Genomic DNA, 70,360 nt, shown 5'->3' on the forward strand with positions numbered 1-70,360 from the left:
TAGAAATGGCTGTGCAGCGGCTTGGTTTTTGGCACAGGGAGCAGAGCAGATTCCTGGCTCTGGCTGTGGAAAACCAGGCGCTTTGGCAAGCTGGGCTGGCCACAGCACATGGTGCTGCCTGGTCGCAGGTACGTTTTGATTGCAATTATCTAAATGCGTTTCTAACCTGGGAGGTTATTCTGCAGCACCCTGGAGGCTTTAAACAGCATTTCCCACATGCTCTCCTATGTGCCAGGTTTTAATACTGCTAGCAGGGAGCACAAAAAGTGAGTCTTTATTTCTTCCTTCCATATTTCCTCGCTTTTAAACTAACAAACTAATGTGCTTAAAATAGCCAGGGCTCTTTGTAAGGCGTAAATACGCTAGCTGTGGTTTTGAAAGAACATATTCAACCTTCTGAACAAATGGTTTATTTATTAAGTAGAAATGGTTGGTTGTTTGGTGAATATTTGGTTGGAATGGTGTTTCAGGCTGCTACTCCCCAAGGTCTTGTGCTGCAAAAATGTGTAAATGTATGGATTACTCGAGCAAGAAAGGGGTAGTTGGCAACTTATTTCTGTCTTATGGAGTCAGGCAGGATGTGAGTGCAGTGAAACTAAAGCATTTGTGCCCATGGCGCTTTGGTTTTGTAGATGAGCAGGGAAGGGGTAAGCAGAAACCAAGCCCCAGATTTATGCAAGGAGAAATCAAACCTGGCAACATAAATTTGCACTATTAGCTTGTGACGTGACTCTTGGCTACCTCTCGAGTGAAAAGTCAGAGGTCCCTGCGAGCCGCCTAATCAAGGCAATTACAGGAGCAATTAAAAGCGCGCGGGTGGACGTGCCGCACAAGGAACTGCAGGCAAAAAGGGAAAGCATTAGAAAGGCAAGTGGGAGAAATGCAGCAGAAATGGGGTGGGAATGGAAAGCAGGTGTCCTGCAGTGGGTGGCAAGGTGGAGGGGTTTGGGTGCTGGTGGATTTGTGCTTTCACTCAGCATTTCGGCATCTGAGCTGTGTTCCCGTGTCCCGTTCAGCACTGGAGCAAGCAGGAGAAGGCAGAAAGGGGGATTGGGGTCATCATTGCCCTCTTGTGACTTTCCAGCCCTCCAGCCCTCGACTGTGCCTGCCAGGGCAGGGAAGCTCCTGGAGGCAGCCTGCAAACGGAACATCTTGAGATGATGGGGACATCAGGCATAGCACAGGGACACGCGTGGGTTAACACGAAGCATCCTGCCACAACTCCAGCCAAAGCGCAACAACATCCAGCCATGTTCTGTTTTTAATATCAGCTGGCCGGTATGAGGAAAGCGATGTCAGAAAAATCATCTTTCAGTGACAGTGTGATTAATTTCTTTTTAAGGGGAAAAAAGGATCGTTTTTTTCTCTTTTCTTTTTTTTTTTTTGTCATTACTTAAAGATGGTCTGACGTTAAAGAACTTGTGATTAATTGCACCAAAAGGAGTATAATGGACACCTTTTCATGGCGTCATACGTATTTTATGTGATTCTGTGGTTATCTAGTTAGTTCAAGGCAGGAAAAATCTCTCCCGGGCTGCTGTAAAGGATGTTAACTTCCTTTGCCTCATTATGGATTGATCTTTGATACCCACCTTTCTCTGTGAATTGTTCTATTCCCACGAGTGATACAAACCTTCTGCAGGTTTCCATATATTGCATTTAAGTAGTTCAGTGTATTTTGGAGTCTGTATGGGAGCATTTATTGCAGATTTGATGATTGCCGTATTTTTAACATTATATGATGGCAGAAATTATATATTGTTTTAATACCTGAATAATCTGTGCCATTGATTTCACTTAAACTAATATTTTTGTAATAGGCTGAGAAATAATACTTTTTCCCCCTATTTTTATTCTCTAGAGTGTGAATATTTCTCCATCTGTGGTTTGCACTAAAATGGATTTTCAATCTCGCTGAAATTTCTGCCCCAGTCCCACCAATATTTGCTTAAGAGTAATCAGAGCATTACCCAAATCTCTGTTCAAAGCAATGGTGACCTTAGCAGCAGTAAGCAATAATTGGATTATTTTCAGAGATGTAGGAAGATTCACTGTAATAACAAAAGCAGAAATACCAAACGGTAACACCACTTGTCTGCAGCACTGTAAGCCGCAGCACTTTCCGCAGCACGTTTAATAGCTTAGCATATTATGAATACAGAATAAGAAGAGCAGAGATTTGAGCAATATAGGTTGCCATGTGGTTTGGGGTGATGCTTGTTCTGTGGGTGCAGGAGTTGGGATTCACCCATCTCTTGATATTTCCATAATTTACCTGCCGTGGGGTGCCATCCCCCCCACTTTTGTGATTGTGCTTTGAAGAAAAACCTCCTTTTTGGCTGTGTTTGTAGTTTCTAAGCAGGGTTGCAAGCCAGGTAGCTCTGGGAGCAGAGCTGGTGGCAGCACCAAAGGCGCTGCAAAGCAAGGAGGCTTCTCAGGGAGAAGTGGCATTGCTGGGAAGACAAATTGGATGCCATTTGGAAGAGCAAATCCATAGCAGCCCGCTGCCGTGCAAGCCTGATTGCCTCTCTCCGTGCTTTTAATTGTAATGAATTATACGGCTCTGCACGGCGGGGTTCCCAGCCTCTTGGCTGAAACTTGTGTAATTCACGTAAGTGTTTACACAAAAGCCAAGTAAATGTTAAGCTTCCTATGGATTTCAGCATACAGGGGCCCATGTTAGTGTGCAGTTTTAGTGAAAGGCAGGAAAAAAGCAGTGTATGTCTGTGGGGGGGGATGTCTGTGTGTGCACATAGGTGAGCTGCACATGGTAAAAGGTAGAACAGGGCATGGATCTTTGCTCTCCTTGCACACTGTTACAGGGAGCTGAAGGAAAAAAAAAAAGGATTGTGGTTTGGTTTGTTAAGGTTTTTGTTTTATTAAGAGATGCTCTGGGGCCCATGTGAATTTTGCGTGTTGGCCACCAAATGAAGACTTGTCCATCTAGGCTCTGGATGTTCTTTGAAGCCCTCTCGTGCATGCTCACCATGCTTCTAATCACTGCCAATGAGTCTTCTGCACCACAGCTGGCTGTGTAACCCAACCCAGAGCTGCTCCCCACATGAGTGCCAACCCGGGCAGTGTCTGTCAGTGCTCCGGTGACAGCAAGCCCCACATCCCACATGCCTTGGGGGACTTGGTGCTGACCTCCAGCAGCTCCCTGTCCTCTTGCATTCCCAAATGTGCTGGAGAGGTGGCCATGGCTCTCACGTAGGGTCTGTCCGTGCCAAGTGTCCTGTTTTTCCACCAAGCCGAGACGAGCTGCAGTTTGTCCCCTGTGAAGCAGACAGGCCCCAACATCCTCCCAACACGCATGGAGCATCTGCCAGGGAAGGGTTTGCCCGAAAGGACAAGGCAAAGCGGGACACGCATAGAATTTGCATTGGGACCGTTCCCTGGGCATCGCGGGAGCTGTATACCTGAATGTAATTTTATTTTTAGAAAGCACATTAAGGAGCACGGAGACCTCATTAACACATCGATGGCAACTCTCACTGTTTAAGAACAGTTAGTTATTTCCGTAGCTGTTTGTAGTGGATGGCTGCAGCTCCGGCAAAGGCGAGCAAGGAAGGGAGCATCCTGAATGACTGCAGCGAAGAAAGACGAGTTTTGGAGCATCCCAGTGCTCCAGATATTCCAGGAACCCCCATGATTCGCAGGCCTTTCCCCCAAAGCATCAGCATGCTGGAAGCCCCAGTTTTACCCCTTTTCAGACCTTTTTGCAGGAAGACAAACTGCATTTAAGGACAAGCCAGGCTCCCACGCGATCAGATGGCTCTGTGAGGAGAAATAAGGGAAGTGCCCCAGAAACGGCACTGCTGGGGGCGGTGGGAAAGCTGACCCCTCACAGCGGTAGCTGAGAGGTTTCTTTTTTACCAGTTCAGCAGGAGTATTTATTTTTTTATTTATTTTTTATTTATTTTTATATTTTATTTTATTTTATTTTATTTTATTTTATTTTATTTTATTTTATTTTATTTTATTTTATTTTATTTTATTTTATTTTATTTTTTTTCTTTTGTATTATTTTTATTCTTTTTTATCCCTCCTATATCCCTCCAATGAATGTATGAAAACAAGTAAGTGTGAGCGGAAAGGAGGCAGGGAAAAAAGAAAACGTTTCCCTGGTTCCCTGGCAATGGCTTTGCAAACAGCCCTGATTATTCAGCAGCAGCTGAAAAACCGCAGAAGATGTAAATAATCTTTGGGATTATGCTAAAGCCAAGCTTCAGTCATTTTACTGGAAATATACCTGAGGGCTGTCCGTTTAATAAAGATCAACCAGAATTTCTCTAGGGCTTATTATATTTTCATGAAAAGGATCAGTTGTCTTCAAGAGAAATGGTAATTCTGGTATCTACAAATACCCTTTGGAGAGAGCACGTTTCAGGTTGCTGTGTTTGACTGTGTTTTTTCTTCCGATTTTCTTTTCTTGATGCTATCTTGCACTCGCCTCCACAGTTGCATACGAAAAATGATCAAAAGCAAAGAGTGGTTTATCGGGAAATGCAAAGCAGAGCTGCACACAGCGGGGTAGGCTACGCTGAGATAAAAACACTGCGTGGCTTTTAGCTTTCCCTCCGTTCATCCTTGGCACCAGAGGTACTCAGGCCGTTGTGCTGAGTGTGTGCACCATGCAAGCCAGAGTTTCCGAAAGTTTGCAGTGACTTTTGAAATCCATATAAGATCTTCCTTACACGACTGGGCTTAATTTTAAGCTTGAGTTTTTCATTCAAGGAGGAGAAATGAGTCTGTTATATTGTGCGCTATATTTAATCAAGTGTGGCAAAAAAAGTATCACAGGCATCGTTCATCTTTGTGAGCCAATTTTTGTTTCTGTTTTAGCTATATAAAAATCCTGTCCTGGTAAAATGGGCTGCTTTGTTGTACGGGTTGGATGTCACCAAGATCACTGCTTCTGGCTTGTGTGGGTAGTGCCCATATGGGGTTTTGTTTTAGGGGGTTTTAATGTTGAGAACTGCATGTTTTGTCACTGGAGAGCTTCCGTGAGCTGGAGATTTGGGGATGCTTGGAAAGAAAGGAGGAGTATTTGCAGTTGCCATCATGTGCAGCTTCCAAAGGGTGCGAGGTGCTGCAGGGGCTGTGAACCGAGAGCAGCTCATTGCACTTGTGTGTGCAGAGTGACCTTGCTGCAGCCTGCTTGAGAGGAGAATTTTGGGATGGGCAGGGGTGAAAACCCAAGTGCTGAGCGTGATGTTCAGGAAAAGTCCTGGCTCTGCACCGGGCAGCCCTGAGTGTCGCAGAAGGTTGGGATTTCAGGACGTGGGAAGCTCTGCAAAGTAGGAGCCATGGATGCTTGGAGCCATGGATAAGGAATCCCGGTAATTGCTGTGGATTGCATCTCCTGCATTTCCTTGCCAGCAGCCCTTGATTCAAGAAACAGTTTTGTCTGTCTGAGTTCAGGCACAGGCATAGCAGTAGAGAAGGGAGAATAAGTGTCACTCCGTGCTCGAGGAAGGGAGTGCTTCCATTTTTCATACTTCGATGCATTAAAAGCTTGATCTTGTGGCACTGCAGCTGTCTGGTATGTCTGCCTGTCTGCACAGATGTGTGTTCCTCTCCAGGTCCGCATGTGCCTGCAGCGATGCCTCCTGAGCTGCTCCCGACACCCCAGGCCGGGTGGAATGCCATGCCAAGCGGATCAGCTCCATCTCAGCCCTTCCAGAAAGGAGCCCAGGCCAGAGGAGATGGGCTCCGTTGTGCAGATGGTTCTGTGGTGTGTGGGAGCAGCCGGGAACATTTTTACACGTACACAAGTGCACGTGACACAGCTCGAAAGAGCCACACGGCTCCATGCTGCAGAAGCTGCTCTTTTCCCAAGAGGTCATTAAAAAAACAAGCAAAAAAAGTAAAGGACAAAGGTCTTTGGGGACGTCTTGGCCAGTTTAATCAGCTGGTTGTAGTGTTTTAGGGTCAGGATTAGTTTGCATATTCTTAATAACATGTTACCTTCTTGGGAGTGCCTCATGAGGACCACAAGGCTGCCTCGTGTTTGCTGCCCAGGTTCTGGCCTGACCTTCTGGATTTTGCTGCTATGCCTGTTGCTGTGTATTTAAGGGCTTAGGAAGATGGTGGTCAGTTGATTTCCTCTTTTCCTCCCACGCAGGCAGTGAAAGATGCAGACAGGATAGGGAAGGGGGAGCTGGGGAGGTCCTGGGCCCAATCCATCCAGACCAACCTGAGCAAATCCCAGCCCAAAAGCCGATACCGTAAGTCCTGAGCATAGCTTGAGGCAGCTTGCAAGGAGCTCAGGCCTTCTGCCTTTTGACAGGTCTTCTGTAGCCAGCCTTGCTACCGTTATCTGCACCAGTCTCCCCTCAGGGATGGTCGCAGCAGGTTGACCTGTTGCTCAGAGTGGGAATTCATGGGAATTGCAGCCGCTGGAGGCCGTAGGCCCTGAGGAGCTGGAGCAGGGAGCAGTGCGGGAGGGCAGGTTCAGGCCCAAGCAGCACGTGCTGTCCTCTGAGCTGCAGGTAATGTGGCAGCGAGTCAGGCCCTGCAGGAAAGCAAGGGGCGGCTGTGAGGGAGATAAACTCCACTGTGAACGCAAGAGGATGAGCCTAATGAACACGCATTATCATTGCATCCCTGTGGGAATTACATTGGCTTTTAATGCAATGCAAGGGAGCAGGGTCACCATGGCTGTGAGCTTCGGGGTGGCTGTGGCCAGAAGAAGACCTGGCTGAGATGATGCTGGGATGCTGCTTTGTCCCTCTTGAAGGGCTGCGCTTGCTCCCGTGGTGTAAATCAGTTTATTGCCATGGGCTTGGAACGAACTGAAATCAAAGGATCCCTGCTGGTGCTTTCCACCACCTGAGGTTCTCCCCATCTCCTGCTATTGCTGAACAGCTATGAGATGCTTCACAGAGCATTTCCAGTTAATCTCAGGAGAAGTTTCCTTTAAAATGCCATGTATGCATGTAGCCTGTAGAGATTAAAAAAATAAAAAGCCTTATCTTATCAGTCCAGAAGACCCATAAAGTCCATAAATATGCTTTTTGTTGGTGTTTGTAGAAGGAAGATTTGATTAGCTGGTCTTAAATATCAAAAACCACAGTGCCTGCGTGCCAGGGTGTGCATACATAAGAGCTCGCAGAAGAGCAGTCAAAGAGTGCTCAAAGAGATTGTCTTTAGAACAAGTTTATTAAAAATAATGCAGCCAGTTACATATAAATGCTGACATAATTCAGGCATTCAAAGTGCTTGTAGAGATTGCCATTCGGAGCGAAGGACGGTAATTAGTCCTGTTAATAAGGAGCATGTTCCTGGGAAGAGGAGAATGATAATGGCAGAATGAGTCATTTCATCTTTAACACTAAATGGAAAATAAATGGCATCTGATCAGTTCCCCATGTGTAGTTTAAGATATTTTGAAGTGTATTTACCAATTTGCAGACTAATCCAATATGGGGGAGGGCCAGGGTTTTCTGCCATGTGAGCAAACAATTTATACATTGCTAATTGGGATAAAATAGAAGATTATTCAGCACTCAAATCTTGTGTGTAAGGTCTTGTTATCTCAGGGATGTGGTTTTTCTCAGTCTCGATGTCACAAGACTCGGCATTGATTCATGGGTTTAAAAGTCAGTGGACAGCACTGATGATAACTTCATTGACAGAGCAGAGGATGATTTTTTTTGCTATATGCATATATAAATATATGTGTGCTTATGTAGGTGTACATATGAATTAAATATATATGTTATATATATATTTTTTTATTTATATATATATATATATATGAGAAAGATTGCAGTATGTCCATCAAAGACTTGGAGCAGGGTGGCTGGGGCTGCAATGCTATGGGATGGTGCAATTGCATTCCCTCAGCAGAAGCCATCAAAGTGGGTCAGCATCAGAAAATTGCATTGTGTGTTTTTTCTTTTTTTTTTTTTTTTCCCCTCAAGGCACAAGGACTTCGCAAGGACTGTTGCTATGTGGGCACAAATGTTTCCTCCAGGTCTCCCAAGTGATTGCAGACCAATTAACAGGGATGGAAAGGCCAGATAAAATGTGTATGTTTGGGAAAGGGGAAATGCTGCTTTTATTTGGTGATTTTCTTGTTGAGAGCTTAACTTGGTGACTGAAGGATTGAACAGACCCCTCTCTGTACCTGTGGTGCAGGTGAGAGGTGTGCCTGGCTGCAGGTGGGTGGCTGCAGCTTGGGCTTGGTGTGTGGGTACCCAAAAAGTCTCCGTTTTCCATCCGGCATCTAAGGTACCACTTGCCTACTTAGTAATCCAGGGGAAATAAGAAAAGCCCAGACTTAAGGTACGAGGGAGGGCAGGGAAAACCTATTTTGGGTAGTCTGTCAGTCACAGCTTGACACTAATTGGTTGCAATAAGTGATCGTTCTCCATGCAAATTAGACTCCAATTTCCTCTCCGGTGTGTTCTATGCTGTGTGGGCCAGGGTCTCTATATACCGTTTAATGAGGCTCTCAGGTAGCTGCTCCAGGCTGAGCACAGAAACTCAAAGTGGTGCAAACAACTTTCCTCCTTGGCCACCCCTTGTTGGCAGAGAGCCCCCAACTTTGCTGCCATGTCCAAAGCTCACACTGTAGCCAAGCATCGAGACTGGTGTGCAGCAAAAAGAGAGACGTGTCTGCGCAGTTCATGTCTACCCCAGAATGCCAAAAAAAAAAAAAAGGAAAACCATATGTGTGTGCTTTTTGGGCTGTTAGTTGCCAGCAGCGCTTTGTGATTCAGTAGTTAACATTGTGAAATTTGGTGCGGCTTTCAGGGCTGTGCACTAACCACTGCTATAAACCTGCTCCTTACGAGACGCAGTTGTGCCCCAGATGTGGCCACAGTGCAGCAAGGCATCGTCACGGCGATCGCTTTTATGGGCAATGCAATATTTTACCCTGCCGACTTCTGATGGGGAGATAGATGTCGAGAGGCCGGATTGCTGGAGGTGCTTATAACATTGGGGTCCCGTCGAAGCCAAGAAGAAACCCTTTGGGGAGAAAAGAAGTGAAGCAAATTGAGCGTGGACTCTTTATCGCTTCTCTCTACGCGGTTTATAGACTGGCAAGGTAACTTGGCTTTCGTCTCGTTACTCAAAACCATAAGGGACGCCGGCTCCGCCGAGAGCTAAATTTGGGTAAAGGGCCAGGATTGGATTAGGGCTGGCGCTTTCTCTCCAATAAGCTCCAGCTCCGGTGGGCGTCACTCCGACGCCGGGAAAGCGGCTGGGGAGCTGCAGCTTCCCAGATGACCGAGGGCTCGTCCGGCCGCCGCAGGATGCGCCCTGCCCCTCTCATCCTCTCCCCTCTCTCGCCTTACGCACTGTCGGGTGCTTGTTTTTCCACGTGTGAATAAATGCCTATTTAGCCTTGGTAAGTAACAGCGCTTAATTTACAGGAGGCAAAAGCCTAAGCTGCTTTAATGCTGTGCAAATATTTGCATTGGGGAGTAATTTGCTTTTCCGCTTGCATTTCTGCCTGCTTTTGGAAACCCTGATTGTGCAAACCCTGCTTTTCCACTACCGGGCAGCTCGCACGGTAGCTGAGCTGCTCACGGAGGTTTTTGCTCTTTAACCATCACTGCTTGTCATTGCAAACCAGCACTGCAAATCCAGAGCCTGGGTTTGCTGCTGTCGCGCCACGATGGCATCTTGGACTTCAGTATTGCCCTGTTAATATTTGAACCTTGCAGGCACCGTAAAATTTTTTTACTCAACACGAATGGCTTTTGTGGCGCTTCTCTTGCCAGCTCCTTTGCTGCTCGGGCTTTTTTCTTTTTAACTCTGTGCGAGCATGTGAAGTGCAAAGTTGTGGGAGTCTGCAGCTTATCTTTAGCTCTCGGTTTCAAAATGTACTGCTTGCCTGCTCAGCTGTTCCAAGGATTTGTGTGGAATGGCAAAATGCAAATTTTGAACCTTTGACAGCTGTGTTTATAGGATGAAGAGCTATTTTAAACTTTAGGATGTTAGATTTCTTTCAATTGTAAATTCTGGAGAAAAAAACTCCTGTTTCTTTAAGGAGAAACAAATGTTGCTTTTAAGTGAAATGGAGACTTTTAAGCACTTAATCAAATTTGCTGAATTCAACTGCTTTTGAGTACTTTTGGAATTAAGCAAATAGGAAGCTGCATTTTACAGCTTGGCTCGCTAGTGACAAATGACGTGTTCGGCTGGAAAAAAGGCTTCTTGGAGCGGAATGCAAACTTGGCTTGGCCGGGATAAAGTTACTTCAGCTGTTTGCTGCTCTTAGGTGTGTTTAGCATGGTCCCCTCTTTGCATTTGTTTGGGCAGGGCAGATTGTTTGTGTGCCTTTGTGTTCCTTCGGCCTCCAAGCAGATGTTTTTATCCATGTAGCAGGGGGAAATCAGCATCCGCTGGGTTGGGATGGCTGGAGCCCTTCCTAAAGGAATTGGCAGCCAGAATTTGGGAAGGCAGCACTTCTGGCTTGAAGGTGCAAGTGAGCTCCAGCAGCAAAAATTTACTTGTTCTTAATCCCAGGCATCATAGGAGGACGTGGCTCTTGGGGGGAATAACAACAAAAAGGGATCAGCCTGTAAAGCCGTTATGTAGCTGTGCAAAAACCCCTGTCCCAGGAGGAGCTGGTCAAAAAAATGCCAAAAGAGAGATGCTTATGGCCCAACACGCTTGACTTTTCATCTGTTAGCAGGAAACGGGGGCTGCATCGCCGAGCAGAAGACGGCGCTTGTTTTTGAGGCAGATTCCGCTGAAAAGTGTGAATCATTTACTTTGCATTTTTGCGGCAGAGGCTGGGAGATGATTAAACGTCCTGTCTGCAGGAAATTGCCGGGAGACTGGAGCGTTTTCCTGAATCAGCCCCAGACGGGGTGTAGCCCTCGGTGCAGCACAAGCAGGCAGTGTTGCGCGGAGCCGTGCCGGGCCGCGCTGCCTCGGGCTGCTCCGGCCTCCCGGAGGCTTTGAAGGCTCTGGCTGCACGAGCCTGTTTTTGTTCTGCCGCTGCTGAAATAATGGCAGCAACACGCTGGTTTCTCTAACGACCTTGATTAAGTTATCGGGTATTCCCTTAATGAGCTACTTGATCAGCTTATGCCTTCAGTGAGTTTGTTCACCCAGGGAAGGAAAAAAATAATGGGAAAAAGGCTCCTTTCTTCCCCCTACACCTTTTAGAACATCTTTTCCTCTCCTCAAGGCAGCTGGCACCCTGAAAGCGTCTACAAGTCCAAATGAGCAGCCTTTCCTGGAGCTAGTGGCCTGGGATTTTGGGGAAGCTCCTGGAGAGCCGTGCAAAGTGGGAGCAATTTGTTAGCACCATCGACTGATGTAAGGATCCCCAGGAGGTGCCGGTGGTACCAGTGAAGGGAGCGAGAGGGGGTCCCCAAGTAAGGGGGTGCTCAGCTGTGAACCCTTCGGACAGGGCCCTGCTGCTTGGGAGCTTAGGTAGGCAGGAGGTCCCAGCTCATGGATGGTGACCTACAAATCCACATGCAGCATGGATAAGATGCCAGCGTTTTCGGAAGCGATGCAGGAAGGTGGGCATTGTTTTTTCTAGGAGACGGGCTCTGCAGGTGACAGCAAGCCTTAAAGACAAAAACATAAAAGAAAACGTGCACTCAGGTCTTCGGGATGCTGCAGGCAAGCGCATAGGAGCGGTCCTTCCAAGCACAGCTCCATGTGTTTGTGGGGCTGAGAGTGGGGCAGTGTCTGATGCCCAAGGGACAACACGGGCAGGAGATGCCGTGGAGATGCTGTATATAGCTCAGTCCAGACTGTTTTGGATGAAGGTCTCTGCTGCCCCAACAGCTGTACTTGGGCACCATCCCAGTCTGAACACTACATGCCATAAGTCCCCATCACGTCCAGGACCTCCAGATGCAAGTGGACAGAGACCAATGACAAAAAAAAAAAAGTCAGAGAAATAACTGCAATCAGCAAGAAAGCTTATTGTTGGCCTGTCCCCTCTGCCTTTTTCTATAAGTCCTGGGAGGTTGCTGCGATGAAGTAATTATGGCTGGCTTTCTCTTTAGATTCAGTGTGTTTGGATTTTTGCCTTTTGGGTGTTGTTTTATGCAGTGATGTTTCCCGCAGTTTGATTGTACGTGTGTAGTCCCGGCTCTTGATATTTTGTGCAAAGATAAAAATGAAAGAAAGGCTGGCCTTGGCAGGGAGGTGGGTATTTAATCACAGCAAAGCTCCTAGGAAAATGTGCATTAAATATTTATGGGACTGTATTCATTAACATTTTCACTGTGTGGGCACTGGGCAATGCAGGAAAACTGTCCAGAGAATTCAAATCTGTTACATAGCAAGAGACCTGGAAGGAGCTGCAGCAAAGGGAAGCCATGAACGCTTGCTTTGTTATCCTGATGTGTGCCGTGCAAGGAGAATGGGATTTGGATTTGCAATAGTAGGCAGTATTTCAGTAGTTTCACTTACAGTTCTGAAAACGCTCATGATAAATATTTTAGGTCTGATTTTTTTCTGACTGACATTAATTCATCTCCATTTCTATGTGAGTGCAGGTGGCTGACACCAAACATCCTGATTCACAGGCAGGCAATTAGAGAGATAAGCCTAAGTGACTTCATGTGTCTCCTTCTTAGCTTGCTCGACTCCGAGTTGCTTTAAAGGGATCGGATTAGCAGAGATTGAGTTCTCAAGGCTGCTGGAAATCAGCTGCTGCTCGGGGCCTTGTGTCCAGCACACGCTGTAGGTACCACGTTATGGAGCGAATTATCCGGGCGCGTGAAGTGATAGCATCAAGATTAGAGCAGGTGATAAAACGGTATTAGTGCTTGCTTCGTTAAGGAAGTGCAGTAGGTAACATATTGAATTACTCTAGCACTGTAAAGTACTTATATGTAGTAAACAAAGCTGATGTTTGGACCGTGTTTGTCGTGGAAGTACCAGTGTGTTTCTTTGCGCAAAGAAATTAAAGAAATCTATGTTCTGGCTTGAAATGCCATGTTTTTTAACCCTTGGACGTGATGTTTGTTGATATTCTGGTGCCAGCAGTTCACCGCCTGTTTGTAATTACTCCTCAGCTCTCCTCCTCAGTGTGGTCTGGAACTTGTTTAACATAGGGGTTGTATTTCCTTGATGTAAACATCTTCTGCTTTTCAGGCTTATTTGTTTTCTCGGTGCTCTCATTTTTTTTAAGCAGCAGGGACCCACGCTCGAAGGGATTAGTCCCTTCCTTAACGAGTGTAGACCTCAGATGTCCAACCTCCAAACATCCCCATGATAGATGCTGTTTAAGTGTCCAATACCCACTAAAAATCATTGGGAGCTGAACGCTTAACTACTACCAAAATACCCACTGGGATCTGAGCATCGGAGTCCTTCCAGTGACCATCTCTCTAGCAAAAAGGCAGCAAGAGTCAGTGGTGCTCCCTAGGAACCCCAGAACTGGAGAAAAATCAGAATTCAGCCATGGTCACAGTCACCTGTGTCAAAACTGCTACTTAATTTGGCTTTCAGGATCCAAAGTCTGTCAGCAAAGCCTCATTGCAACCTCCGTGTTCACTGCATTCACCATCCATAAAGCTTCCTAAATGTTGTTGGGGGAACGGTGGTGGAGCAGCCTGTATAACATGGGTAACCTTTTATTGCAATGGACTCCTCGGATGCGAGAACAGATTTAGCAAGTGCTACAAGGTGCCAGGAGGGGTTTTGGAGAGCTTAGCCCTCAGCTCTGCAAAACTTGGAGGATGCTCCCTTGGGTTCTGTAGCACGTGACAGGGACCTGAAGCCAAGCAGAAAGCACATCTGAGGTTTGCTATTTTCAGGAGCAGCATGGAGCAGGTACAGAGAAGTGCCATGGGGTGCATGGCTCTTGGCTTGCGTGTCCCGTTGTGCTCCTTCCCTGTGGTGGGTCTCTTGGGAAGCATTGGTGCCCAAGGGCCGAGCACGGGGGCTCTGCCAGCCTGGTCGATACTCAGTCTTGTTGGCAAAGGTCTCCATGGCTTAAGGAAGTCTTTGGATTTATCTGTTGTTTTGCCATGCTGCAGGCATCGGCATAGCTGTGGTTTGTAGCAAGGCCATCTCTGTTTGGATGATGTTCTGCAGAGTTATAGAAAAGAGCTGTGGATAGAGGAGACCATGTGAGGCTAAAGCCTGCTTCTGTCTCACCAGTACAGCAGTGGTTCGGGGGTGAATTCAGAAGTTTTATGGCTGGAAAAGATCCTTAATAATCCTCTGACTCATGCTGTAACGTAAGAGCAGGTCCTGGAGAGCCTGGGTGCACTGGTGCCCTCCAGGCAGACGCAGCCTGGAGCAAGGAGCTCAACATCTCCTGCCACGTCTGCCATCCTCAGCTGACACCAGCGGCAGGGAGCAGTGCTGGGCTTAGCGTGGCCTTCCTGATGAGTGACTGCAGGGAGCCTAGTCCCGACACAAGAAGGGTGTTCAAACAAACTGCGTCATGGTTTGAAACAAGCCTTGACCAAGACTGTTGGGCGCTGCAGTTACGAGGAGGCGGCCAAGGCTTGAGTCTGCATGAAAAGCCTTTCCTGCCCGGCAGCACTGGCGCTGCAAGAACGGGAAGGAATGAATTAAGTTCTCGGCTAAATCCCCCATTGACTTTGGATGAACTTCTACCCCATAACTTCTCGGCTGTTTTAAATATGCTTTCCAAGCCATTTAACCATTGCTATGCAAGAATGTCCCTGTGTCTGCCTCCCAGTCCTGTAAAGTGTTCCCCGATGTATAAGGGTTCTCTTTTACGCTACTTTAGCTTTTCATGAGTTGTGGAGACTATTTTAGTGCTATTTTCTCACTGCCAACTGTCAGCAAGGCTGGTGTGGACAGGGACAAGTGCCTCAGTGTATTTCCAAGGAATTTTATTTAACTTCAGCCCGTAGCACAGCCAGACACTTCAGAAAATGATCAGTACAGGTCCATCAAGAAGGATAATGGACACGTGCTCTCTGTAGGTGATGTTTTTGTCACTTTTGACCGTTTTCTGCAGAGCTGTTCATCTTTGAGACTTTGCGGATTTCAAAAAGTATGAGTAGTTTGCCTCAATGTAGAGGTGAGGTGTTTTTATTCAAAGCCACATACCAAATCACAGTCAATACTAAAAATCAACTCAGTTTTCATGGCTCTTCTGTGCAAAGTATTGCTTCCTCGGGCCAATGCGCCAAGGCCAGGAAAGCTGCTTTCCCCTGGGGCTCTGCATCTTATGCAAAAGGAGAACTTTAGAAAAATCATAAAACTTTTTCAGAGTAGAGATATTCAGCCTACAGCAAGTGGCAAAATCCTTCTTGGCCATGGGTATGTGCTGCTGAGTGTAGCAGACGCTCAATGAAGGGAAGGCAGCTGTTGAGCTGTGATTGCTGCTTATTACACTAATTATAATAGTCTCGCTGGTGTTGTGAGCAGCTCTTTCTCCTCCCTCCATCTGTCTGTTTTGTCCATCCATGGTTGCTCTTCTTTGAGATGGGGCCTGTCTTTTTGGAGATATGCGTTTGAAGCATCTTGTGCAACGGGACCCCTGACTGCCCTCCCATCAGCTCATGTGAGGAAATTGTAATGGTTTTCGCATGGAAGAAATTATTAGAGTTGAGCTGTTCAACCTGAACTGAAGGCCAAGGAGAAGTGTGTTGTTGGTCCTGCTGTGCTGCTCCATGTGTCCAGGTGGCACGTACAGGAACCATAGAGTCTCCCAGCCTCTAAATTGCAGCTCTTTTTGTTGCAAAGAGACTGATAGTTAAATATGCAAGAGGAAGAGAGCACTGCCGCTTTGGGTGCCCACCTGTTTTTTATTTATTTGGGGGATTGGATTTATTCATTGTCACACAGCTATCGCTTTGAAGAGCAATCCGCTCCCAAGCAGTTGGCAAAATGCTTTCTGGATGACCAAACAATGGGGTTCCCTAAATCTCTAGCAGCAATAATTGCTTCTAAAAGGCTGATGTGTTTAGTCTGCTAACGTTTAGCAAACACGCTTGCTTCGCCCTTTGAAGATAATGCTGCGTGCAGCACAGAGTGGAAGGGGGGGGGGGGGAAATGAAGAAATGTCCTGTGGTTTCCAGGGTGCTTAATGGTCGATCAGAGCAGCAGTGTTGAATGGTGCTTTTGCCTTCTGCAAGACACCCGCGATGGGGCTCAATGAACCCTTTGGGTGCTTGGTACTGCAGCTCCCTTAGCTGTGTCAGGGATGCTCTTACCATCCAGGAGGGAGCCACTTTCCCAGTTGTCTCTAACCCAATACGGGGTTATCTCAGTCCGTCCCTTCGAGTCCCGCTTGCCCCGTGCCCAGTTTAACCAGCTTTCCATGTAGATGGTGGTAAGATAGAAGCGGGTGAGCAGCTCTGTGATCTCCACTGCGCTTCCTGTGTGTCCGATCCGCTGTGCCATGGGATGCTTCCCGGCTGCTTCCCGGTGATTCCTCCCAAGCAGATTGTTTTCCTCAATTAGTATTCTACTAGAGAAGTTTTACTTTAAAATATCTTCCTCTGTATAGCAGCCAAGCCATAAAAGAAAGGAGAGAATGAAGTAACTTGCAGGCCAGGAAGCTTATCACCAGGAAGGCTGTTCAAATTATACACTTAATTAATATTTAGTGAATTATTTTTACCCTGGCTTTAGTATTCAGACTCCTTAGGCAGATAAAACAATGAAATAGCTTGTGCCTGAGATTTTTAGCGGCTAAGCTGTATAAAATTTCAGATCTTTAAGTTCTTGCAGGCAACATTAAAGCCTTTTAATTTCCATGAGTTGAGCTCTGTATAAATCACACCGGGGTTGGCATATCTCATGGGTGCTTGTGGCAAGAGTAATGAATTTCATGGCTCGTTATGAGCTACTAAAACCAGTACAAACACAGAAAGCCCATTGTAATCTCAGCGTATCATTCAAGGAAGCAATTTATTCCTAAGTATGAACAAATGTCAAGCTACGCTAACAAATTGTTATTACTAATTAAAACAAGGAGAATAACAGCAAACACCTATTGTTATTTATGCACCATACTGGGCTGTCATGGCAATATCTGAGCTCTGTCCGGCATTAACCATGGAGAAGGCAAGACTGGGGAACTCATGGTTTCCTAAAATGCCTCGACCTGCTCTGGACACCCCATGCAGGGCACAAGGATGTGATTCGAAAAGAGCTTATTTGGTGAAAGCACCTAGTCTTAAATTTAGTTTTTGATAATGTTACCTCCCCCACTTCTCTTTTTTTTTCTTTTTTTTTTTTTTTTAAGGGCAAACCTAGATGAACTGTGCAAGTCTTATTATGGATGGACTTTGGGATGTGTCTATGGGAAATGATGCCTGTCAGTCCCCATGGTTATAGGAGCTGACCACTTGAGAGCAAGTATAAAATAAAAACTTCTTCTCCAGCTCCTGCTTCCAAAGGGGAAATGAAATTTTCCGTAAGTCCTGATTCCCCATGGCAAATCTCTCCGATTTTTGGCACGTCTGTTCCCGTTGCGGGTTAAATGGGTTGAGTGCCTGGCAGAGGGCAGGCACCTCTGTGCATGCAGCTAGCTCCTACATTTGCAAATACACTTGCAAACTGAAAAGGCTGGAAGGCATCAGGAGAACTTGTTCAGAATCATGACCGATGGATGCAGAATAACGTGGGAGCATCAGGCCAGAAGCAGAATTATCCAAGCATTAGCGTATAACTTCATTTAACGCAGCTCAAAAACAAGGCTGGAAATAGGTCTTTTCTCTGTAGGTAGTAAAGAGTAAGCACCTATATTTTTCTTTTGTCAGCAGGAGAAAACATGTGCCTGGGCAACCACTGACGAATTTGGAAGAAAATGGGCTAATATTTATGCTCTTTAGCTTCAGGGACCTGACTGAAATGCTTGGCTCAGGGCATGATTGCCCAAGTTTTTCTTAATGCTCAGATGGCATAAGGGCAGAGAGGAACGGAGTCCAGATAACAGCTCAGGGAAGATCTAACCAGTTGGGTTTAAATAGGGAAAAACTGTGCTGGTGTCCCTTGTGTGCAGCTCTGGAGAAGCTGGAGATTCCCCTCTGGGCTGGGGATGGTGACGCAGGTGGGACCAGGTGAAGCCACGAGGTGAGTCATGGTGCCTTGTGTCCTGGTGCCGCTCGTCCATGTGTCTCTCCAGGATGGAGCAGAATGCAGCGCCTTGATTTTCTTTCTGGGGTCAGTGCTGTTGTCTGGTTCAGGGGGTGCTTCAAGTTTCGGTAGAGAAAGTCATATCCTGGCTGCCCCTTGCTGCATGGATTCAGGAGGAGGTGGATGAGCACGCGCAGGAAATTCCCAGGGTGCAAGCAGTGACCCAAAACATCCCATTAGACCAGTCTGAAGCAAAAGGGAAAAAAAAAAATAATCACCTAACATGATAATGACCCCGACAACATCAGGTAGCAGAAACGGTTACAATGAGGGAATCTTGAGCTGTTGCCAAAGTGCATGTTAATGCACACTTTCAGGGTTAGTTGGTTATCCTGTAAATACATTTTGTATTTTATGTAAATGGAAAATTAGCTTGTGTTGCTGATCAAAGGCTTAGATTGTTGGAAAACATACCTCAAGATAAGCTGAAGATTTATGAATTTTCTTCACTGCATATTTTCAGCGAACGCTTTATTGTTTGTGGAAGGGCCCCAAGAAAAATATTTGATTAAAAATGCTGCGCTGAGTTTATTTAGCTTAAATATCAATGCAGAGCTTTAATGAGACTTTTGTAGACATTGTTAAAGGGGGCTGTTAAAAAGTACTCTGATGAAGAATCCTATCAGGCTAGCAAAGAGAGGAAAGCAAAACAAAACATAAGCATCCCGATTGCTGTTTGCATACTGCTGTACATTTGATCTCAACATACAAAAGTGAAAATCAGAGCTGTGCGGAGTTAAAGCTGGAGGCCATGAAAAAGCCTTCTCGTTGTTAAGCTCTCCAAAGCTTCTTGCATTAAGGTGATTAAAAAAAAAAAAAAGAGGGAGATACTATGGTTGATTGAAATTCAGACTGCGACTCGCTGCACTGTGTCACAGCAGTGCGTGAGGCTGGAGATGGCTCCTTTGAGCGGCTGGTAACACGGTGGGTTGAGGATGGGTTCAGCATCCAATAGTCCTTTCCTGATGTGTTTCCTTGCAGGCAAGCTGGGGGATCTGTGGGGCCAGGGCGTGGGTTGATGCCCACGGAGCAGGGATTTGCACGTTGGTGGGTTCCAGGGATGCTTTGGTGGTTTCTGGAGCAGAGGCAACTTGTATTTGCAGCTGTGGGATGCTGCTGGCTGACAGCAGCACAGCAGGGTGGGCACTGTAGGTACCCACAAAGACAGCGGCTCCGCCTGCACTTTCACAGGCGCTCAGCACCATCCGGTGAGATTTTGTGACATTTTGTGCTTTCACGCCTGCAGGTGCCTGCACTGGGTCGCAAGAGTGTCTTGGGGCTGCAGGGTGTGAGTTGGTCGTGCTTTGCAAAAATTAAATCTTTTTCCTAAACTGCACACTGCATTTACAAACCCCGGTCCTCGCATATCCATGTGGTAAGTGGCCTAGAGGATGTCACGGGTAAGCACCTTCCCATCCACGTATCCAGGCTTGAAACACCTTTGGTCCTGTCAGCTACGGTGCATTGAGAGCTCCTGTGGCATAGCCAGCCGCCTTAAATCAAGCCTGGTGAAGGACATCAGGTCTCTCCTGGAGAGCTCGGAGCTGCTTCCTCGCACGGAGCCCACAGCCAGAACAGGATCTTCACGACACTTGCGGGATCATATGGTGCCCTTATGCTGCACAGCCTGTGGAGCTGTGCGGAGAGGATGCAGAAATGGCAAGTGACCAGCCAAAAAACCCTCGTACGTGGGACAGCTTAGGGAATCAGCTGTCCAAATGCTCATCCCCAGCATTGCTAAGCTGTTAACAACGCAGGCAGAAATTCTTGCTGGGGAACTTCAGTGCTAGGCAGGGTTCCCAAGTGGAGCTTGGAGTTTTTTGAGGGTTTTGCTAAGCAACTTTCCACGAAGGACCATAGAGAACCACAGACAGCAGCTCCAAGTTTAGACCACTGAACCACCCAGGTACCTTCAGGCACCCGCACAGTGGTGATGAGCTGCGCAGGCACGGAGAAGAGGACGTCTCAAGCAGCTTTGGCACCAGAGGATGCCCCAGAGAGCAGCCCAGTTGTGCAGGATGCGCTGTTAGGAAACACAGGTAACTGCTTCTGAAATATGAAGAAATCAGCTGCCGTGCTTCTGGGTTGTAACTCCCCTCCTGTGTCATCTGCCGAGGGCCTCAAGGGCTTTAAAAACGAAATTCCTTCTTGGAGACTGACAGCATGGATCCTGACCCGCGTCTCGGCTGAAAATAACTCGCGTCAAACACAGCGGCGGCAGCAGCAGGAGAAACGTGTCTGTCTCGCACAGTCTCAGACATTAACCGTATGGAGGCACCAGCAGCGGTCCCAGGGAAAAGCAGCAGTCCCGGGGAAAAGTCTTGGATTCGTTGTCCCTGTCCCTCCCTCTGCAACCTGTTCCTGCTTGCAATTTTTTGGGGACAAGACACCCCCATGTAGGGCTTTGAAGAAGCCCTGGGAGTCTGTCAGGAATGTGGGAGGGCTTCATGTGTCTGGGCTCCCCGGCCTGGACAGGATTCCTGCTGCAGAAGAGAGGCTCCTGACCCCTAAGCGTGGGTCCCTCCCCATGTCATCAGGGGACACACTGTGCTACCGCCTGGGACCCTCTCCTGCTGATGCCAGTTTGCTGGGAGCAACTGGCTCCCAGAGCAGAGATTTCCCTGCAAATTACAGGGGTGAGTGTGGGAACAGAGAAGCGGAAAAATACTGTACGTAACCAATTCTGTAATTCTGTGGGCAACAGCAACACTGGGAAAGTATCTGCGGTGCACACCAGGGCCTGACTGTGCACTGGGAGCAAGCAGAGGCTGTGCTGGGGACGGGGGAAACCTGCTGCTTGGTGATCTTGGGGTGTCCCGGCCGCCTGTAGCTGCACAGCCAGGGTCTTGGATAGGTTGGAGCCTGGTGGGCATGTGAGGTAGCCCAGGGCTGTCACGGCAAGCACTGCCGGTTGCAATAGCAGGTGTCTGCTAAATAATTCAGGAAGGCGACTTGATCTGACATTCATCAGGTGTAGGTGCCTGGTGACCTTGAGGATGACAGGCGGCCGCCACGGTGGCTTCCTTGTAGCTCCTTGTGGTCGAGGGAATAAACAGTGTCTCGCAAAGCCCTGTTGCTTGGCAGCCAGTTGATGTGCCAGGTGATAGCGGTGCTACTTATGAAATGCGGGCTTTCATAATGATGCTTTTGTCAAATCAGCTTTAGGGATGGATCTGTGAAAATGGCAGAAAGCTTAAGGTCCGCTGAGATCAAGTTCCTGTCATCAAAATCAGCAGCAAAGGGCAAAAAGAGCTGTGTTTGCAAGCAGAGTTGGTCCTCTCTTGCTTCCAGACCTGAGCAGCTCCCTGCTTTTGATGAAATTCATATTTTTCTACTTGAATAGCTCAAGCTTTACCCCAAATTGCACAGAACATTTGCTTCGTTGCCAGCAATTGTCAATGTCCATCCCTGTACTTGGGGAAGAGACCTTTCAAGATCTGCTCCATTGGCTTGGGCCTCACCTTGCTTCTGAGTGAAGCGCCTGTCTCACCTGCATCATGCGCAGGATCCATCTGCCAGTGCCATGTATCTGCTGGAGGTTCTCCAACGCATGACCTTTCTACAAGCGTTGGAGTAGGTAGCAGTAACGCAGAGCATTTGCCAACCCTCCAGCGCTTGTTGGAACAGGAAATTTCATTTCCACCTTCCTAAAACAGTCTGGAGTCCAAAAGTGGAATCTCCTAATCTGATTTCTAGGCTTGGAATAGCCTGTTCCTTGACTCTTGGAGATATTTAGGCTTGCAAGTACCAGAGCAGAATGTCTGCCAGGTGTGATGATGACTGTATGTACTGTCCTGAGACACAGAGCTCTTCTGTAGGCAGGTAGTCATGTAGCAGAGATGTTACAAGCACTCATTTTACTTGTATCTGTGACCAGAGCTTGTGATGCTCACCTGTGTTTCAGCTTTGTGCATCAACTTAATAAGTTTGCAGTTTTGGGTATCAGTCCATTCTTGGGTATAAACCAGTCAGCCCAGATAGCATCCAAAATAGTTCATAGCACTCATCTTTCCTGTAGGCTCCTCTGTTGCATGAGGAGCAGGCAAGGCTTGGAACCTGGTGGTCACAACTACCATGGACTGGGTTGCAGGAACAACGCTGGACAAGAAACGGGTTGGAAACACCAGCTCTTGCCCTGCCAGCCTTTCCTCCATGCGTGGCTGGCTGGCAGTTCTGCCCAAGTGGCACTTGGGGCACGAATGAGCTCTTTGCTCCCAAGTGATCCTAGCTAAGGGCCTTTGCTCCTTGAAGGTTAATGATGGTAAAGTCCGTCATTTGACTCGTATTCGGTGAAAATTGGTGCCTGTAGGACCTGCCGTTTTGAACAGTGCACATTTTTTGTCTCAGTTGAAGCCCTTAATTTGCTATCGTGTGGTTTTAGCAGTATCCTTCCAGAGAAGATTACTAGAGTAGACACGGGTAATTTCTGCTCTGCAGAGTTTCTCCTCTACATTATCATTTTGTTAGCAGGCTTCTCTTTTTGCTTTTGCCTGGATCCATTTTGTCTCATTTCCTTTATATTTTAATTAACATGTTCTGAATTTAAGAGGGAAAGACGTCATCTTGGGGCCTTGGCACGTTAACCATGTGGAGCCGCGTTGACAGCCTGCCCGACGCACCCGGGCAAGGCAGCAGGAACGAAACGTGCCAGTTGAGGAGGTTGAAGGGTCGGAGAAGCTTTTCCTCCCACAAATACTGTTTATTTGTGGAATTGGAAGACGTTGAAAGGAACCTCCTCAAATCTGCATCTTTCCTTGGGAAAAGTAGGGCTGCTGCTTCATCCTTGGGGAAAACGCAAGGAGCACAAAAGCCAGGAATATCAGATGGATTCCCATGGCTTGGCTGAGCTCCGCTTGGATAGGCCATCACAAAACCCACCTTTGAGCTGCCATTCCCAAAACTTTGGAGTTGCCAGAAGGTTCGACTTGGTCAGATGCAGCAACAGAGCCACAACTTGAACTCACTGCTGCAGTTTTAATCTAAAAAAATAGCAAAACCTGTAAATGCTTAAATATATGTTAATGGCCATGAGTATTTTGGCCATCTAATCCCACGTCAGAGGAGGTCTCTGCATTTTCTCTTGGCTTGTGCGTTCTGGGATGGGTTAAGTCGGGGCAGCCCTGATAAGAAGCTAGGCTGATTTATCCCAGCTCAAGATTTCGGCCTTGATATTTTGAGTGTAATTCCATATAATGAAACCTAATTTATGATCCTTAATAAAAACCATAATCTAAGGCATTTGAAACTGCAGAAAGACTCACAGCTGTATTTGCTGCATCCTTCTGTGTTCTATAAACATATTTAATATTATTGCCATCCCAAGGGCTCAGCGATCCTGAGCCAGGCCCCCGAAGTGATGAGCACCTAACAGAAACGATATGTGTTGGGCAGGTTTTATTTGCCTTCTGTATCTCTCTGAGCACCCTCCTTCCAAAAAATTTCTTTTTAATTTCTCTCCACAGATGTAAAAGCTAAGCAATACATCTCCCCCAACACTTAACTTGAGTCGGATTCATTTTCAAGCCCCTGATTCCAACGTAACGAGCTTTAAGAGCTTCAAAAGGGATTTGGCAGTATAGCTCATTGCGTGTATTTTCTTTTCCTTTATGTGGGGAGGGAAGCGCTGAGGAAGGAAGATTTAGCTGCCCTAATAAGCTAGCAGAGTCCTTGCATTTGCAGTAGTTACCTGAGCCGTACATAAAACGCGGGGCCCGTGATGCTCTCGAGGCCAAAGGAGAGGAAAAGTATTAAAATATGCAGCAGCCCAAATGCCACACTAATAACTTGTGTTCCCCAGAATATTTAGCCCTGCTGGTGCTCCAGCAGGCTGTGTCTAAAAACCAGTGGGGAATCGCTGCAAATGACTGCAGAAAATAATTAAGAGGGTATGGGAAGCTGGGAGAAAAGCGATATGGGGGTTCAGAGCCTGAAGAGCTGGTTGCTTTAGTGGCCCCGTGAGCGTGACAGCGAGTCGAGCAGCTGGGGTCAGCAGCAAAGACAGCGACGATTCGAGGAGGATAATTGGCATCTTTGCGCCGCTTGGCGCAGAGCCAGGTGTTTAAAACGCCCCAACCGGACAGCGAGGGGCTGTTTTTCCTCCTCCTCGCCCCTCGGCGGCCGCGCGGGGCTCACGGATCCCCCCGGGCGGGCTGCTTTCCGCGTGGAGCAGCGCCGGGCACTGTCCGGATGCGGGCACGGGCGCTGCCTCCCGGCGCTGCTCATTAGCATGCAGCAGAGGCGAGCAATGCAACAGCGGAGCCACCGCTGCAGCTGGACGTCCCGCCGGAGCGCCGCACCGCGCCAGGGCTCCCCTGGGACGGCCACCGCAGGGACGCGCAGCCGGGCAGCACTGAGGGCATAAATCCCGGAGGTGCGCGGGGCAGGGAGCGCCCGCAGCAGGTTTTCCAGCAACCAGGGCGCTGTGCAACGCGTGCCGCTGGGGAAGGGCTCGGACAAAAGCGCGCTGCGCGCCCGCCGCGGAGGATGCAGGATGCTTTATTGCACTGCGGCGGGCTCGCCGCTCCCGGGAGCAGCCCCCCAGCGGAAAGTAAACTGTCAAAACTAGCACGGCGGAGCATCCCCGCGGATATTTCCACCTTTCCTCGTCGAGAAGAGGTAAGAAGCTGCCTTTTGTCCGCTGCTTACAAGTTGCCCTGTGTCTTCAGGAGAAAAAAAGAAGGTAAAAGGGGAAGAGGAGGAGGAATAGCAGTGTTTTTGTGCATGCACAGAGCCGGGTGGTAACTTTGCTCGATACGCCGTTCGTGGCTGGTGACCTTTGGAGGGGCTGCTCTCTCCTGCAGCCTTTGCTGTCCTCGTTGTTTACCACTGTAAAAGGTTAATTGGTAAATGGCATTTTTGCAGCTGCAGGGGGTCAGAGAGAAAGGCTGGTGCTATGTTAATGAATATTTCCTTTTTTTAATAATATTCAGGAAGGCTCAGCTGGTTTTAAATAAGAATTAAAAAAACCCTCATCTCTCAGCATTAATTTTTTGCTTGGATGAATGCAGGCTCAGGAAGGATGGATTCAGGGGGCATTTTCTGAGCAAGCTGCGTGCAGGCTGACGTTCTGGCAGATGATATTACTGCTTGAATGTTTGTGTTGCTTTTGGAATCCTAAAGATAGAGAGTTTTAAAGTAATAATCTTACTGCAGCCTTCTTTTTAATGCTAGCACGCTTAGCTATAAATTAATCTAGAACTGAAAGCAGGGGGTTTAGAGGGGATTGCATTTTATTCAATGCAATCTTTTAAAGTCAAATTTCCTCCTTTTATATTACTTGCAGGATCATTTTAAGCAAATGCGACACAAACGTGACCTGTGACCACGGAAAGATTTTAATCCAGTTACTCTTTGTTTTACAGTCGTGAATCCTCGGTGTTGCTAAACAGCGACTGAATCTCCTCAAACCACCGGGGATTAGCGCTGGGCAGAATAATGCCAAAATGATTATTCACAGCAGATGTAGGGTCGTCCTTCTCGTTTTAGCCATGTTATCTTGCAACTTATCTGACTTATATTTATTCAGCAATTATTCGACCTGCTGCGGGAGCGCTCGCGTGTCTCCCGTCAGCGCGTTGCTTTTCTGCGGGTGCTGCCTCGAGCCTGGGGCAGGGGTTTGTAAAGCTAAGCTATCTGTGGCTAACGAGATTATATTTGGCGTCGTATTTTAATCCTCTCCCGCCGTTTGTTTTATACCGTCTGGGTGCTGCTTAACAAAACGGGCCGGCCCTTGTGCTTGCTGTTGGGAGCTGTGCCGGGTTTAGCCAGTCCAGTGGCGATGGCTTTCACAAATGCCTCGGGATTGCCCATCTCAGGGGTCGCTGCTTAAGCTTCAACTTTGGAAATAATGGCAATATTTAGAAGACTCGCAGCGCAGGGCTGCTCATCCCCCTTCTGAGCATTTTGCCTGTCAGCTGGATTTTTCTTTCCCTTTAGGATGGAAGGCCCAGAATGTGCTCAAATTGAAACACATTTAGTGCTTCCCGTGGTTTTTGCTTATCATGCTGCAAATCCAAGCTGCTGAAGTCCCTTTAAATAGCATGTACAGCCTCAGGGCAAATCACAGCACAACTGCTCTGCTTGAGATGATTTCTCAAAGACCATCGCTGAAAAGCCAAGCTATGAGAGCTACAACATGGTGGGTAGAGGGAAGGGATGGGAAAATAAAGGCTGTTTAGGGAAGACAAGTATTGTGAAAACTTTACAGGACTATGGAGACCCTCATGCTGAGAGGACACAGGTTTCTCCTGGGCTCATTGAGTGCTGATGGTGGATCCAGAGTCTAAATTTTGACAGAATCAGAGGTTTGGAGTCAATTTTCTAATCTCAGTTCTTTCAGTAGAAAGAAACCTACTGAGATACAGCTCTGTGGCATGTTAGGCTGCAATGCTCCTGAGTGGTGGAGCTGCACATTGTAGAAGATAACTCGTGCTTTTGGCCAGGCTTTTTGCAGCGTACGCCCATGTCAACAACTGTGAGCGCTCTTGAGTACAGCATGCTGCTGAATGAAGGAGGGTTTAGTACTGCTGCTGTTATCTCATCCTGCTTCATCAGCCCTCTGGAAATGGTGGCTGGCTAATCCGGACCTCCTAGGTCAGCCCTTTCCATGGCTCCCTCTTCCTTTCAAAGTCTGGAGGTTGGCTTGAACTTCGCTTGACTTCTAACTTTGGGGTTGTTGATGTTATTTAGCCGTCTCATTTCTTCAGCTTGGAAACTAAGAGTTTCCATTTCTTCTTCGCAAGCAGGGGAAAAGATAAATGGTTGTTATCATTTCCAGAATTCCAAGAGCTGGAGTTCTAAAGAAAAGAAAAAAAACATAAATATTTTCAGATGAGTGGTAAGATTGAGTTGGCAATTTGAGTTGGCACTTTGCCTGCCCTCGTATTACCTATAAAATGAAAGAATACTGCATCTTTTACAAAATATCTTGAGAACTCTAAATAGGAGGTTCTTCTGAGATTTCTCTCGTTATTAATAATTGAATGTTTTATCTTATACATATGAAGTTTCATGGTTAGGGTCAGAGGTTTCATCTCCTAAGAGCAGCCTCAGCAGTGTGGTTCAGATTAGGAGAGCATTTCTGCACCCTGCACCTCTCTGCTCTTGACTGGGTTCAGGAGCCCACCTGGGAAGCAGCCCCACTTCTTCTGGTTTGAAACAGCTTCAGGGTAACTCTTGATTCAAATGGCAAGCTGATGTTTTCAGTTCATCCTTCACTGGGTTCTGAGAGATTCTGCCACAGCTCTGGAGTGCAGGACTGGTGTCTCACCTGCCAAAGAGAGCACAGGCACAAAGATGGCACAAACAGAGCCTCCATTGGGGATCTGCGTTTTTCATGCCTTCTTTTTGCCTAAATCCCCTAGTCTTGCCTCAGAGGAGCACAGCTTTGTGCTTTGATGACTGTTCTTATCTATCACATTGTCCTGAAGGCCACAGACAGCGAAACTGGAGGCTGCTGTAGTCCATGCCACACGGAAGCAGCGACTTGGGGACAGGGTCATGGGCAGATGTTCAACCCACTCCCTGAGTGAATGGTCCCAGTTCACCATGAAGGCAGACCAATCAGAAAGTGCTCTGAGACTGCTTTTGTTCAAATTTGGCAGAAACTGACAATGCTGGGATTTGGCTTTTGAGGGTTTATTTTTCCACAATTAAGCAAGAATAAATCTTGCACTGGTAAAGGTTTTTTTTTTTCCTTTTCCTTTTTTTTTTTCCTGAGTCTCAAAAAACAAAATTAATCTCCGATCTGAGACCAAGCACAGACAACTTCAGCCAGAGAGGAGAACTATTCCAGGAGTTCTTAACACTCAGAAAAGGATGTTGTAATAAAAGCTTCAACACAGCCTTGAATGCCTTAACGATTGCTGCTGTTGGCACTGTGAGGGTCAGAGGGAATTACAGTAATGCAGCAGTGAAAATCTGACTTGCCTCTCAGCAAATCAGGCAGATGGAGAAGATGGAGAGGAGTCCGGTTTGTTCCTCCTCCGTTGCTTCATTTGGTTTCCAGCCTACTGCAAACCTTTCCTGAGATGTGCAAGTTCTGCTGTTATGGCTGAAATTAGTGGGGATTCTGCACCATGAGTAATTGGGCTGATGGTTTATTTTGCTCTTCCAAGTTTTCTGGCATTACTTTCCTGCCTGCTGTGTTTCTACTGCAGCAGTTCGATATTTTAAGCCTACTGTTCCCAAAATATCTTGGGTCAAGTGAGCGTTGCCCTCCTCAGCAGCCATTGCAAGCCACCAAGGGCACCTTCTGCTCCAGCTGTGAACTGCTGCTTTGTTAGGTGTGTTTGTGTCTAGTTCAACTCCTTTATCCTCTTACGCCCTAGTTTTGGAGATGAAGCTTTTAACTAAGCTTCTTTTTAAACCCAGGTAGCACAAAGTCTTTGCAGTTTGTTCCTGCTGATAGTTTTTCCTGATGAAACAGACCCATGTGAGAGCCATGAAGCTACCAAAATGCTTTGTGTTGAGAGATGCTGCTTTGTAGGTGAGGTCTTTGGTCACCATGGGCCTCTGTGAGCAGTGACTTGGGTATACTGTGAGCATTTGGTTCAAATACTGGTTTCAGGGAAGTTGGAGAAGGAGGTAGAACTCTGGTTCCTGTGTCTGGCTCAAAGTTGGCAGCTCTTTCCTCAGTCTGTCAATTTAAACTCAGACAGACATTAGGCGGCCGCTTAAAAATGTCTCTGGCTTTTGCTCTGTGTCAAGCTTTGGAGAAACCATGTCCAGGGTGGTTCCTCCAGAGATGGCACTGAGGAACAGGGTCCTTCATGGAGCACCTGACCCTGGAGCTCGTCTGTTCTGGGCAGAACTCAGGGCTTCTCTGACAGCGCTGATGTTTAGGGAGATGATGGAGAAACCGAGGAGCAGACAAGGTTGGGGGGAGGTCTGGTGGACTGGTCCCTGTCATACCCAGCCATGAGTAGAAAAGCAGCCAGGTAGAGGCCTGAAGCCAGCTGCCATGTTAACCCATGGGTTGCACATTGGTAACCTCACGCTCTGATGGAGACCAGGGCATGAATACTTGGTGGCTACTGGCACGGCATGGCCACCGGGCAGGCTGCCACCTCCCTGCGCTTCTCCTGGCAGCTGCTGGGCCTTTGGTCGCAGCAGGCTATGGTGGAGCAGTGTTGCTGAATGAAACATGCCTGTGGGAAGTCCTATAGCAGCCCTTCTTCGAGCACATTGCAGAGCCCCGTGCTGCCTTCCTTACGTTGGCTCCTTAGGTTTCTCCTTGGTGATCTCCAGATGCAGGATTAGCCTGAAAAAAAGAAGTGAACAACTGTTAATGTTTCATTTTAGATCAGTGTTTGCCTGTGGGGTCAGGAGAACTGGATCTGTGTAACTGGAGCTCATGGAGGGTGTCAGGATGCCTCGTTAGCCCTCAGCTGAGGGGAGGAGATAGCAGGAGACATTAGGAAGCTCTGGTTCAGAGGCTTGCCGGTCACAGGTGTCATCTCCAAAGGAGCCTTGTGACTTAGTGACTGCAGATTGACTGAAAAGTCTTGTTGCAATCAAAAGGGTGGTGCAATCCTGGAAGATACATGTGTATGTCTTAAGCCAAAGGAGAAGAGCAGTGACTTGTGCACGTTGCCCCTGAGCTGAATGGAAGAAGGTTGCTTTTTGAGGTGTTTCTGATGCATGCACAGAAATCCATTCACGAGTGTGGCACACGCAGCCCTCCCTGCGACACCGTAAGGCTGGTGGCTCGCGTGGCCATCCCAATACAGAGCTTGCCCCATGATGCTCCTTGCTGCTGCCAGGAGGAGGCCCCTTAGTCTGCTGTCATTCTCGGGGGACACTTGGCCAGTGTAGCTATAACCCCAGTGCCTTAGCTGTAACCAGGCCTTCCCTGCTTAGACTTCTTGCAAGCGCTTTGCAGCAGAGAGCCCTCTCCTCCAGGAGCCCTGGGTGCACTCCTGGCTCTCCCTGCAGGCTCTTGGATAGCAACAGTGTTTTCCACATAGTTTAGCTTATTGTTAGCGCTGTTGCTGTTATGAAAGGACTGCTGAGGGACGCCAGCGATGGCAGAGGTTGTGCTGTGCTAAGCACTGTGTACAACAAGAGATTTCCTTGTCCCAGGGAGGCTACAGGTCAGCTGGCTTCATGTTGGACTTGGCATACCGAGGCTGGAAACGTGCTTCTGAATCCCAAGCTAGAAGGGGCTTGGGAGCCATGTTCTCTGTTGGATGTGTTTGGGCCCATTTGCTTCAGCTTCCCCGTTTTTTGCTTGTTTTTAAAGAAGGAGGATTGGTGTTGCTTTGCTGAGGGCTGTGAGGGGTGATGGATCCGGCTCTGCTCCCTTCCCTCGCCGCCAGCGGATGGGTGGGGATGTAACTGGGAGTAGGGGTTAGTTCCTCCTCGGTGGAGCGCCCTGGCCATCGTGCCAAGAGCACTGCATAAAGCAGACTTTGAAAAATCTGTTCTACTTGAGGTCAGCACTTCATCTGATGAAGTTACAAGATAGATGTATTTTATTTTGCAATCTGTTTTCCAGCCATTACTTCTTTGTACCATGTGAAGTCAATTCCAGGCAGGCTTCTTTCCAGCTAAATCTCCAACCAGGAAATGTTATTTTCTCCCTATTTACTTCCCTCCTTTCTGGCCCTGCCTCAGGGCAAACAAGTGTACAGCTCCTTACCAAAGAGAAATACCAAGGCTGTTCTGTAGGTGAGGCCACCAGAAGCAACGTCGCTGGTGCCCTCTTCTTTCCCTCTGTCCGCAAACTACTGCTATTTTCCAACCATTCTCTCTACTTTCCACACCTGAAATGCTGTCAGTTCTCCTCATGTTAGTGAGAAAACACATGTTCCTGAGTATCTTCAATCTTCAGCTTCTGGAGACAACTGAAACTCCAGGATATTTCTAACAGCACCAAAATACTCCATATACTCCAAAATACTCCAAAATACTCAGTGGCCTCTCTAATCTCTAGGTCCAGTAGTTGCTCAGGGCCTCAGGACAGTAGTTGCCAAGTTGCTCATCCTTGGATGAGCTTGCAGACCCTCAACGCTTTCTTTGGGACTAACATGTGGAGGTAGAGCGTGACTCCTACTCTTATGTGGCCAAAAGCAAGGAGGAGTGGCTTTGAAATGAAGATGAGATTTCCAGAGACGCACTGAGCGATTGGCCTTGTTTCCTTCTCATTTAAAAACTTCCTTACTCTTTTCTCAATTAGCATCAGGTTCATCTGATCGTGATGGATAATCAGGGGCTGCCCAGCACTTTGGAAGCAAGAGTCTTTGTTAACAAAGCTTCAGTGTTGTTTAGTCGTGTCTGGATAGAAGGAAGTTAATGGATTTATCCCTTCGCAGGATGTGTAGCTGTACCTGAACTGGGACATCCTTTATATGGTAAGGTATTTGACGCGCTGCTGAGGAGCGCTGAGCTGCTCCAGGCTCTGACGCTCTTCCCATGTGTGCATCAAGGAATAAACAGCCTTGTCTCCACCGTCATCTCCCTTATCCAAGCTGTTCAGAGTGGACCTCGCGCTCTCTGCAGTGTGTTGGCTTTGCACATCAGCACTGCATTGGTGTTCTGGTCACCCTGGCGCCTGGTTCGGTACTGGCACCTTTATCAAGCTGGCATACTCAAGGAGGTTCTTCTATTGAGCGCAATTGGTGATATTGCTTTTTCAATTTCATCTCACATTTGAAATGTACATTTTTATATTAAATTTTTGCCATAGGGAATTATTTTTAATTACGTTGAGCTGGAAGACGATAAAATAAAGTTGAATAAGTGAGACCGATGTAAAGAAGTCATGGAAACCATATCGTAGTAGTTGAAATATCCTCTTAGGACATGGTGTATCGTTCCCATGAAACAACATATCCTAATGTAAATAAAATACTTGTAATTAAAACTGTTAATCTTTTGCCTTTAATGAGAGGAAAGGAGCAGAATCAGTATCTCAAGAGCAAGATCTTCAAGTTTGTACCCTCTGCCCAGGGAGGTGGCAAAAGCTCTGTGCTCAATTTTTAAAGGTACAAAGCTATTACAAAGCACATTGTCCTGGTCTGGGAAGAGGAGGGAGATGTGGAGTATTTTTTTTTCCCTCGTGTTACAGTGCTTGTGGACAGCTGAAGTGGATGGCAGAAGTCACTGGTTTGCAGGGTGGTGGCAATGTCTTTGATGCACTGTGTGTGCAAAACCCATTGCCATCATGCGCGAGGGTCCCTTCGGGATCCTAGTGGGTTGCCTGTTGGGAAACACATCCAGGAGTCCAATTACATAGAGATCTGCCTTCGCTCCAGTGCTCTCCCTTTGCTGTTTGCTCTATTTTGCCACCTGATAGTGCAAATTTCTTCTATTAGTTCTCTGAGCTTGGGCTGTCCCTCTTTGAAGCTGGTGATTGATACTCTGCAAATTAAATTTGGCAAAGAAGCACTAAACTCTGTCAGAGCAACGGCCTGCGTCTCCAAAGCTGAGTCTTGAGCTCTGAAGATATTAATTATTCTTAACATTTTGTTGCATATTGAGCTGTATCTAATCATATCGTGAAATGAGATGGAAGCAGCCGAGAAGGCAACAGCTCTGCCGAGGCGGAGAACCTTTCCACGGTAGCTGATTAATTGAAGTATTCACGTGAAATTGTGCCTTGATTATTTTTTAAGGTAACAGCCAGAGGCAGTGCTGGGACTCTCCGACTGGACGCAAAGCAGACGCTCGGGGCGCGTTTGGGTCTGTGTGTATTTTAGATCTGATGAAAGGCAGGAAATGGGAAAATCTGGCAAATCTCCCTGGCTTGACTTAACGGAGCCTCTTGACTTTTGCTAGAGTGCATTTTTTGTGCTGTAATGGCCAAGTGGAAATTTAGACTCAAATCTGGACCTTGGCGCGGGTGTGCTTAGCTTGCTTTTTATGCAATGGTGGAAAAGAAGGAAAGGTGTCTGAAAATTAAAGCTCCTCATGTTTAACTGTTTCTGCCCTCTGGTTTCCCCTTGCTTTGCCTTCGCAGAGAAAGCTGCAACCATTATTTTTTTCCTCATTTTGTGTGTTGACTTGTTGATTTGCGAGACGTGGGCCTGATTCTGCCTTGTGCTACCTAAGGGACATCATATCTAATCCCTCAGAAGTCAACAGCAGCCAAGTCCTACATGATTACTTTAAAATAGAAGTAAAATATAGGGTAGAATCCCAGTTGATCCACGCTCCCTTTGACCCAAACTGGGTTGAATTCCAGCTCCCAGGGTGACCGATTTCACACTCTCCCCTACATTTTCTCTGTAATTTCCTCCAGTGATTGTCCTGGCAGCACAGATAAATGAGGCTGCTCTGCACTGCTTGGGTGCAAGCCCATGAAAAAAAATCTACAACGATCTACAGGGTGCAGGAACGAACCCTTAAAAGAAATATAAAAAGAAAAAAAAAAGTCATTGCAATGAATTAGGTGAATATCTGTTAAATTGCACCCTTTTCACCATTCTTATTATGCGTGTCCATACCCCGTGGAGCGGATGAGCATTGGGACACCACAGAGCTGTAGCACGTGCTGGGTGAGCAGGGCGCCTCGGAGCCCATCACGGTGTGACTACGGGCTCTGCAGCCTCCCCTAATTTAATTTAATTTAATTGTATGTGTTCAGACTATAATCAATTTTATGCCACTTTAATAAGCCAATGTATGCTATCAGCATGCTAAAGGGGCTTGTCACTCAGAGCTTCCCAGGCAATCCACCATTTTATATATTGGCTAAATGCTCAGCTGGTGCAAAGCTGGCACCTGCACTTAATCAATGGTGGCACCAGGCAGGGATTTGGTCCTGGCATACGTTAGCCCCTGGAAATGTTCTTCATTACAGTACAGTAAAGGGACAAGCAATTGTGTGTCCCCAAACATTTGACAGTCTGACTCAGCTCAAGTGCCAAATGCTGTGAGAGCAAAGAGGGAGTTTATTTCTGTTATTTATTTATTATTGCTGTGCTCCAGAATACTGCTGCATGATGCAAGGGTAGTTTGAGTGACTATCACAAATGGCTTTTACATCTTCTGGGGGGGTTTGTATGTTTGTTTTTTAAATGAAATTCACCTGGGGATCTCCTCTCTTCCCCTGCTGTACCTGCAGGAAGATCTGCCTGCACTGTAAGTGCTCCCAGGAAGAGCACATCGTGACCGTTATGCCTCTGGAGATGGAGAAGACCGTCACCAAGCTCATGTTTGACTTCCAGAGGAATTCGACCTCCGACGATGACTCCGGCTGTGCCTTGGAAGAGTACGCGTGGGTCCCTCCCGGCCTCAAACCCGAGCAGGTAGAAACAACCACCAAGTTACTGCAAAGGGGATGTTTCTAAGCTGCTCCTTGGAAATGCTTGACCTGGTTTGCTTTGAGGGCCCTGAGCACTTTCTGCATGCAGCTCTGTTTCTAGCTGCCCAACAAAGATGTTCAGAGGGAGACGTGGCCTGAGTACGCAGCTAGACAGAAAAATCAAGATGTGATCATCGGGGGACTGCTGGTTTTGTGCGTCTGTAGGTGTAATTTGCAGTTGAGAGGAGAAAAACAAATACTTTTAGGATGGAGCTTGCTGTGGTTAGGAAAGGGAGCATACGATACAGACATACCTACTAATGTTTCATGGAAAAAATGTGGTGGGACTCCAGTGTGTCCAGGGGATTTATTGGACACATTCTGCTCTCCTGGACCTTCGTGCCCATGTGGTGAGTCCAGGACAAACAGTCAAAGCTGGTAGGTTACTCTAAAAACGGGCCAAGTATTTGGGGTTTGTTTTTTCAAGCCTGATGTCTGCCACTAATTGGAAAGAATCGCTCAGATGAAGTTTAAATATCTCTGCATAGGAATTTAATAGGATGGATTAGACCTCAGCATGCTGTCTGTGTGCAAAGCACATTGATTTCTGTTCTCTGCAGTTTACATGATTCGCTTAGTTTTTATGCTGATCTTTTACATGTTCAACTCAGAACTTAATTTGCAGAGGAGATTGCAAAATGAGGTTAGCCTTGATAATTGCTATGGCAATCATTTTAAACCGTGTAAGGCGGCTGGGAGAGGGTGGAAAGCTTTCATTCTTATTGTAGTAGTTACTGTCTTTTGAATATTGTGTTTTCCTGAGCTTTATTCAGAAGGACTTAGGCATTTCCTGAAATATTTTGGCACCACCCTTAGGCTGTAAATACTATCTGTCTGATTAGAGAAAATCCAGTTGTTTGGGGTTTTGTCTTCTCCTGTCTCTACAAGCCTTGCTCTGTGCTTGGTTTATGCTCCGCAGCACCGTATGTTTCATTTGTTGCCATCTGACCATGCTAATTAGGTGACAGCCTCACTCTCTGTCACCTTCCATATGCTAGAGATTCCTTTAGAGCCTTCCTGGAGGTTCAAGGCACGGCGATGTGGCCAGGTACAGATGGGCATGACGTAGCTCTGCTGCTCCTCCAGCTGAGAGGACGTGAACCAGTTGCATTTCCAAGGGCACGTCATGGTGGGACTGTTTCCACATTGGGATGACCTTCACTCGGCACCACCTTGTGTGCAGATGTCTAAGTCCACGCAGCTTTGAGTCAAAATGCAGCTGCTTGGTGACCGCTTACACCTGACCAGGTAGACATGATCTCTGATGAGTACAGCATGGCACGTACAGTGATTGAAACCATCTTCCAGCAGAGTGATGATATATTCCAGAAGACCGGATATTTATTTGATCCCCAGATGTCTTTGCTGCAGATGCATTTTAAGAAAGAGTGTGTGTGCCTTCAGGGAGTTCTGGATGCGCAGGAGAAAAAAGCCCATGAGCCCCAGCAGTAGGTACTGCTGTCTTGTGACCCAGGTTGCTCTATTTTTAGGTTCCTCCAGCATCTGTTTCTTTCATCGGTCACTGTGCTCCTTGAAACAAACACCAGGTTTCTAATTGCATGCCTCTCTCCGCATTGCTGGGTCTTTTTAGCAGATTTGCTGCTTCAGACCTGTCTGAATCACCATGGAGATGAAGAGCAGCCTGGTACCGTAAACAGCGCCTAAGACAGGCGCTGAAATCCTTCCAGCCCAGCTCATCCAGGAGCTCTTTGGGGATGGCAGAGGAGGCACTAAGGAGAGGAGAGCAAGGTTTGTCCCCTGCACGTGGTGGCAGGACCACGCAGACCTCGCTGTCCCCATGGGAAGGGCAGCACCCTGCATTTCTTTGCATCGCTGCCGCCCACGTTCTCCCAGCACCGCTGCCCGTCTCCAGCAGCGCCAGGATTGCAGCATTTGCAGCCCTGGGAGGTTCCCTGTGCAGCCTGGCGATGCAGGGAGGTGCAGGAACAGCCCGATCTGCCTCCCGCGACCTGGAGCTCTGTGGTTAGGAGGTGTCTCTGCAGCAACTTGCTGGCGCTGGAGCGGTGCAAGATTGCAGACAGACGTGTGGCTTTCTGGTCGATGAGTCAAGTGTGCGTACGTGATGTGGAGCCTCTTGAAGTCGCATGTCTAAAGCGGCTGCTGAAGCCTCCAGCTGCCGTGAAGCAGCTGGTGGGCCCCAGTCTAATCTGCTCGGAGGACACTGCTGTCAGACTGGGGTGAAAATATAGATTTGCAGGGAGTGAATTTTCCTCTACCTTCTGGTGCTTCACTGTTGTCTTTCTCTGACATGAAACAGATGAAGTGAAGCAAGTTTTTCTGTAATATTCCACTTTATTAAAATCTCTATGCAGCATATGAGCTGGGGAGGTAAGTAGTCCCCTGAAAGACGAATGCAGTTCTCTTATTATGCTTGGAAGAGATCCTTCCTACCTCGATATCCTTGGGAGACAGTGTTCGCAACTCACTCAGCACAGCAATTTACAGGATGTCAGAGGGGACATTGGCCAACAAACATGACATCGGTTTCTGGCAGTTTCTGTAGGTCGTTTCAGAATTTGGACACTCCCTTCGATGCATAGCCTAAAATATTTGTTAATTGTAACCTAAAGGAGAACCAGCCCAAATCTATGAGTTCTCCCTGAATTCCTGTACTGATTCGAGCATGAGCCAGATGGTCTGTGATACTTGGCAAGTGAAAGCCATGGGTTGTTGCTTAGTGCCCACTAATGAACAGGAAAAAAAAAAAAAGTCTTAGTCCATTTTTTTAATAGATAATTATCCAGAGATTTCATTGAAGAGCTGAATTGAAAGTCTATCCCTTGTATTATGGCTGATCAGTGTGCGTGATTACCAAGTGTTTACATAACCATCATAAGTGCTTTCTAAATATGTTTATAACACAAGGGTGAAGATAGTAATTTGAAAAGTATTGTAATACCCTTGCATAAGACACGATAAGACGTCACCAGGAAAACTGGCAAAATTTCCTGATATCTTGCTCAAGAAATTCAAACTGGAAGCAGTGGGAACAGGGACACTGGAAAGGTTATTTTGTTGAGGAGGGCTTGGAAGGGCTTGGTTTGTTCATCGCAGCAAATGAAAGGGATGGATGTGATCCCTCCCTGTGCATTAAAGGAGGATGAGTAGTTACTCAAGCTCAAAGTTTGGCACAGCAACATAGATATAAACTGGCTCTGAATGCGTTCAGGCAGGAAATTGGAAGAGGTTTCAAACTATCAGAGGTGTAAGGCTCAGAGGCAACCTGCCAGCGAGGGAGAGCGAGGGGTAAAACCCAAGATTGAGCTCAGTAAATTACAAGGTGATTGGAAAATGCGATTCCTTGTCATGGCGGGAGGCTATGCAGAATGACCAAAGGGCTCCTGTGACTTTTAATTCCAGCTGAATTAGGAGATATTTTCTCTTAAAAAGAAAATATCATGTGGCAGAAGAGAAACTTCTCTCCGGGAAGATAGAAATGTAAATGTGCTTGTGAGAGATACAGCTCTTTGGAAGAGGAAACAGAAGCACAAGTTTAGGGCTTAGAGAAATACTCATTTTTGCCTGCATGCAGTTTGATGGTTATGTAAAGAAGTGTCAAAGTTTGGAGACCAGCAGGCAACAATAAAATCTTTTCCTGAACGAAGCAAAATCCCAGTCAGGGACTGGCCCTGAAGCCTTGGGAAGGCACTTCAAGGAGACGCTGATGGTCCCATAATTGATCTGCCTTGCCCTGACATCAAGTCTGGGGACAGCTGCTTAGAAATAAGTACTTTTGCAATATGTTTTTCACATTTCTTGGACAGAGAGTGTGTAAATACAAGTCAATGTGCAGCCTTGAATTCCTTGGGCCTGCGGGTTTGGAAAGGTCCAAAGAAAGGTTAAAACACAACAACTTGAATTTCTGAATGCAAGGGATTTTTGAGGATTTCTGCCTTTATTGTGTCTCAATAATAGGAACAGCTGGTTATGGGCACAGATTCTGAATTAAACAAAAGCTGGGCCTTTCCTTCAGCTGTGGTGGCTTTCTGCACGGCTCCAACACGTCAGCATTTGAGATCCATGCGTGTGCTCTAAGAGCTTAACTCCCTCTTGTTAACAGCACAGTTGCTCCAGTTGGGTCCCTTAAAAGTTAGGAAAGCCTCATCTAAGCTAAAGTCAGTAGCATTAAGGTTCAGGGGAGCACTTTCCTGTAAGGCACACGTTAAAACTTGGGTCCTGAAAGCTTTGCAGTGTGATGTGAAACTAGTAGCTGTCCCAGGGAACGTATTCAGTGGCTAATGCCTGTGTTGGTTCCTGTTCTGAGCCTTTAGCAAGTATAAAAGGCCTGAGATCTAATATCCTCAAGTGTCAATAGTTGCCCAGCAATAGCAGAGCTTGTTTCCCTTTTGGGCACTGAATTTCACTGCTCAAGAGACTAGGTATTGCATGGAGCAAGGAGCAAAGACAGACCCCAGCGACCCTATAGCCCAGGCCTGCATAGCGACAGGGAATTGATAAGCTAATTTATGGCTAGATAAAGAAATGACTAAATCACCATCAAGAGCTTTCCTAGCCCTGATGATGTGAGTAAAACGTGCCAGCTGGCAAGCCAGCAGAGCTGTAACTCATACATACCTGTGTCTAAAGATGTAGTCCCATCCATTTGTGCCCCTTGCACACATGCGTGCTGAAATAATTCACCCCAAAGCTGCATTTAAGCCAATTTTGAAGCTATCCAGTTATGGAGAAGTGGTCAGTGGTTGCTCACTCGCACTTTTTCACATTTTGCTAGCAGAAAAAAAAGCCACATAACGGTGCACTGAACATTTGTTCTGTTTCTGCATCACGAGGTATTTGTTTGATCCCCCTAAGCTGATAGAAGCTGCTAAAACAGTTTAGTCCTTGCACGGTCTCGTTATCGGGGAGAGAATCAGCTTCTTTTGGTAGGCCATGGAGAGAAAAACATTAATCTAAAGTGGCTTGCATGGCTCTGAAATGTGAAGTATTCCTGGAGCTGTCAGGAGAGGTAAGAGGCAGGGGAACAGCAGGAAATGGAAAAGAAAATAGAGAAATCCCAGAGTACACCCTGTAAACTTGTCTTGGAGCTTTATTCCAGCATACAATTACAGCTTTTACTTGTTATGGCATTATTCTAATACGCCACCACTCAAATTATAAATACAAGAGCATTTTAAGTGGCATACCCAGTGGAATTAGAAACATGTCAGCTGTAATCAATGCAGCAAATGATCGTCATTGCTGCTTGTGTTCCCAGCGCGGGCCCTCTGGTCAGCACAGTGCAATGAGAAAGCACTTGCACAGGTACTTGAAACAGTGGTTCTGACTCCAAACTCATGTTTTGCTTTAAAAAAAAAAATAAGAAAGAGAGAGAAAATCACTGCATGTGCTTTTCCGAGTCTAAAACTTGTGGATATGTGTCCTTGTTCGTTAGTGCCAGCGGGAAGTAACGTGTTTTTGGGACCGTTTATAGGCCAAGAATTGCACAACTCCAAAAGCTTAGCGGTAATGGATGTCATTTGCAACGGGGAAACGAATGAAGAGCAACGCGAAAACTAATCTAGTGCCATTAGCCGTGGGAGGGAAATGCAAGGAGGGCTACAAAGCGTGCCAGAGCAAATAGAGTTTATTAGTTATCTTTCTTTGCAGGCTGCCTTTGTTGCTGTGGTGCAGACCCCGTTTTGGCTTCGTCTCCTGGGGAGGTGGCAGTGCCTCTGCTCTGCCCGTGGGCGATGAAAACTTGTGTTTGACCCCAGCACCAGCAGTCCCCTGTGCTGGATGTGCCTTGCCCGGGGGGTTTTGTAGCCCACCCGGGTCTTCAGGTCTCCGTGCATTCCTCCTCCTTGCCCCCAACAGGTTATGTGGCCTGGCCACATGCATGTGCATGAGGCAAACTGGCCAGCAGTGCTTACGCTTTGCTTTGTTGGCCATGCTACAAGGGATGCTTTTCTTGAAGAAATAAATAAATGCTTCATATCTGAGCGTTCCTGGAAAAAGAGGGTGTGTCAAACCTGGGCCAAAGCGATCTAAACCTGGTTTTACACATGCTGTCAGCTGCAGAGCTCTCCAAAAGCATTTGCAAAATGTTACCGGCGCGTTAAGGGACTTGTTTGCGTGCGGTTGGTTTTGTTTCCTTTCGCCTTTCCAAGGGAGGCCGGTGCGGATCGTGCCGGCGTCGAGGACGGCGCCGTCGCTCGCGGAGCCCAGCCCAATTGCAGCCCCACACGCCGCAGCCTCGGGCAGAGCTGTTTGCCTTGGCACCTGGGTGGGTTTGGGCTTCGGTCGCCCGCAGAGCCGCCGGGACGGGCTGCAGTCCTGCCCTTATTCAGCAGGGCCGGAGTCTGTCAAAGTCAACTGGAAACACGCCCCGAACCTGGGAAGGCTGCAAAACATGAAGGCGTTTGTAAACTAATGTAATTACTTCCCTCGGTGCCTTTGAATGAAGTTGGCTCCACTTTAAAGACTTTGTCCTGCGCTCATTTTACTCTGCGTTCTTTCCTCTCTCCTGGTTTCTTTCTCTCTTCCCTCCTCCCCTCCCTTTCAGCTCGGAGGAGTTATTAATTTCCCAAACACGTATCAGCTTTTGTTCAGGAGCCCCTTGTTCCAAACACGCTGCGCTTGAACCACTCACTGCCACCTCTTGCTTTTGAAGAGCGGAATAACCCCTTGGGAATCACAGCCTCAGTGGTGAGATGGGTATCTGCTGCATCACAGAGCACGAGGGCAGCATGGCTTGGTGGCACAACAGATCTGTCCCCGCTTGGCCTCACGCAGCCCAACGTCCCTCCTGGGTTTCTGCGGTGCTGATGTGACCCGAAGTGGCGCATGAAGGAATGCCAAGGGACAATCCGGAGTGAGGTCTGGTGCAGCCCCTCGCGCGGCTCATGCGCGTGGTGCTGGTTTGGATGGCCAGGGTGGACCTTCTGCAGCAGCACGATGCCAAGCGACTGCATTACATGGCACAAGTCTCTAATACCAGAGCAGTTCAGGATGCTGCACAGTTCAGCAAGGATGTGGTGTCCATCCCAGCGGGGCAAAGGCAGCCCACTGCTTTCTGAAGCGGATGCTGCTCACATCGAAGAGCCCTTAAGGCAGGTGAAGAGGCCTCCACCGATACCTGCAGGACCTGGGTCAGACCTGGTGGCAGCAACTGCAGAGCTCGCTGGCTCCCAAGGCTTGCATGTGCTCAGAGCAAAAGCGTGATGGAAAAGCAGCTTATTTCCATGGAAAATACTGACCTTTTGTTCAAAAGGGAAGTGCAGACTGAGCCGTTTCAGTTTTCCAGCGAGTTAACATTTTCTGCAGATCTTTCTCTGTGAGAAGTTGGATTTCTGTGCAAATTCCTCCTTCTCTTTCTTACTTTTCCCTCATGTTGGGCAGCTCTGGCACCCCAAAGCCTGGGGACTACTGGCCAGACCTCTGAGGAGGGACATCTCCCTGGGACATGAGCAGCCCTCTGCTTTTATTCAGTGTGCAATGGTCACAGGTGGTTTGGACAGGTCAGCAAGTGTCTCCGCTCCAGTCTTTCCGCACGGATCATCTCGCGGAGCTCGTGTGGATCCAAAGCGAAGCCAGCCGGAGTGTTGCAGGCGGCGCACGCAGGTTGGAGCCTGCTGTGTTTGTTTTGTTGTGCTTTCCCAACCAGATCGCCCAGCCCTGCAGAGATATGTTGCTAGTGTGACGGGAGCCGGTTCCCACACACCTACGGAGCCTAAATGGAAAACTTTCCGGAGGAAGCGGGCTACGTCCATATCGCACTGTCGGGCAGCCGGGAAAGCAGCTCCCAGCCCCTCCGGCACCTGGATGGCGGAGAGGAAAACCTGCATCCTCTCTTCCCTCTTAGGGTTTCCCTGTTGCATCCCACTGCCGCGTGGAGCTGGGCAGCCTGATGCGTCTTGGCAGCTCCTCAATAAGAAATTGCTCCTGGGCTCTGCCAGCTCCCAGGACACTATGGGCACAAGGACTTCGTGGGAAGACCAGAAAGCAGCCAGACCTGAGCACTGGTGAAATGGAGCAGCCCATCCATGTGGGAAATTCAGCGGAGTTTTGGAGAGCTCGGCTGCTGACAAGCCGTGCAAACCTGGAGAGCTCACTCACCATCCTCACGCTGCAAGTAGTCCTTTGCAGTGGGTATATTTGCTACTGTAGGTAGAGTGTCATAGGAATTAAGTGTTTATTGAGCTCTTTGATGTCCCTCGGTTAAGAATGCTCTACAAATGCAAAGTAAGTATTCTCTTGTATGTAGTTTAGCATAACAAAATACTTAGCCTGCCTTTCTTCCACAGTTTCCATAGCTGATGGGTCCATTCAGCTGGGCCTTAGCAAAACAAATCCAGGTGGCATTTGCTCAACAAGTTCCAGCTTCTTGGCACTGAGCAGCTCCCTTGCCAGCAGCGCTGCAGGGTTACGGGTGGAAGTCTGATAAAAATCTCCCTCTCCACAAAACCTGGTGACAGGAAAGCTGGACCTTAGGGCTGTCTCAGAGAGAAATACCACAGAATGGAGAGGCTGGGAGGAATATCAATTGCAAGCCTCCGGGGCTTGCAGGTAGCCGCATGGGGGAGCAGCTACCTGCGCTTCCTGCTGCCTTTTCCCACCAAATGTCCCTGGGGTTCAGGTTGTAGCATCCCAGAGCCGATGCCTTACCTGGCCCTCAAGCAAATGTCCAGGTGTGGCAGCTGGAGCGGAGATGCCGAGATGCAGGATGTGCTTCCTTTCTGTGCGGTCCCTCGGCAGCAGGGCATGGGTGCTGCCTTCTGGCCACGCGCTCCTCAGCCTTCCAGTGTATCTCCATAAATTGTTTGGGAGAAACGATTTTAAAAAATATCAAGAAAACAAAAGAATGGAGGGTTTTGATGGAGGTGGAGGCTGGAGATAGCTGGCACCGGCGAGGCCGGCGGAGCAGACGGTACCGGACCGCCACCGGCACCGCTCTCGGGCAGCCTTGCTGGGGGGTGGGTGGAAAATATATATATAAAAGAAAAAAAAAAAAAAAAAAGTGATGTGCTTTGTTTTTGCACTTTGAATAACCGGAGGGCTTGGCTCCAAAGGGATTTTCCGCCTCTCCTGCGCAGCTGCTCTCCGAGCGCTGCTGCAGTCGCCTCTTCTTGCTCTCTGCAGGTGCACCAGTACTACAGCTGCCTCCCCGAGGACAAGGTGCCCTACGTGAACAGCCCCGGCGAGAAGCTGCGCATTAAGCAGCTCCTGCACCAGCTGCCACCGCACGACAATGAGGTGAGTGGTGCCGGGGTGCCCTCAACGTGCCCGATCCCGGGCCCCCTCTCCGCTCTCTCGGCTTCCTAGGGAGCTTGCAGCTTGTGGCTTGCAAGCTAGGCTTGCAAGCTAGGGAGCTTGCAGCTTGCATCCCTTAAATGGATGCACTTCCTACCCATTTGGACCCTTTTTAAGAGGTGGTTTAAAGTTAAGTTGTGGTTTTCACTCTTGAAATTACCTTAATTTACTTCTCTGGGGGGGAAAAAAAATTCTCTACCCTTAGAGGCCAAAGCTGTGTTAAAAGTGACTCGAGATGCAGTGAGGATCAGCTGGAGCCCAGTCTAATGCAAGCTGCAAAAGGTTTTCCTCCCTTGCGAGAGAGGAGGTGTTTTTCCCTGACTGTGAGTTAGGAGTTGCACGAGCCTGAAATGGCTGAGTTCAAGTCAACACCAGCCAGAGCAAACAGAAGCGTTATTGCATCTTGCGAGGTAAGCTGCCGGGCAGCCAAAAAAGGTCCGACCTTTGCTGTCCTCTTCTTGCTGGTGTGAATGTCAGAGCCTGCAAGACTTCCCTGCACGAACAGCAAGTTACTTCCTTGCCCTTCTTTGGAGAAGCAGCTCTGGAAAAATGCATTCCGGTGACATGTTCTTTGATCTAGGTGAGGTAGCAGCACCCAACCCGCAGCACCTTCCTGGCTGGTGCTGAGAAACTCCAGCCAGACCGCTGGAAAGAGCAGGAAAAATACAAGGAAAAGCTTTTAGTGCTCTCGCAAGTGGGAGGCACCATCCTGTGATTTTATTTTTTTTTTTGCCAAGCTGGCAGGAGGTTTTGGCCCTTTGGGAATTCTGGCTGGGTTTGTCGTGCACATGAATAATCCTGCTCGTTTCCCTGAGCCTGGTCTCCAAACAGTGAATGGAGACAGAACTAGATTCTGCTGCTGGCTTCTCAGTTGTATTCCCAAATTGCAGTCAGCCAAGGACTAAATGTACAAGGTGAGAGTGTCTAGGGAAACCCGATTGTCTTAAAAGGTTTGGAGAAATTGCAGTGTTTGTGGTTTATATACTTTTATTTTCCTTTTTTGCTTACTGCCTTCCCATCTAGAAATCTAGCCAACATGCAGTTTATCCTATGACAGTAACTGGAACTCCTTCATTTGCACCAGAAGAAGGGGGCTGCTCTCTAGACATAACTAAAGAAATAATATTTGAGCTGTTGTCAAACTTCTGCTGGAGACTGGAGGAGAAAGCAGGAAGAGCATCAGTGATTGCTGGGTCTGGGTGATTGGGTGGGTGATCCATAGTGATTGGCGGTACAGCTTGCAGGTTCCTGCTGGAATTCCAGCTATGGAGATGGCTTCACATATGAATCAAGTCTTAGTTTTCTTAGTGCCTTGGATGGGGTTTGTAGAGCCCGTGGGGCTGCAGATCCCTGCCGACACCTATAATCCTGCATCTAATGTATGTTTTTTAGGTCCGCTATTGCAATTCCTTGGATGAGGAGGAGAAGAGGGAGCTCAAACTCTTCAGCAATCAAAGGAAGAGGGAAAATTTAGGGAGAGGCAATGTCCGGCCCTTCCCCGTAACCATGACCGGAGCCATCTGCGAGCAGGTGAGCAGCAGCTCGCGGCAGAGCGAGTAGGGGCAGATCCGGAGGGCCTGGGTGAGCAGTGTCCACCCAGCAGCCATGGGTCAGCCAGGGAAGAGCACCCATGGTGTTCAAGGACCAAAGTGAGCATTGTAGATGAGTCCAATTCAAGCCTTTGGTCCTCCATCCCAAGGTGCAGAGCAGGGGGACATATGGTTGGCATCCTGACCCTACGCTGGGCTTCCACGGAGATGAAAAGGCACCAGAAAGGGGCTGTCTTTCTCAGAGCTACGCATTAGCCCTGACCTGGTGCTTTGGCACCAGCCAGTCATGTAAGCCCTGACCCTCGTGGACATGATCTCTCTAGGCTCACATAAAACACGATGCTTCTTCTAACAGTGCGGGGGCCAGATCAACGGCGGGGACATGGCCGTCTTCGCCTCACGAGCCGGGCACGGCGTCTGCTGGCACCCTCCTTGCTTCATCTGCAGCGTCTGCAACGAGCTGCTCGTCGACCTCATCTACTTCTACCAGGACGGGAAGATCTACTGCGGCAGGCACCACGCCGAGTGCCTCAAGCCCCGGTGCGCGGCGTGCGACGAGGTAAGAGCGGGCCAAGCTCCTGCCCCTCTAGTAGGCTAGAGTTTAAGCTCTGCTATGGTAGATCAGTCCAGCGGGGTCCATTTAGTGTGTTTCTAAGATGAGAGGGGCTTTTGTTAAGAAACTGAATCATAAGGATGAAGGACAGCCTGGGGCCAGGTCATGATTTGAGCCTGGGAGCTGGACTTGGGCTGTAGACATGAGCTTGATGAGAGGACCTCACTCTGTGCAAGCTGGACAGACGCGGAATATCCTGTTTCTGCATGTTAAAATCAGCATTAATAATGCACATCCTCTGGCTCACAGTGGGGACACAACAGGGATACTCGCCCCCAGGTTTGTCCCAGCTCCCATAGCACCCAGCATGATGACACTGGGTGCATTAACACAGTCTCTGCATGGAGATGCGTGGGGAGAGCATGGGAAATCTGATGATGTGGCTTGGTCTAGGGCTCGTGTCAAGTGTTCCTTGAGTTTCAAGTTTGCATCTGGGGGAGTTACTCTGGGATTTTTAGCTGAAATCTGCCTAGAGTTACTCTTAAGATCAGCCCTGGCTTCGCACAGGGAGCCCAGGAGATCTTTCCATAAGAATTTCCTGAAACAACACAGCCGTGCCATGTCATTTTAGCCCATCCGTATGTGTCATTGTTTCCTTCTCCCTGAAAAAAAACTATGAGTAGTTTTGTTGAGTGCTGGGTTTCTTACAAGCAGGTAGTGCTCAAGGATCCGCCAAGCTGAACCAGGCTTCAGTAGAGGAGATTAGGGAGTTGCAGGGAGCCGAATAAATGGAATACAAAGCACATATAGAAACCCGTGCGGAGCTGACTCTGAGCGCTGCTCAAGTGTCAATCTCAGTTTTTAAAAGGCTGGCAACGGAAATTGTTCTGGCTTTTAAACTTATGAAAACCATAATGTGGAAAACCATATGTACTGTAAAATACCAAGTCCCATCCATGCAAGCGTATAATAGTAAAAATCTAAGGCTGTGTGCACATCAAATATAAAGAACGTTGACGTATGTATCCAATTAAATTTGTAATGTTACCAGTAAGAAAAACAACTTCTAACCATTCAACTGCCCCTATTTCCTGTTGGTTTAGGCTGGGTAATTTTTCTTCATGTACTTTTTAATCCTTGCAAATTCTCATACAAATCTTTCCTACGGCTTCTTTAACACTTGCTTCTTGCATTAAGAGATCCAGTAGTAGCTGCAAGGAGGGGGGACTGGGAGCCTTTCAGGTGGCTTTTGCACTAGCCCTTGGCTCTGTTCTGTGCCTCGGTTTCCCCATTGCTTTAATGACTGTCACCACCTTTATAAAACAGCACACAGCTCTGTTCAGCATCCCCTCTCCGTTCCCCACAGCACCCATTTTTTGCTGTTTTTCCATCTTTTGTGCACAGTTTCCCTGTCTCAGCACTGGGTAGAGGTGTAATAAATGACTATTCTGTTGTTTGAGAGTCCGCCGGATCAATAAGTTGTTTATGAGGGTATTTATTACTGCCATCGATCCCTCCTGCTGCAGTTCCCCTGAGCACCGGCCCTCAGGCCACGTTCCTAGGAGATGTTCCTGAACTCCCTGTCTTCACTAACGCAGTCCTAAGGCGCTTGCATTTTAATGCCAAGCTCCTCTGGGGACAATTTCCTTGGGAAATGCCTGAGGACAAAGCCAAACCAAGCGAGATTCCCAGCAGCTTGAGTGCAAAATGCCAGAGTTTGGTTCGCAGCCCAGCAGTGTCCTCCTCCTGGTACCCTCACCAGCTGCATTTACACCCCGTGTTTCCCTCTTCCCGCTCTCCCCGCAGATCATTTTTGCTGACGAGTGCACCGAGGCCGAAGGCAGGCACTGGCACATGAAGCACTTCTGCTGTTTCGAATGCGAGACGGTGCTGGGGGGCCAGCGGTACATCATGAAGGACGGCCGGCCCTACTGCTGCGGCTGCTTCGAGTCCCTCTACGCCGAGTACTGCGACACGTGCGCCCAGCACATCGGTACGGGACAGCGCGGGGCCCCCGGGGACGTCCCGCGGCGTGCTGCAGCCGGAGCAGCCTTTGCACAGGGAGCAGCGCCCAGCCCCTTCCTGGCAACGGGAGCTGTTTCATTAAGTGTCTGGCAGCAGCGCCGGGGCCGCTGGGGCTCCAGGCACAGCCGGCCCCGTCTCCCGTTGGGAATCTCTGGGGCTGGCGCCTGCTCCGTGCGCGGAGAGGAGGCCTCTGGTGCTGCAGAGCCTGGCTCCCCTCGAGAGGCTGCAGCGCTCGCATTTTGCTCAAAACCCTGCTTTTCCAGGGAGGGCAGATTTTATCCTCTTTTTTGTGGTAGGAGAGGGATTTGTTGAAACAAGATGGAATATAAGAGAACAACCTCAGGAGCTATTAAGACTAGGGAAAGCTTTCTCAATCCTGCATCTCTCTGCCTAATTTAATCTTTTTTTTTTTTAATAGCATTTTCTTTTAAACAGTCCAGCTCTTTTAATTTCAGTTTCTTACCAGCCAAGCTTGCTGAAGGATTGCATGGCTTAATGAGCTACTAGACAGAAAAGATGTTTGTTCGTTAGGAATCATTATTGTTTCTCCTTGCCTTTTTTTAATTAAGCCACAGATAGATGTTCTCAGACAAAAAGAAATAATGCATCGAGGTCGAGCTCTGGTTCCAGGACAAGGATATTCAATGTTTTAAAACAGGTTTTCTGCTAGGAACTAGCTATTTTTTTGCTTTGTACCACATTGCAATGAGGCCCCCCTTGCAGTGGTTAAGGAGGACTTTGAAGCAGCCTCCCTGCGCTCTGCAATCCCTGTGCTGCTTTACAGAGTGCATTTGCAGGCTCCTTTGGTCTGTCCATCTAGATGAGCCCACGTTTGCACAGCACCCGAGTAATTTACAGGCTGACGGGAGAGGAAAATAGAAAGGTTTTTGCCAGATGGCAGGGGGACATCGCGGGGCTCCAGCAAAGCGCTCGGAGCTGCGCTCGCCCGGCCCTGCTGCACCTCCTTCCCCGGAGCCGCAGGGAGCAGCAGCTGCGCGGCCTGCGCGCTCCTGCCGCCCCATCTGTCACCCTTTGTGTCCTGCTCCTGGCCCTCAGCGCGGCTGGTAACGACTGGGCACACCGTAACAGATTTGTCTTTTACAAAAGGCGAGAAAAAATTAAGTCTGGGTATTCTGTGTGTGCAATGAGCTGCATGCACCTGCATGGGCTCAGCTTGCATGTGGTTGAGCTGGTGCAGACACTTCAAAAGTGTCATTTTGGTGTAAACCTTCTCATTTGGAGCAACGAGGGGCAAAACTGCGAGCAGTGGCCATGGCGGGTTGTCCTAACCAGCCCTGGGTGCCTATGGCTTTGAATCAGAGCTGGGTTGTGCTCTAGGGTCGCTGGGTGAGGAAGACGTGGATGCTTTTCCCATGGGTGACTTCAGGTCACGGAGCAGGGAGCTGATTGAATCCCACCCACTGTCTGCCAACATAACACTTCGCTCCTTTTATAAAAGCACTTTGCTCGTAATAAGGAGGAGAAGGAGAAAAAAAAAAGCAGTTATGCTAAAGCAAATTTAGCTTGGAATAAACCGCACCATTAACACAGTGTTAGTTTCCGACTCCCCGGGCGGCCGCGGTCCGAGGGGCTGCGGTGCCAGGGACGTGATCCTGCCCTGCTGCGCGGCTGCAAGGGCGGTGCGGGTTCCCCTGCACTGTTTGGTGGGAGATGTTGCTACTGCTGTTTTGTAGAGTAGTCAGGGGGTTATTGCTTTGACTTGAAGATCTTTATGGAGAGCTTCTTGCACTCCTTTATGATTGGAAATAACCTCCTTTAATATGAAATAGCATGAGGCTCCATTCTGCTGCCTTTTCCAGCAAGGAGTAAGTCCTTGGCAAAAGCCGAGAACCTCCAAAGAATTAGGAAGGGTCTTAGTTTCGCTCACTGGAGAAACCCAACTGAAGTCCTTTCGGAAGCAAGCCCAGGTGTGTATTGCTCATGTGGGATGGCTGCTCGAGGCAAGTGTTAAGTGCAGTGTTAAGTGATGGTCACATGAAGTTTGAGGCAGGGAGCACTTAACTTCCAGGACGTGGCTTAATTCTGACGCTCTCCATGTGTTTGTCCCCCTGCTCAAGGCATCGACCAAGGCCAGATGACGTACGACGGGCAGCACTGGCACGCCACCGAGACCTGCTTCTGCTGCGCCCAGTGCAAGAAGTCCTTGCTGGGCCGCCCCTTCCTCCCCAAGCAAGGGCAGATCTTCTGCTCGCGCGCGTGCAGCGTTGGCGACGACCCCAACGGCTCCGACTCGTCGGACTCAGCCTTCCAGAACGCGCGCGCCAAGGAGTCCCGCCGCAGCGCCAAGATCGGCAAGAACAAGGGCGGCAAGGGCGAGGAGAGCGTGCTCAACGCGTGCGGCCAGCTCCAGGTGACCTCCAACCGCCTCTCCGCGGACGTGGACCCGCTCTCGCTGCAGATGGACCTGCTGAGCCTCTCCAGCCAGACGCCCAGCCTCAACCGGGAGCACCTGTGGAGGAGCAGGGAGGAGCTCTACCACTACGGGAATAAAATGGAGCAGAGCCAGAGTCAAAGTCCTCTGCAGCTTCTCAGCCAATGCAATATAAGGACCTCGTACAGCCCCAGCCAGGTGCCAGCCTCCCAGCCGGACTTATGGGCTAAACATTTCAGCAACCCCAAGAGAAGCTCCTCGCTGGCCATGAAGGGGCACAGCAGCAGCTTCATCCAGGAGGACTACTACTCGGGAAGGCTCCGCTCGCAGGAGAGCTACAGCGATATGTCCAACCAGAGCTTCCCCGAGACCAGGGGCAGCATGAAGGTCCCCAAGTACGAAGAGGAGGAGGAGGAGGAAGGCGGGATGCCCACACAGCAGTGTCGGACCCGGCATCCCATCAATGCACTTAGCTTCACGGAGGACCTGACGCCCACGGAGCAGACCCCGCGTGGCTCCATGGAGTCCCTGGCGCTTTCCAATGCCACCGGTAGGTCCCCATGGCACGGGCACATGGGACGGGGAAGTAGACTGGCCCGGGAGCATGTTTGGGTGATGATCAAAGGTTTGGGCTGCCCGTTTGCCTCTGTAGCATGTCAGAACAGTCCCAGGGCCTGCAGCAAGGCCTGGTGAGGACGAGGAGCTTCCCAAGTGGAGCGAGCTCACTGAGCCAAAGGGACATGTGGTGGTGACAAGGGCGTTTGCACATGACCCACAGCATTGCGTTGGACAGGGCCACCCGTACATGACCTGTGACACCCGTGTCTTGCCATCCAGGCTAAAGATAACCCAAACATTTCCTCCCTCCATCAGGGATCTCCCAGGTTTCTCCAAGCACCCAAGGGGGAGGCTGACGGGTTTGCTCTGCCTCCTGCTCTGCTGGTGCTCCCTGCACGCTCAGAGCCTTAAGTAAACGTTTTTGGTAATGTGAAAAACCTCTTTTGCACATTTAAAAAAGAAATAAAAAGAAAACAGCCTGCTCCCTTGGGCTGCATTAAGCCCTTTGCAGGCGCAGCCTCCCCACGGAGGCAGAGCGCGGTGCCTGCCGGGCCCCCATGGCCACACTCTTCCTGCCTTTCCCTTGCTTGGCCTTTCTGCATAGCACAAAACAAATGTTTCCAAGCTCTTTAATCCTCCCCTTTGAGCGGAGGAGAAGCAGCAAGGCCAACTCCTAAAGCAGAGACAGATCCCAGTGCTCAGCATCTAAAGAGCTGCTGCGAGCAGCCACAGAGGGCTAAAAATATTTGTGAACGCTTTGAAGTTGGCCCACTTAACCCTTTGTGCATGTTGTGCAGTCATCAAGCATGTTACTAGTTAAACCAGATTCCTTCCCCTTTATACACAGCTCTTATTCTTACTTCTCATCCTGTGGCAGGGGAAAAAAATGGGCAGGACACTTTTCCTCTCCAGCCTAGGCCTTTTCCCATGAATGCCTCCTAAGGAAATACTCTGTGGCCATCTGGCTCCGAATGCGTTTGGGTTTCGTGGGCTCAGGAATGCGTACGTGTGCATTAAGGGCATGTCCAGTGGGTATCAGGTTGGGTGCAAGCCCTGCACGATGGTGTTCTTCTGGAGTCTGCAATACTTTATATTATGGGACGCCTGTGCTCCTCTGGCACATCTAATGCCTTTTGCTCCAGAGTCCCTTACAGAAAACTCCTTGGAAAAGATTCTCAAGTGTGGTGTGTTCCCCAGAGATCCTGTCTCCCTAGTCCTTTCCCGCTGCAGCCAAGTGTTGTGTGGCTTTGGGCATGTCCTGCTCCCATCCCTGCAAATTCAGGTCCATCTTTCCAACTTTTATCTCACTGCCAGCAACACGGAGGGTGTCCTGCACCTCCTAGCCCCCCACCAGGGGTTGAAAGCATCTGTGCATCCCTACCCGAGAAAAGGTGGGAGACAAGGAGATAACGGGATGGAGGGGACGGTTAAATATCCGTAGGGAAAGGAGAGACGTGACATGGAGAGGGAATCGGGAATCACTCTGGGAAGCTTCTTGGAAGCAAAGCCACAGGTTTCTAAAGCAGCTCGCGTTGTTAAAACCCGGGTTGTGCAAAACCCACGAGTGCAGCTGGTCTTGAGCAACACCGAGCATCCAGGAGCAATACATGGTATGGAGGTGGCTGTTTCCTATGTTGGAGATTAAGTGTAACAAGATAATCAGGGACACAGGTCATGGGACAAGTTGTTTAGCGACTCATATTTTGGTGAAAACTCATTCTCTCCATTTTAGAAGCCCCTTTTCCAAAATGCTGAGCAGAAGATCCACCAAAGGTACCCAGGCTTCCCTACACAGCTAAAATACAAGTTTCCTTGCAGACAGCATCAGCGTTAATGACTCGGTTCTTTGCTGCTCTTTTGAAGGAGTTGCTCAGCATGATGAGGCTTGTAATGAATTTAAGCAGCACCTCTGAAGGGTGAGGTGATAACATTTTTATTAATGCCTCAGATCTAATAATTTTCCTTGCTTTGGAAACTGCCTTTGCTCAAGCTCCGGGACTCGGCGCTGTGATAATAACAGGCAGCTCCTCCAGCATCACAGATGAAGGGAGGGAATTATTATCGCCTTTAATAGGCAGCATTTGAGGACAGAGGGATTTGGTCACCTGCCCGCAAACATTCTCTTTCTCTCTTCCCTTTGGAACCCAGGCAGGTTGTTAAATGGCAGCATCAGCTGCTGGGTGAATTTGTTGGCAGGATGTTGGCACAGGGATGTGGGGATGCAGCACTCGGGTGCCTGGTTCTCCATCCTTCCCTGCTCCAGCAGAGCAAGCTCCGTGGCAAATGCTTTGCAAATGGAAACCAGGCCGTGGTGCTCCTTGCTCCAGAAGGCCCTTTTCCACATGCTGAGCTCCCATAAATGATGCTGAGGAAGGGAAGCACAGAGGCTGCTCTGGGATATTCACTCAGTGACTTCCACCCAGTGTGTCCTTTGCAAGAAACTCCAGGTTCTCAGCCATGCCAAAACAAAACAAACAAACAAAAAACCAGTCACCACACCTCCTAAAATGAAATAATCAGTGCTGGATCCCTCTGATATTTTTATGGCATCGCTGAAAACGTTTTTTTATAGGGAGCCGAAGGGCAAACAGTCCCCGACCTGCAGAGCACATGTTAAGAGCTGACTGATTGCTCCCCAGCAGCAAATTTCGCTGTGATGTTTCTATTACAACTTAGCTAATAATTAGCAGGAGATGTCAGTAAAAACAGGTAACGACTGGGTGTGGAGGGGAGTCCCTGTCCTCTGCAGAGCAGGCTGCCTCCCCTGACCAGATGATGGCCCTTTTTCCCCTCTGGGAAGGAGTGTGATCCTACCAGAGGTCAGTCATTTCCCAGGCGATGCACAGTCGGACCCCAAAGCGTTGGGATGGATTCCCAGAGTGGAGCAGGTCTATGGGGTGCTTGCATAGCCCTCTGCAAAGGGCAGGCAAGTGCTCTGTGTTCCTGGCAGCCGGCTTAGAAAGCAAGAGCTGATTACTGCTGATTCCAGGCAGCCTTTTGCACAAATGCCAGCTGGTCTAATAGCCCACTTAAGGAAGTACCTGCAGGCTAAATTTTATTCTCCCGTAACAGTCTGTGCTGTTTGCAGAGAGCAAGAGTGTTTTGGATGTAAGCTCGCACTGAATGGCAACACTGGCATATGCAAGAGGAGAAATAGATTTTTAAGTGTTCCTTGAGAAGGTTAAGCTGGTCAAGGATAAGAGCAGAGCTTCGTATCGTTCCCCCCCTTCATGTGCTGTAGGTATAAATCCAGGGAAAAGAGCTGTTGAACTGGTGCAGCTGCCGTGTGGAATGCGATCTTGTGTGTGTGGCGCAAGCTTTTCTTACCGTCTCTATTGTAACGTGCCCAAAGGCCTCAACCAGCGTGTTTTTCCTGGGCTAAACAACTGTGATACATCCAGGAAAAAAAAAAAAAAGGGGAAAATGTATGAACACATACGTCATCTTTGATCCTTGCAGGACTGATTTGCAAAAGGGACCTAACAACCTAACTGCTGTTTGTCTCCACTCCCCTTTTCTCCTTCAGTGTTAGGAGAGGTTGAAAACTGTAGAACAACTATAACAACAAAAAAAAATGGTCCCCTTTGGTTTTGTGATACAGAGGAAGGAGCTGGAGTTATTTTCCAGAAGCGTTCGGTGGTTCATCTTCCTTCAGCTTCTTCTGCTTCTTGCTGACGCTGAGACAAAGTCCAACATCCAAGTTGGATCATAAAGTTGCAGCTGTCTCCTTTGCTTGAGGTGTGATGAGCAGCCAGGTGCTCAGCTCTACCTCTGCTGTGTTGAGAGCCTCCCTTTGCAATCCAGGGTGGCTGTTTGCATGCGCCCAAGTGGGCCGTGCTGGTTCCCTCCAGCCTCATGTTTAGCAGACCTCCAGCTGTCTGTATTTCCAACCTTGGGCTCCCCATACTCTTCTCCAACACCCAAGCTGATACTTGACCAACCTTCCCTTTCCTGAGCTGAATTCTCCTTGCGGCAGCTCCGAGGACCTGGAGGATAACGTGTTCCCCTCCTCTGTGCAAGCGGTTCCCTGTATTTGAAAGCTGTGATTACATCCCCTTGAGCCTCCGCCTCGCTAGACTAAACAACCCCTCTGCTTTCAAACGTTGCTCGTAAGTCGTGTTTTGCAGATCGCATTTTTCAGGCGAGCTGTTACTGCTGTCCCCTGCACTCGCTGCAGGCTGGAGCGCTCCTGGTGCTGGGGCTTTCCAGGGAGCACAAGGAGCATTTCCATGCTCCAAAAGACCCTCCTGGCTGTCACCAGGGAGGAGGCATCCCCAGCTCCTGGTACATCTTTGCTCCCGAGGGCGCTCTTGCGCCAGCGAGAAGGTGAAGCTGATGCTGAGAGCAGCTCTCTGGCCCAGCATGGAAGTCACCTCCTCGGCCTGGAGCCTGGTGCTCGTGATTGTGAGCACCACATGGTGCCCTGTGCGTCTGCAGGAATGCTTTTCATGGAAAGCGTGGCTTGTGGGGGAGCGAAAGGCATCCCTAGTGCGGGTAAAACCAAATTTGGGAGCTCCAGAGGAAGCGGGTTTGTAGGACAGAAGCTAAAGGAGCTTTTTCTTTCCGCTGAGGTTCCCCTCCTTCCCTCCTGCGGTGCCAGCACTCCTTCTACTCCGTTTCAAGCCCAATCGGAAAACCCAACCTCAGGAAGCGGCGTGAAATCCCAGGTGCTTTTTGAATGGACTTAGTTTAGACTCAGCAAAGCTCATCCCAGAGCTGGAGCTTCTCTGGTGCTTCCCCCGGCTCCACGTGGGCCACAGCAGGCTGAGCTCTTCCGCAGGGAGGCTTCTAGGTGTGCATGGGATATGTGCAGCCCGGGGCTGCGTATGGGCTGCACTCAACATTTTCTACCAGCAATTCCAGATCTTAAAAAAGTATGTGCTTAATTCTAACCAGGCCATCTGGATGCTCCACTAGGAACCCCCACAATCTCCTGGCCATCACAACTTATCATGCAGGAGCTCCAGCAGGAATGAGTTTGCCAGGATAGTGCTCACCCAAAGAGCGGCTGCAGGGGAGAGAAGAGCCCTTTCCAAAACAAAATGCATCTTTTCCTCTTTTATTTTAGAAGCTTTCACTTCTCTTAGGGCATTAGTTCACTTAACTTTTCTCTGCAATCATAAAGCCGAGAAACATCTTGACTAAAGCAGCAAGTTCCTGTTTCAGACTTTGCCTCCAGCAACTGGGACCCAGGGAATAAAGCCAAACAGTGCAAGAGCCGGGATAAAACATCCACGGCGCGTTATACTGAGGTGCCCGAGCCCTTCCTGGTGCTATGGAGCATAGGATCAGGCTGAGATGGGGTCTTTCTGGAAGATTTTACCCATTTTTGCAGTATCGGTTGATTGTTTCAAGGCTAATCCCAAGCAAACCTGACACAAGCAGAGCAGACCTTGCTCTTGTTAATGTTTGGCAGGCAGCAGCTAATGCCCAAGGAGCTGAAAAGTAAGCAGCTTTTGTTAAGGGCTCGCGGAATGCACCGTCCCGGGCTCCTAACGCAGCACGCGCTGCTGCCAGTTGTCAAACCTAGGTGGAGAGGGTCAGAAAATAGCCAGGGAAGCTGGTGGGCTCGCTCGAGGGAGGATGCTGTGCTGGCTTCTTGCATCCCTGCTGTCCCCACGAAGGCTTTCCCAGCTCATGGAAAGCACCTGTGGGAGATCAGGGCTGGTCGGTGTGCAGGGAGCCCCAGCGGATGCTTCTCCTGATGGGGAAGTTCATGGGGACTCCGTGAAAAGCTGGAGCTGTCCCTGCTGGCTCCGCTCCATGTCCGGCTCCCTGGATATCTGCAGCGAGCTGCTCTCGACCTGAACTTCCAGCTTTTTTTCCTACCTACAGGCAGCTCCGGTGGGTGGTCTGTGGCTTCGCTGAGGTTTTTGCTCCTTATGAACTTCAAGCAGCGAGATACAGTGCAAGCAGTGAGATATACAGTGCAAACTGTATGTTGAGATATATATGGTGCATGCAGTGAGATATATGGTGCCTGGGGACTTGCACTCTTCCCTTGCCAGCAGGAACCACAGGAGGACAGTTTGGTGGCAGGGGACAAGCCCATGTCCACATGTACCCATCTTCACCTAGCAGAGCATCATCTATGTGCACGTGGTCCTGTGACACGCACTTGGGACACATCATGCACGTTACTGTCCCCCTGGGACGTGTGGCCTGGGGACAAGCCTGGATTAGTTGGTGGCCCTGTTTTTGGCTCTGATTTTTGTTAACTTCTCCCAAAGGCGTCATCCCTGTGCAAGGTGTGGGTGCCGGATCATGGCACCCTAGTTATTTTAGCGCGCAGGAGACCTCAGGTTACCTCCGACGCACGAGTTTGTCGCAGGGTATCGCTAGTTATTCCTGTCAAGTCGCAGACAGCGTAGACATATGGGGAAGGAAGTCACGAAAAGCATCTACTGTTCCTTGGAGTCCAACTGAAAACACCTTAAATTGGTGTGAATTCCCCAAAGGGGGAACCAGCTGTTTTCTAAAAACAAACTTTATCAGCCTCTCGGGTGGTTCTTTAGGAGGGCATCTGAAAAACGAATTTTTTTCTAATACAGAAGTCCACAGTTTCAAAACCAGGTCCTCTTGCTGCACCTGTGCTAGTAGAAAATTTCTCATCTCTTCCCTTTCCCCCTTTCCCTGCGAAGGGCTCTCTGCAGACGGCGGGGCCAAGCGCCAGGAGCACCTCTCCAGGTTCTCCATGCCCGACCTGAGCAAAGACTCCGGCATGAACGTCTCGGAGAAGCTGAGCACCATGGGCACGCTCAACTCCTCGGTGCAGTTCCGCAGCGCCGAGTCCGTGCGCAGCCTCCTCTCCGTGCAGCAGTACGGGGCCGCGGAGCCGGCCCTGCGCGACCTGGCGAGCCCGCGGGGCTACCGCGAGCGGCCGCCGCACGGGCGCGTGCACCGCAGCTTCGACTACGGCAGCGCGGGGCCCGCGGGCGCGCTGGCCGCGCCGGAGCCCGCCCGGCACGCGCCGCTGAGCGAGCGCCCGCGCCGGCGAACGGGCGCGCGGGACGAGGAGCGCCGCGGCCGGCCGCACCGCCCGCGCCGCTCGCGCCGCTCCCGCTCCGACAACGCGCTGCACCTGGCCAGCGAGCAGTGCTGCCGCCTCAAGGAGCGGCCCTCGCTGCGCGCCCGCGACGACTACGACCCGCTCGTGCCGCCGCGGGGCTGCCGCGAGGCCCGCGAGCGCGGCGCCCACAGGGACCCCTACGGCCACTGCCCGCGGACCGTGTCGGACCTGGCGCTGCAGAACCACCTGGGCGAGCGCTGGGGGCCCTACTTCGCCGAGTACGACTGGTGCTCCACGTGCTCCTCGTCCTCCGAGTCCGACAACGAAGGCTATTTCCTCGGCGAGCCCATCCCGCAGCCCGCGCGGCTCCGGTACGTGACCAGCGAGGAGCTGCTGCACAAATACGGCTCCTACAGCGTGCCCAAGTCCTCCACCTTGGGCGCCCGGGGACAGCTGCACAGCCGGAAAAGGCAAAAGAGCAAAAACTGCATCATATCCTAAGGGCTCCCGCGCCGGGCGCCTCCAGAGAATGTAAATGAAACGCACCAACTTGCACTGTTTTAGATCATGTAAGCGCTTGTGTTGTGACAAAAAAAGGCCCGGAGAGTCGGGATTTGTAAGAAGGTTGTAGACTCGCTTCTATAAATAGTCATAATCGTGGGCACGGCGAATATATTTTGCACATCTTAACTTTTGAGGAAAAAAAGGAAGTTCACTTTAGCCTCTAATATTCACCTAGTAGTTTTCCCTCTTTCTCCTGGTTAGTGCCACCCTTTCGAGTTTCAGTTGCCACTGTTGACTGTAACCACCAGTTCACTAGTAGCTTTTTGCTCCCCACCACGCTTTTGTTTTCCATTGCCCGTTTTGGTAAGTAATTTGCCTCTCTCAGACAGTGTGGGAGTCTAAGTTATTTCCATGGTTGTTGTAAATGCAATGTAAATGAGAGTTTGGAGAAAATATTTTTGTATTTTGTAATATCAGAGGAATTTCTATATCTTAGGAATCACTGGGAAAACGCATGCACGTTCATAACTGTTTTCAGCCAGAACTGAGCAAGTGGTACTTTGGAATCTCCTTTTCATTTCATCATCAGATTTCTGAAGTATATCAGTGAATTTTTGAGTTATTTGTTTGAGGGTTTTTTTTTTTTTTAGTTTATTTTGTTTCCTGGTAAATGAAGAGAACATTTTCTGATTCATTAAATCTTGAAGAGGCCTCGGTGGCATTTTGAAGTCTGCTCACACCTGTGATTTTCAGGTACACTTTATCACTCAAAAACAGGAATCCTGACAGTTGCAAAAGTGACTTTTTTTTTTTTTTTTCCTTTTTTTTTTTGGAGCGGGGCGGGGGTTAAAGACCAGAACTACCAAATGTCTGCAAAGTTGTAAATGACCAAAGCCGGAGAAGGAATTTTACATCTCTGTAGAGAACGCCGAAGTTACTAAACGTCGAACTATTATTTGGAGTAAATAAAAGTGTAATGGTGCAATTGTGTGATGTCAGCATGACGTTGTTTTGAATATAGACTTGTCTTATGGTGCTCTAGTTTCCTGGGTCATGTTAACTGCTGTTCATTACCACGTGGACGTTTCAATATTGCCTACTACCTAACGCGCTAGGAGAACGACTGCAAACTCCTCCCTGCGGCTCTGCTCCTGCCTCTGGAAGAGGTGCCTTTTCCCAGGGCAGGAGCAAGCCCCGATCCTGGAGCTAGAACAAAACCAACAGAAGCATCGACATGGTCGAGTGTTATATAAATAGGGCTCAACTGTATTGTATTATGGTGGATGTGAGTTTTTTTTTTTTCTCTGTATGCTTTTTAATCCATGGAGGCACTGCCCGTGATGGGTGTCCCATGGGGTGCCCGAGCACCCGGTCCCGAGCGCGGGACCGAAGCGTCGCCTCCTCAAAGCAGCAGATGCAGGAGATGCTGACGACGGATGTCTCCATGCCACAGACTATTGCTAGGAATTTTTTTGTTGTTTGTAAAGGACAATGTGATAATTATTATTCCTTTAAAAAGAATAATAAAAAAAACACTTAAGTATATTTAAAGAAAAATGTTTTTTTTTTCCAGTTGGAATAAATGGAAATATTCATCCAAAGGGAAGAGTCTCCTGTGTATGTTTTTCCTTTTAAAGCGTGTTGCCTGGCTGCAAAGTGGACTGACATCTTTTAGTTACACTTTGCCTGTATTATACTTAAAGATACGGATGAACTTGAAGGGTGGGCAAGGAAAGGTGGTGGAGAAGAGCTCCTCTGTGGTCCCTGCACCCCTTCCTACCCCAACTGATTTTTGCAATGTTAGAAAAGAAGCCAAATCTTCAGCGGGTGATCAGCATAGCTGTTCAGTTGCAGCTCAGCTGAAACCCGTAGCATGACTCCAGTTTACCCTGAACGGGACTTCACCCTGTAATTTATAAATAACAGCTTTATTCTTATAAAGATCAGGGATCTTGAGATGTTTTCCCAAACAGGCCTGATAAGCAGGGAAGGGGTATTGCTCCCAGTGACAAGTATGACACTAACTACGGGTTATTATATAATTGGCTTTTAATATGTGCAATTTAATTCATTGGCAGTGATTAAAAGCACAATGAACGGTGTCTGTCAGACGCCGGTGCCACGATGGGCTGAGCCTCCTGAGCAGGAGCCAGGACTGTTCTTAGCTCCAAGACACCCATGGGAAATGAGACATGGAAAGGGATGGCACCTGCTGCTCCTTGGCTGGGTCTTGGGGGAAAAAAAGGACTCAGCATCTGGGCACTTCAGGAGGACGCATGGAGGGAAGGGCAAATTAATTGCCACGAATGAGGATTTTCCCCCAGGCAGTGACAGGAACCAGCGCAGCTCCCGGGGTGGCCGCGCTGCAGGTCTCTGCCAGCAGCAGTTGCCACCACAGATGGCTGGTGTATTTAATAAAATAATAATTATTTAATATGATAATCGTGTAATATGATATAATAATTAGATAAATAATAATTAAAGAGTAATTATATGAATAACAATTAGATAAATACTATTTGGATAAATGATAGTTGGGTAAATAATATATTGTCTGGGAGCAGAACAGACAAATTGGTGAGAGGAGATGATCCCATGCAACGCTCCCCTCCACCGTGTCCTTTGCCCACAGAATGCAAAGGTCTCAGCACATTTTTTAGAAGAAAGATAGTGTTGGAAAACTCAAAGCAGGAAGAATTTCAGCAACGAGTGCAAAAATACCATGTTTCAAACCATCCTTCTTCCTGCATATGGCCTCCAGAAGTCCTATACGCTTCGATGCATGAGGAAAGAACATGATTTTGCTGCTGTTATTGCTAGCCTGTTCGGGCTACGATTAAACCTTTCTGACAAACCCACTGAGCTTGAGGGATGGAGCTACAAGCCTGTAAAATCGGGCTCCGCAGCCATCTGGCCCTGCTGGGCCACCTTTCTGCGCTCCCCGTGCGGGGTCTCAGGCACCTGGCGTTTCCTTGAGTGTCTCAGAGAAATTCATAACTTCACTAAACGAAAAAAACATATATATATATATACATATTTTATAGCATATAAATATTTTTAATATATAAAATGATCGGGTGTGTTACTTGCTGCTGTAATTATCTTCCGTCTCGTGGGGCTAGTGCCGTCCCCAGGAGCAGCTCGGCGAGACTCAGCTGGCAAGTGCAGATGAGCTGAGAGTTTCTGCTGGCTTCGTGAAAAATAAATAAATAAATAAATGAAACCTACGAATAAAAAGATACAAAACACGATGAAAGAGGACAGGCCACGCTCCTGTGGGTGACAAAGAGGCGCTGCTGGCTCTTTCAGGCTTCTTTTGCCTCCGAGGGCAAAGCTGTGGGATGCTGCTTGCTAACAGCAGGGTGACTCCGAGCAAGCGGTTTTCTCCGTATCCCTGAAAATGATGAATGAGGCAGTAAATCCTGCCCCAGCTCTGGTGATGGCACCTGGTCTGCAGCTCCTGGTTGTGCAAATGCCACCTGGCCTCCAGGATAAATTGTGCCTTGCTGCATGGATTTGGGAAGGATCCTGGGAGTTGCTCCCATGCTCAAGCTAATCTCCACTCCTGGGTTTCTTTTTTGGGGGGGAAAAAAAAGGAAAAAAAAAGAAAAAATCAACCCATTTACATGCAATTAGGCTATTCTTGAAATCTAGGCTGCCCTCCTTCTCCCTCTCTCACCTGCTACCAGGTCAATAACTGTCTCTGCTACAGAGAGCATCTCATCAGCCAAGAGCATTAGCACACGACTTTCATTTTAAAGATTAAATGATTTTTTTTCCTTTTGGTCCCATTTGCCTCTGCCACCTAACAGCATGGCAAAGAACAGACTTTATGCAATGCACCTTCAGCCTAGATCCTTGAAACCCACCGAGTCGCTTGGCTCCTGCTTTGCTGTAAAGGAGCGGGTGCCCAAGGGGGCCAGGGCCATCAGTGCTGCTCGGGCTGGCACTGCACAAGCTGCTGCTCAGCTTTGCTGCCCTGCACGGGGACTTTTGCATTTGGGATTTTCCAAGAAGCTCTTAGGAAAGACCTTCCCATTTCCCATCTTAAACTCCTGGAAAAAAATAAAAAATATATATATTAAAATAAAGGCAATTCCCACCCATCCTCACCCACCTTTACTTAGCAGGGACACGCCAGCATGTCACCAGCTTCCCTGTCTTCATTGAAAACCACGATCGTTCACCAACACATTCCTGGGTGAGTTTTCCTGTTGTAAAAGCAAATATTTATATCTGCTGCTCTCCTGGCGGATCTGGATAGGGTCAGCTCTTTAAGCAAGGCTTAGCCGAGAGAGCTGATTTATTAAAATGGATAAACAAGTGGAGCCAGTTAATTCAGTCTAAATAAAGTCTTAAGCTCTAAAGAGTGCACATCAGCTCACAGTATATACTTACATATGCATACATACATACCTACATATATATATATATATATATATGCACACACACACACATAAGTCAAGCACAGTCAGCCTCTCTGTGGGCTGGTACCAGCACCGCTGCCCTGTGTCCCTTAGCAAATGCATCAATTTTTAGCAGCAAATGTCCAACGAGCAGCTTAGGTCCCTGCACCCTGCCCCGGGCACCAGTCCTGACCCTGGATGCAGGGATCCAACCCACTCCATCCCAGTCCGAGCTGCTTTTCCTGTCTTTGGGATGTGCACGATGGGCAGCTGTAGCTCGCTGCCCTCCCGCCTTCAGCTCCTTACACTTCAGCTATACACAGAGGGTGTTTCTAGTTTGCTTTTCTGTAAGTCCCCCTTTAATTGTCAATTACGGGCTGCCGGTTGCTTTTTGTTTTGCGGCTGATGCTGGAGCAGACTCAAGCTTTTTTTTTTTTTTTTTTTGGCACTTTTCTCTTTGGAAAAAGGAAGAGGAAGAGAAAGAGAAAAAAAGAAAAAAAAAAAAAAGAGAGGGCAAGAGTTAAAGAAAGGGGAAAGAAAAGGAAGGAGGAAAAGGAAAAAGGACAGGAAGGCAAGTCAAGAGAAGAGGGAATTGATTAACTTACATGCACAGGAGCAAAGTGGGATAATGAATGAATCAAACACCGAAACGAGTTAAAATAATAGCAATCTAAACCGGAGACTGAGGTGAAAACAGAAAGCCCTGTCACCAGCAGAAGCTCCTCAAAGAACCCTCCAAAGAAAACGTGTCCTGACTCCTGCCCTGCTCCCAGCCCAGGACTGGGGCGGATGGGGGAGACTGGGATTCTCCAGAGCGCAAAGCTCTCCCGCATCCCCACGCTGAGCCCTGCACCGCCACATCCATCGTGTTCATGGAGAGCAGGGCGGCAAGAGCACATTTGAATAACAGCATGAACACATCCCTGCGCGATAAGGCAGTAATCAAACTTCACCAATGCTCTGCTGCAGATAAGCCCGTCCCGGCACCGGTGCTGCCCCTTCCCGCTGCACGTGCGCGGTGCTCACGGAGCGATTCCTCCAGCAGCCAGTATCCGGATCCAAATCAGCTCCCGACACGCTTTCATCTAAATACCCCGATAACTGTGCTGTGCTTTCATCCAGCATTAGTTATTCCCGGGAAAGCAAGAGCCTAGAAAGCAGAGGGAACAGAATATATCCCCACCAAGTGATACCTTGCTCTCAGGTGATGCTTTTGCAGCAAAGGACCAAGCAAACTAATTACCAGCCATTAGTCACACGTTTTCCGACAGTATCCAGTGCCTTCACACTGATTTTCCAACAGGTTTGGGCCCGAGGAGGAAAGTGCATTTCAAGTTCTTGCAAAAGCACAAGGAGACAGAAGCTCCTGAGAGCTTTGCACCTACTTCGGGCCACATCCTCAGTCGGATAATTAGGTCTCCTGTCACTTCATGTGATGCTCTGTGTCATTTATCCTTGGCTTTCCTGACCCTGTTTCCACACCGCCCTCGAAAGGAAGGTCTTCCCAACCTTCAGGCAGATGAAAGCTGGAAAAACAGCACCAACTTTATTGAATGAGACCAAGGGGGGCTTTGTAGAGCCCATCGGTGCCCAGCAAAACTGTCCCAAGTTTGCTCTGTGAGGGGAAGGCCCATCCTCATCCCAGAGCAGCAATGGGTGGAAAAAGTCAGATTTTGGTGTTATGTGCAACATAGAGACAGCGGCTGCACTGCAGCTTGCGATGGGGGGAGCTGGGGTGCACAGAGCACACGCTTGTGTGTAGGTGTCCCCAAGCATCCGTCACCGACACCCCTCTGCTTTGGAGGGCCCCCCTGCAGCAGCGACGCTGCCTCTTCGGAGGCTGCTTTTCCCTGGCTGAGCTCCGCAGAAGCGGCTCCGGGGCTCCCTGGCATTGCCATGGCAACGCGAGCGGATGCAGGATGCTAACGGGCCACGGGTAGCGGCTGCTCCTCGCTCACCTCCACATCCCGCCTCGCTCAGGCCCCAAAGCCACAGGGAGGCACCTGGGAATCAGGGCGCGAGATTGCTCCGCATCCAACCAAGTTGTTCCTTAAAGTGCAGGATATTCCCCATCTCTCCCAGGTTTGTTCTGGTGGCCCTGCTCTCCAGAACCAGGTGCATGGACCCTGAGTGCAAGAAGGGCAGAGCTCCCCAACCTGGCTCACACATCCCTGCAGTGCAACATAGGAAAGAGCATCCAAAAACCTGCTCGGGAGTGCCCAAAGGAGCAAAAAAATAAAATAAAGCCAGTCCCTTATCAAACATATCCAAGACCTGAGCTCAGCTTCCAGGTTGGAGATTCAGCCCTACACCCAGTGCTGAAAAGCTGCTTATTAACCAGCTCAGAAACCCAACCAGCCCTTGCTGGCTGCCCGGGGTTGCAATCCTGGAGAGATGCCCTCTTTGCAGCAACAGGAAAGGTATATTTTTCATGCAAAGATATATTTTTAAGGTATAATTTTCATGCAAAGGTGTATTTTCCATGCACAACCTCTGGGCAGCTTTCCCGGGCTGCCTGGTGGCCCGAGGGAGCTCTGAGCTCCAGGATCCTGGCAAGAGCAAATTACACCAGTTTTAGGGTTAACGTGTTGGCATTCATATTCCAGGCCTTGCTTTCACATCTATAACTCATTTTCCGACATCTTCAAGCAAATTTCACACTGTTGGAAAAATGTCAAGGGTTTAATCTGATATGTGTGATATTTACTGATGCCACTAGGGAGAGAGATGATCATATCTTCCGCTTCCCATCATGTTTCTTGGAAGAGTGAAAGCGTATCAGGAGGACGCACTGTTTCTAGCTACCCTTTGCACATGCAAATGAACATAAATCAAACTGTCTGATGAGCACAGACAAATAACACTGCATATAAGGGAGCCAACAGAGTGTTTATGAGCCCTAAAGCTTATCTATTCTTTTCCAGCTATATTAGTTGGCTTTACGGCATGTGGCTCTGCCCACGAACCTTTAGGACCATCCTCCTGTGATCCTCACACTTGGCATCAGCTGGATTACACAAGCAACTAAAGACAGATGGATACGAGCTGCAATGCACCAATATTGGAATTTTCCCAGGATGAACTTAGTCCTTGGACTACGAGCAGGAAAAGATTCCTCCAAATCTGCAAGAAACCAAGAGAGAAGTGACCTTGAGAGCAGCAGCCTCGAAAACCTCCCCACTGCTGGCCTCATCACTGTGCTTGCAACGTGGCCACTTAAACAGGAGTTTCCCAGGCCTCACTGTATTAAATTCTGCTATTATCAGTGCATGGCATTCTGCTGATACCCAGATAGTCATCAGTCTTATATTGACAGGAGGAAATTTTACACTGAGCCTATAACTGTAATTCAATTTTGCCCAGACAAAATAAATAAATATATAAGCCTGCTGGAGCAGGAGCAGGCAGCGTGAAGGCAATATTTTTCAGGATTCAGTTTGGAAAGACATCCAGATCTCCGAAATAGGACTTGAAGTGTTTGTGGCGAGGAATATTCCTAATTAGATTCATGTCTGAGAAGTCCCCAGCTGTTCTGCAGAGAAACAGAAATATCAGAGATTTCTTCCAGCTCTGTGGAGACACAGGGATTGGCTCCTCTCCCGCTGCCCCAGCATGAGCAAGGATTGCAATCCGGTGCTGCGATGCCACGGAGCAAAGAGCATTTTTGATCCGTGATTCCTTCCACCCTGGTCACTCCAGCATTCCAAAGACATCCCCGTTACCTTTTCATGTAAAAGACTTTGGATATAACACACATCCACTACGACATGAAAACACCGCTTGTGTTTAGGATGCAAATAAAAAGAAAAATGAAAGATTCCTCCTTCCCTCTAATCCTTAATTTTCATTTATGGGTGAAGCTTTGTCTCTGATGGGCTATGTTTGGTCCTTAAAACATTGCTTCAAATGCTCCGGCAGGCTGTATGTTTTCTGTTTCAGCAACGGCCTGGCAGTTTTAATTAGCGTTATCACAGCTGAAATGCAAAATCTGCTCTGAATGCAGCTAAAAGGCACCACTTGGGCTGACAATCATTTTGACTGCAGTTTGGGAGAAAAGAGTCGAATTTTAGAGCTTACGGGAAAGGTCCGTTTTACTACAAGTCTGCACCATCTCAGCGACCGCTGGCATCGCTCGGGGCTGCCGAGAGCCAGAGCAAATATTTCTCTGGGCTTCCATTTCCATGCAGTGTGTTTTAGATTATGCTTAAGTGGATTCAAGAGAGGAAGCTGAGGTGGAGGAGACGGCTTGAGAGGGAGGAATAAAAGGAAACAACGCCTGGAAAAGTGGGAGAAAATTGTCAACTAAAGAGGAAAACACAACACGGGCAGAGAAAGGGTGAGGAGGGTTTGCATACTGGTAGATTCAGAGCAGGTCACATGGAAAAGTGGGGTTTATTCGCACCAGACCGTAAAGTAGAGTGAAAAATAGGGGCTTGCCACTTGGTTTCTGTAGGGACAGCTATGAGTCATGAGAGATGGGATGAAGAGACTAGGAAAAAGGGAATGAGAGAAGGAAATCCCCCCAAAAAGAGCAAAAATGTTAAATAATTTCAAAATATTTGTCTTTTTTTGCACAACTCTGCAATAAGGGAGTAGTGGTCCAAGCTTAGCGGAAAAGTGCCCGTGAGGCCGGAGTCCGGGACTGGGCTTGCTGCCTCTTTCCACCCCCAAGACCCACCAAGGATAGGGCTGGCCCTGACTCCGGGGACAACTGGCTGGGAAACTACGAGTAAAGTGGCACAAAGCACCAGGGAAAGTAGGTGAGGAAAAGGCAGCTGAAAATAGCTGCCACGGGGATGTCTCTTTGCAAAGGTCCTAGACATTAAAAGTCAAAGGCACATATATAGTTCAGTATTTTTAGATGTTCTTCGACATCTGGTTTTAGAGGGCAGCCTGGGTCAAAACGGAAAATTATGGCCATAGTAGGAACTTCTAGGGGGAAATGCTTGGAAAATATGCTCAGTTTATTCCTCCTGCCCTCCAGAATTGCCGGTGGCTCCTGTGGCGCTGGAGATGCCATGGGGTGGCAGTGCAGGGGACACAGGAAAAGTCACAGCCTCAATGGAGGGCACGGGAACAGCCCTGGAAACAACAGAGCAGGACCCAATGTAGAGAAAAAGGGAGAAAAAATAGAGGAAAACACGAATGTCACAGAGATAACATCATGCAGTTCACATTGGGACAATACCAAGGGACAGTTTAAACATTTGGAGAGAAAAAATTGAATTGTGGCAGGGGAAAATGCTAACTGGAAGGTGTGAGAAGCAACACAGTATGTCTTGCACCTCTATGTATATCACTGCTGACCACAACAACCCTTTTTTTATGCCAAATTGGAATAAATAATGAATACAAGGGAAATGCTGCAAGAGAGGAAGCTGCCCAGGAGCCAGCAGCTGCTAAACTGGTCATCTCGGTGGGATGATGGACACAGATTCAGCAGAGGGTGCTGAGCAGCCTTGGGTTTGCACCTGCATTTTGCACGAGCTGCACAGAGGAACATTGCACAAAGTCAGCCTCATTGATGCCACGTGGAACACAGCACTGAGCACACGGGAAAATATCCGCATCCAGACGGCAATTCTAACCAGGCACAAAGCGGGAGCTAAAGGCGGCACGCTGTGCCATGGAAACGGGTGGAAAACGCACGGAAAAGGCTCCTTTCTGCAGCTGAGCAAGGGCTCACAGGGCCCTGAACACGTGCAGGGCATGAAATATCCCCCAGGCAGAGGCTTCTCTGCTCCCGAGCAAAGACAGACACCAAAAGGAACTAATTAGGTGTTTTTTGCAGGGTGAGGCCAGAACGCAGCTGAGTTGGATTACAGACCCCAAAGTTACCGACTTTGCCACAACACCACTACCAATATTAGCATTTAGAGAACTGCAAGCCCTGCTCTCCTTTCCTGAGTTCCTGCTCTCTGACCTTGAAGATTTCCCCATGGATCCTGTGTCCCGATGCCTGTCATCCACGGAGTTTTCTCCACCTCCACAGTACGGAGGCTGCTTCTTTCCAAGGAAAGCTGAGCTAGTCTTCCCAACAAGAGGTTTCTGGGGTCGGCTGCAGCTTCTTCTAAGAGAAAAGCACTGGTTAAACCAAAGAAAACCCACCCCTAGGCACCAGGGACCTGCGGCTGCAGGGACTGATGTAGTGGGACACAATCCTGCCCACAGAAAACGGAGAAATGGGAAAACGCCTGTTTGCAAAGTCTTGCTGCTTATAGCCAGATTCAGCCAACTGCTCAGCTTTTCCTTGGAAAACAGGGGTCTCTGTATTCTTTTCCCCATCACAATGCAGCAATAAATAAAGGTATGGGAGGTACCTAGGCAGCTGAGCTGCCAGTACCCTCAAAAGACTCAGTTTTACTCAGTTTTACATCTTAGTTTAATGGTCAAGTAGAATTTCCGCAGAGCTGGGGAACACAACTGGATGTTACAACCATGTGCTCTCATTTCCAGGGCGCTGGAATTTACTGCATGCTTATTAAAAAAAAAAAAAAAGAAAAAAAAAAAACAGCTATTTTCACCAAAATTGAAGTTTCTCACGCTAACTTACCTGTTTGTGGAGCAGCAAGACTTAGAAAATGAGTAAAAATAGCAACACTATGAGTATATATCCCAGAATTATGCTTGTTCTGGGATTTATTCCCTAGTGCATGCAGGACACAGAAGGCTGAGCAGCACATAGAGCTCATTTGATACCCAAATCAGCAGGCGCTCGGCAGATGCGTTCCAGGTACATAAACAGTCTCCAGCAACATCCCGGGATAGATTTCCCTATGGCGCAGACAAGCGCCCTGCCCTGTGGATTTAGCAGCGTGTTCAGGCTGCCTCCTCTCCACTGCTGTGTTTATTTTCAAAGCCAACATGATGTTAAAATATCACAGCGGCGTTTTCCTCAAACACGGCTTCCTTTGATCCATGCACGTGGGTCTGATCTGCTAAAAGATCTCACTAGACTTGAGTCTAGTAGAGCTTTGCTTTGCACCATGTAGATCTTGCTCCTGCCCGTGTTCCTTGGGTCCCAACCGGGCTGAAGGCTCAGCAGGATGGTACGGGGGGGACCGCTCTGAGCCATCAGAATGCAGAAGTCCATAACACACCACAGAAAAAGGACAATACGACTGGACTAAATGGGAGGAGAAAAGCAAGCAACACCAAGAAGGCAGAATTAGAGAAAGACTTCAATATCCCTGTCCCCTGTTGCAAATCATCTCAGTAGAAAAGGCCTGTCCATAACACCAACCCCTAAAGAGCCTGAGGATATAAACGAGCTTTCTGCTACTGGCACGCATAAAACCCAGTGAGTTCCAAGCTGATTATTTAAATTATTGAAGCAGTTTATTTAAAGATCACGTTATACATAGTATAACCAACACACAGATTACAGCAGGGCGAATACAAGGGAAAAAGTTCTAATTGCGCCCATGAAAACTCTGCATTTTGGACAGAGGCCGGGCAAGAGCAACGAGCCCTCCTTAAGGTCCCAGAAACGCGGTGAGAGAGCTGCCGTGAGTGTAATCACCAGTGGGAGTCACTGCAGCAAAGCAGATGAAGTTAATTACCCAGCAAAGGCGCATTGTCCATCAATCCAACGGTAGTCACAGTCAACAGAGAAGTGCCCAGAAGGAACCGTACGCAAAAAAAAGTGATCATTTGGCCAAAGTAGGTGGCACTAATTACCTAAAATACAAAGGCAACGCCACACTGACAGCCTAGGGCACCAG

General features: G+C 48.5%; 2 protein-coding genes across 2 annotated transcripts in view; both read left to right on the top strand.

The window, feature by feature from the left end:
• Window positions 1-9,297: 9,297 nt before the first annotated feature.
• PRICKLE2 (prickle planar cell polarity protein 2) lies at window positions 9,298-58,972 on the top strand. Its single transcript, XM_026052687.1, has 8 exons — window positions 9,298-9,361; window positions 34,130-34,313; window positions 43,469-43,582; window positions 45,032-45,169; window positions 45,545-45,748; window positions 47,549-47,735; window positions 49,846-50,709; window positions 57,359-58,972. Exons 2-8 carry the CDS (start codon window positions 34,182-34,184, stop codon window positions 58,225-58,227), a joined length of 2,508 nt encoding a protein of 835 aa, XP_025908472.1. The 5' UTR covers window positions 9,298-9,361; window positions 34,130-34,181; the 3' UTR covers window positions 58,228-58,972.
• An 11,088-nt stretch (window positions 58,973-70,060) lies between these two features.
• The window catches only part of PSMD6 (proteasome 26S subunit, non-ATPase 6), an 8,936-nt gene continuing 8,636 nt past the window's right edge, over window positions 70,061-70,360 (top strand). Inside the window, exon 1 of the mRNA XM_026052606.1 lies at window positions 70,061-70,144. Coding sequence (XP_025908391.1) covers window positions 70,061-70,144 — 84 coding nt within the window. The remainder of the gene's footprint in view (window positions 70,145-70,360) is intronic.

This window comes from Nothoprocta perdicaria, unplaced genomic scaffold, assembly GCF_003342845.1.
Source record: "Nothoprocta perdicaria isolate Ctin4 unplaced genomic scaffold, notPer1 scaffold_9, whole genome shotgun sequence".
NCBI classification, from domain to species: domain Eukaryota; kingdom Metazoa; phylum Chordata; class Aves; order Tinamiformes; family Tinamidae; genus Nothoprocta; species Nothoprocta perdicaria.

Bases quoted from the DNA above. Each gene is read 5' to 3' on its own strand.
- PRICKLE2 (XM_026052687.1), top strand. From the start codon at position 34,182: ATGCCTCTGGAGATGGAGAAGACCGTCACCAAGCTCATGTTTGACTTC. The intron at 47,736-49,845 runs GTACGGGACAGC...CCCCTGCTCAAG, and splicing joins CACGTGCGCCCAGCACATCG to GCATCGACCAAGGCCAGATG. The intron at 50,710-57,358 runs GTAGGTCCCCAT...TTCCCTGCGAAG, and splicing joins GGCGCTTTCCAATGCCACCG to GGCTCTCTGCAGACGGCGGG.